This window comes from Spodoptera frugiperda, chromosome 24 (genome assembly GCF_023101765.2).
Source record: "Spodoptera frugiperda isolate SF20-4 chromosome 24, AGI-APGP_CSIRO_Sfru_2.0, whole genome shotgun sequence".
Taxonomy (NCBI): Eukaryota; Metazoa; Arthropoda; class Insecta; order Lepidoptera; family Noctuidae; genus Spodoptera; species Spodoptera frugiperda.
Genome location: NC_064235.1, coordinates 6,945,261 through 7,017,349, shown reverse-complemented (window position 1 = coordinate 7,017,349; position 72,089 = coordinate 6,945,261). Strand labels below are relative to the sequence as shown.

Here is a 72,089-nt window from a genome sequence, read left to right as displayed (position 1 = left end):
GACTCTACTCTGCATAAAGTGGTTTACAAATGAAACTTCGCAAGAGATAGCTTTTTCATAACAAAAGCATACATAGATGTTTTGTATAAAAAATAAAATTACTCATACATAATCAATAATTTTATATTCACTATTGCAATCTTCAAACACAACACTACCTCCCATTAAAGCCGTGGCAGATACCTTTAGAACACCTTATATATTAATAAAAAACTAACCTTGCGACTTCACCACAACACAGAAACAAAATAAAAACAATATTTTAATCATTTTTAAGCAGCAACAGCACCCAGCTTCACTGACAGACAGACTGACGGACAATTCAATTTGACGTTTCAAAAGTGCCTAATTTAGGATTAGGTGAAATAAATGCTTTGACTTTGACTTTATAAACAAAAGAGAATCAATATAATATTACTATGTATTGAATTACTTGAAGTTATTAAGTCTAACACATGTTTGCTATTTGACATTGTAAATACAACTGGTATATGATTCTTAAACTTGTTTCAATATGACTGTATATATTATGTCAAGTCAAATCGTGTATGCCTCTGGGTTCCGTGTATGACTACCTAGCGGGTTACCGGGGCTCCGGCTCAAAGTAGGAGTTAAGTGTGGGAGAGCCATGCTTCGGCACTGCTGGGCCGGCTCGACCGGAGTGATACCACGGCCGAGCAGTACACCGACGTGAAACAACGCTTGCGTTGTCTTTCGTTGTAATAGTGAGGTCACCGGAGGCCCAGTTACTCCCTTCTCAATATTCCCAATCCCCGATTTCAAAACAACCCTTAATTTCCTAACCCCCAAAAAGCCGTGCCTGGGCAACTAGTTGCCGTGCAACGTGTAGCGGGTTCGATTCCCGCACGGAGCAACTCTTTGTGTGATCCACAAATTAATGATTCGGGTCTGGGTGTCATTGTGTATGTGAACTTGTATTTTTGTGAACGCACACACAACAAAAAATCCAAATCGAAAAACCATTACTCGGGGTCTCAAGTTCCATTCCTAGGTCGGCACTAAATACTTACTAGGCATTTTATTCGATTTTTCGACCTAAAGTTTCTAAGTAATAGCGATAAAGTCATGGCAAAAAATGCCCAGATTATGGCAATAGGCTCACCCCCTGATTTGCATCGCTGTACAGTCTATGTATCAGTTGATTCTTTATTTTGCTACTATTTTTATATGCACTTGAATTTGAAAATAAATAAAATTAGTAGTGATACAAGTAAATTCAAAGTCGAATCATATTTTTTTAATGATATCCAAGGTCACCAAATCATCAACAGCCTATTATGGGGCTTTTTTTTTGAGGGGGGAAAATCATTCAATGACTTCTCCCGCCTTGGGCGAGGCGAGAGGGAGTGTCAGACTCTTGACTAAAAACCACCCCGTTCCTTCTCCTGCTTTTCGAGCCGGAGCGCCGGTAAACCCGCTAGGTAGTCCGCAACTCCGGATAGCCTATTATGTAGCTACTGACCAAAGGCCTCTTCTCTGGTGAGTAGTAGGTGAGTAGTGCCGCATCATCACTTACCATCAGGCGAGATAGCGGCCAAACGTAGACCCACCAAATATAAAACAAGCTTTCCTCACGATGTTTTCCTTCACCGTTTGTCACTGGGCTCTATCTGTTGTTACTGCGTCCCATCTGTGATACCTCTGCCTACCTTTTTAGAGTTAAAAAGGGTAACGGTGGAATGTTATATAAAATTGTATTATAACTTGGGTTTTTAAGCGGAAAAATTCTAAAACAATGTTTCATTATGAAACTATCTCATCATTACATAGTATAAAACAAAGTCGCATGTCCCTATGTCCCTTTGTACGCTTAAATCTTTAAAACTCCGCAACGGATTTTGATGCGGTTTTTTAATAAATAGATAAAGTGATTCAAGAGGAAGGGTTATATGTATAATATATCAGCATTGCACCCATGCGAAGCTGATGAAGATGAATTTCAAAATGTATGTATGCGCATAACTTCCACACGACTGCACCGAATTGGATGTGTTTTTGTTATTGTTTTAATGTATACATTCTTAGTGTCAGGAAAAGATCCGTATAAAAAAACATAGAAAATATTAATTTATAAATCCTAAGGGAACAGAAAAAACGGGATTGCGCGTACGAAGTCGTGGGCAGAAGTTAGTACAAAATAAATATGAATGGATTTACAATGAATAAGAATGCGGTTAGGGAAACAATAAATAATTAATTAACATGACTAATTTGTTTTTCTCTTTTATTTTATCTCCAGCGTCATTGGTTGACGTGGGACCTTTTTTTTCTAAACGAGCAGACGGATCACCTGATGGTAAGCAATCGCCGCTGCCCATGTACACTTGATACACCAGAGGCGTTACAAGTGCGTTAGCTTTTGGAGATTAGGAATTTAAGGGTTGTTGGGTGAGCTTATGGGGGTTAGGAATTTATTTCATTAATTTAATGTTGGGGAATCGGGGATTGGAAGATTGGACAGAGGTGTGATTGGGCCTCCGGTAACCGCACTCACACAACGCAAGCGTTGTTTCACGTCAGTTTTCTGTGAGGCCGTGGTATCACTCCGGTCGAGCCATGCCATGGCTCTCCCACACTTAAAACTATAGGATATGATGAGAGAAATAAAACGACACATTAGAAAAGTTGTATAAAAATATTTTAATCTCTTTCAATATAAGTAGCTTATATACTATTTAATTTAACCTAAATAATAAACATAGGAATTTAAAAAAAAGGGTGTCTTTTATACCGTTTGTAACATTAAAACGGCTGGACTGATTTTGATGATTATGCAACCTCACGTCTTTTATCCCCGAAGGGGTTGGCAAATATGTACATTACAGCGAGTAATGCCGCTATAGAATATACACCCACTTTTCACCATTTGTGTTATAAGTCCCATGTAATAGGGGGTGATCCTATTGCCATATACTAGGCACAATTCCAGACACCGTGCTACCACTGAGAAATTTTCGAAAAACCGACAAAAGCCCAGTAATACTTTGCCCGAGCCGGGAATCACACCTGAGGCGCCTTGTCCAGCAGTCGCACTTGCGACCACTCGACTAACGAGTGAGTGATCTTCATGAGTTTTGCTTTTTTAACGCAAACCCTAAAAAACAGTTGAGCATTCTTCTTTTTATTACAAAAGGAATTATCAATTTCGAATCAATAGTTCTGAAGATTCACGCATTCAAACAAACTCTTCAGCTTTATATATTATAAGGTGTCCTAAAAGTATCTGCCACGGCTTTAATGGGAGGTAGTGTTGTGTTTGAAGATTACAATAGTGAAGAAATTTCGTACCCCAGACCAGTTCATTCAATATGAGAACATAAAGAAGTTAAATAAACATTTACTCTACTCTGTGTAAAGTGGTTCACAAATACGCACGATGTGACAGAGACCGTGAAAAAGATAGCTCATTCATAACAAACACATACATAGATGTTTTATGTACGAAATATATTTTTTTTAGGGGGAATATCATCCAATGGCTTCTTTCCCTCTGTGTCAGTGTGTCAGACTCTTACTGACTAAAAACCGCCTCGATCCTACTCCTGCTTTTCGAGCCGGAGCCCCGGTAAACCGCTAGGTAGTCCGCAGCTCCGGATCAAAAAAAACTAATAATCAATAATTTATATTCACTATTATAATCTTCAAACACAACACTACCTCCCATTAAAGCCGTGGCAGATTCTTTTAGAACACCTTATAATTATATTAGTAAATTATAAATTAATATATTACACTTAATATAATATTCAATTCGGCCAAACTATGCCTTCGATCCAGGATACATAGTTCGCGACCCGGGTATAGATGCCGGGCTCTCCTACGAAGCCGCACGCTCTGCCAAATGACGTCACTCCCACGACGGTGTACATGCACGATATATTTTTGTTTTTAATCTGGATCGGACCGCCGCTGTCACCCTGGATAAAAAAACAATGAAATTTTACTAGAGTTCTATTCCCAGATTCCCAGGTCGGTTAAAATAGTAATAGTAATTATTTTTATTTATTTTATTTTCAGCCATGGTCGTCCCACTGCAGGGCAAAGGCCAAAGGGCAAATAGTAATTATAATACGTCAAAATAGAGCACCCGTTTAAATGGCACCCAAGCTAATGGCATCGATAATGTTCCACATTGGCACCCATGGGTATTATTCGTGGGTGCCATTTGTGAAATAATTTTTAATTTTATATTTTATTCCACATATGGCACCTGCGCATAAGTAGTGTAACTAGTGTTGGCAAGTTTACATTTCTCAGCAGGTTAAATAATATCGAATGTGATCTGTAGAACTTAATATATCATTTCATCAAGTGAAACCTATAGCATAGAACAAAACACACAATGTTTTGAAGTACTAGGACATCATAAGCAAGTTTTTTTTATGAAACACCTGATGGGAAGCAATCGCCGCCGCCCATGGACACTTGAAACACCAGAGACTTAGGAATTTAAGGGTTATTGTTCGGGAATCGAGGATTGGGAAGATTGAGAAGGGGGAAATTGGGCCTCCGGTAACCTCACTCACACAACGAAACACAACGCAAGCGTTGTTTCACGTCGGTTTTCTGTGAGGCCGTGGTATCACTCCTGTCGAGGCGGCCCATTCGTGCCGAAGCATGGCTCTCCCACACTTAAAAAGTTGGAGTTTGACATCATGCACGGCATTGAGGTTGATAAAAACGGGCGTAGGAGTCGTGCCTATACCCGTACATACCTGGCAGGTATCTTTGGATACCAGCTTGTCACCGTAGCACGTCTGGCTCTGAGGATCAAACCCTTGCCTCATCAGGCGGACGGGCTGGTACTTGGCTGCACATTCAGCTGTCGAAAATTTGTTTAAGACCACCTGAAAAAGAAAATGCTGTCTGAGAAAAATTTAAATCAAAGTCTATGCAAAATCGTCGTCAAAGACGTGACCCTTAATTTTTTATGGAATACGGTAAACGAGCAGACGTATCACTTGATGGTAAGGAATCGTCGCCACACTCGAAACACCAGAGGCGTTACAAGTGCATTGCTGGCCTTTTGGGGGTAAGGAATTTAAGGGCTGTTGGGGAATCAATCAATTGGGCTAACCTCACACACACAACGAAACGCAACGCAAGCGTTGTTTCACATCGGTTTTTAGTGAGACCGTGGTATCACTCCGGTCAAGCCGGTCCAGCAGTGCCGAAGCATGGCTTTACTATACTTACTTTTTACAAATTAGCCAGTAACAAACATATACACAATCTTTCTCCTTAATAATACTAGTAAGATGAATCAACAAAGACACCTACCTTCTGCAGAGTATCGGACACTGAGCCGCTGTACTGCGTGAGTCCCCAGCCAGTAGCCTGGACCTTCTCATCATTGACAGGATCCCCAACGTGCAGGCACGCCGGCACCACGAACTGGTCTAGTTTTATACTGAAATTGTACAAAAGGATTTAGCAGTAACTTTGGGAGAACCATGCTTCGGCACTGCTGGGCCGGCTCGACCGGAGTGATACCACGGCCGAGCAGAAAACCGACGTGAAACAACGCTTGCGTTGTGTTTCGTTGTGTGAGTGAGGTTACCAGAGGTCCAATTCCTCCCTTCTCAATCTTCCCAATCCCCGATTCCCGAACAACAACTCTTAAATTCCTAACTCCCAAAAATAAGTGTCCATGGGCGGCGGCGATTGCTTACCATTAGGTAATACTTCTGCTCGATTACCGGCGTGTTACATAAAAAAAGCAGTTGGTTTATGCATTATATGATTTTCGACTAAGTGTGCTTTGCCACCAGAGATATGCTATATAGCTATGCTATAAAGATGTAACAATAAAGCTGTGAATCTATGTGACCATTTCCCCGATACTAAGCTATGTACCTGTGCAAGAAAAATGCGCAGCTTGAGTATGTGATGTATCGATAATATTCCTACTATCGATACATCGCATAACACGCATCTGTCCATTAAAAAACATACTCGTAGCTTAGCTGAGTCCGTTGATACCAGTGCTAACCTATGTGTATCAATGACTATGATTGGTGGAATCCAAACGCAGCCACAGCAATGTAGCATAGCACATCTCTGGTGGAAAAGTAGCCTAACTTACATAATTAAACTTTTTAACGGGGTAACTCGACTAGTTCAAAGCCATGCTAGACCGCCCTTCCCATCCCCAACAACCCTTAAATTCCTAACCCCCAAAAGGCCGGCAACGCACTTGTAACGCCGCTGGTGTTTCAAGTGTTCATAGGCGGCGGCGATTGCTTACCATCAGGAGATCTGTCTGCTCGTTTACCGGCTTATTTCACAAACAATTATGAAATAAGCCGGTAACATAATCATTAAAAATAAAACAGTTTCCTATACTTACGTATTCTCAGTCTCAACCAAGGCTATGTCATGGTATTTGACTGGGGGCTGGAACTGGGGGTGTTTGATGATGTTCTTCACCTTGTAGACCCTGGACCTGTCGGCTGCATCACCTCGCCTCAACGCTCCAACCGCCACATATGTTATTGGGCCACTGGAAATTCAAATAAGTCCTTTTCATTATCGAACCACAAGACAATCGGCGAGGCGTCACCGCTTCATGGTAGATATCCCACCCACTCGCACGAAGCGCTTCGCTTCAAGCTTCCTTGTGCGAACTGCTAGGGAGTGGAACTCCTTGCCAGAGTCTGTGTTTCCTGATGGGTATAACCTGGGTGTCTTCAAAGCCCGAGTGAATAGGTTGCTTATGGGCAGACGTGCTCCATCGTAGGCCGCATCATCACTTACCATCAGGTGAGATAGCGGTCAAACGTCGACCCATCAAATGTAAAAAAAAAATAAGTTAATTAACCCGTGGTATGCCGGGAGCGCGGATCCACGCGAGACACAACGTATTTTCTATTGTATCCAATGAAATTATTTAAAATACCTAACGTTTTATTTTTAATTTCAAATCAAAACTGTTGAATAGTGAACGCAACCTTTTTCATTACAATGGCAATTATTTTATTTATATTTTATTTTGGCAACTCTGTTACTTTTACTTTTTTTATTGCAAGTAATTATACTTTTGTTTTTCCCTCCAAAATAATATTTTCTTTATAATTATACCTCTAATAAATAATCCAACACTATTTATTTATCTTCATTTCATTCGATCTATTTTGTTCACGAAAGTTCGCAATAAATGGAATTGTAGTACGAAATATTGCGAAGTTTTGCACGAAACTTCGTTTTTCGTTGAATAGGAATGATGACTGGGTCAAAAATAAATTATTGCAACTTTTCAATACAATAAAATATTCAAAAATAATCACAGTCTCATTCATAAATTTGATGAACTAAGAACTTAATTTTTGATATTCTAGCTAAATTTCTAGAATTAAGTCTGCTATTTGACGTCAAATACTTATGACGTCATAATAGAGTATTTCATACAAAGTTCATATAAAATACTTATAGTTTTTGACGTTTCGAAAAAAGTATTGAATTTGCCTAGTAGGAAACATGCCTATTAGAGTAGACCTACATTCTCTGCAAATAAATTATTCTATTCACAGATTGAAGGTGTTTACTCACAGATCCCTGCTAGCGATGCAGTGTCCGGCAGTGAGGACGAACTTCTCACTGATGAGAGCCCCCCCACACAACCACTGCAACTCCTCAATCTTGTCTCCATAACCGATCATCACCTGGGGATTCAAGGTCAAAGAGTTAGGGCTAATTTAAAGTCACCCTTAAAGGAGGATGCAAATCCTGGTCACACCTCCCAATAGCTTTTTTTTGAGGGGGGGAAATCATCCAATGACTTCTCCCGCCTTGGGCGAGGCGGGAGGGAGTGTCAGACTCTTACTGACTAAAAACCACCCCGTTCCTTCTCCTGCTTTTCGAGCCGGAGCCCCGGTAAACCCGCTAGGTAGTCCGCAGCTCCGGAACCTCCCAATAGCTACGTGTGTTACATCATTGAATAGGGCATTTTAAGCTGAATTCCTAGTATCCACACTATGTCACAGAATAATAAGTAAACAGAAGCACCACTCCCCGTAACAATTCAAACTTATAAGAGACTCTTGCTACTAAGCAATAAAGTTCAATTCAGCTCGCATAAGCGCTTTTTACCTACCAAGATATTCGCCTATTGTAGTATGTAGTAGCACAGACTATGTGTATAAAGCACAAATGTAATAAAGTAAAAATAGCATTACTTGGCTACTGATAAAACTACCAAAACTACCATGTTTAATGAAGTATTATTAACTCTGAACGGATTAAGATTTGGAACTTGCGCGAACGGCGCCATAATAACTTTTATTCAGCTCAAAATTACCTATCCAATGATATAACACACATAGCTATTGGAAGGTGGGACCAGGATTTGCATCCTCCTTTATGATAGAATTTCAATAACACTTTTAGTATCAGTTGGTATCGAGCAGTTATTTTTTGATTTGAAACATTAAATTAACGATTATTTTTATTTGTATAGACGCATTATTTCAAAATGTTAGAGTACATTATGTGGGCACTGCGTTTGAAACAACCGCTATTTTATATTATTCACCAATTGGTTTTATAGTCCCATTAGTTTTGACGCTGTACTGTCGTTACATTGTTCCTACATATAGTTATATGTATACAATAGGTAAATGATCAAATAATGTATCAGAGATATTGTAAAAAAAGGTTTTTTAAAAGAGTAACGAATGGCGGTCTTCTCCATTCGAAGCTACACTTTCGAACGAGCGCCTAGCTTCACTGACAATTCAATTTGACGTTACAGACAGACTGACGGACAATTCAATTTGACGTTTCAAAAGTGCCTAATTTAGGATTAATTGAAATAAATGCTTTGACTTTGACTTTGAGTTGATCCGTCGCTTCATTTACCATAAAAAAGGCAATTAATATTAAAACCTGCTTCTAAATGTTACAAACGCTTTTGAAATCTAAATGAAAACCAGTTCAGCCAATCGTGAGATGATCGGGGACAAACATACATACATACATTCAAATCAAACTGTTAACCTTCTTTTTTTTAAAGAGTAGGTTATAAACGGTAAAAACGTTTCTTAGCATCGTCACGGTTTTTATCCCCGAAGGGGTAGGCAGAGGTGCACATTACGGCACGTAATGCCGCTGTACAATGTACACCCACTTTTCACCATTTGTGTTATAAGTCCCAAGTAAGAGGTTCAAAAAACCGAAAAGTATTTTTTCCGATTTTCGATAATTTCTCAGTAGTAGCACGGAGTCTGGAATTGTGCCCAGTACATGACAATAGGCACACCCCCTATTACATGGGACTTATAACACAAATGGTGTGTGATACATTGTATAAAGGCATTACGTGCCGTAATGTGCACCTCTGCCTACCCCTTCGAGGATTAAAGGCGTGGCGTTGTGTGTGTGTGTGCGAAAAAAGCCCAACAATAGGTACTTTGCACGACCCAGGAATCGAACCCGAAATCCCTTGTCCACTTGCAACCACTCGACCAACGAGGCAGTCAAATAAATAAAAACCCATCTTTTCTCACCATATGTGGGAACTCATACTGGGCAGCATCAGTTCCTCCAATGATCAGCTCGTCAGCATTGTGATGACAGCGGTTACTCCTGCTGAGGTCTCCTGTCAGAGCTACTCCCTTCTCACACGGGTAGACCAACTTCTCCTGATACTCTATACATTCTGCAAAAACACGGTTTCTTTATGATATAAGCCGGTAAACGAGCTGACGGATCACCTGATGGTAAGCAATCGCCGCCACCCCCGAAACACTAAAGGCGTTACAAGTGCGTTGCCGGCCTTTTGTGTTAGGAATTTAAGGGTTGTTTAGGATATTTTTTTTACGTTTGATGGGTCGACGTTTGGCCGCTATCTCACCTGATGGTAAGTGATGAGGCGGCCTACGATGGAGCACGTCTGTCCATAAGCAACCTATTCACTCGGGCTTTGAAGACACCCAGGTTATACCCATCAGGAAACACAGACTCCGGCAAGGAGTTCCACTCCCTAGCAGTTCGCAAAAGGAAGCTTGAAGCGAAGCGCTTCGTGCGTGTGGGTGGGATATCTACCATGAAACGGTGACGCCTCGCCGGACTTGGGGATTGGGAAGATTGGGAAGGGGTGGTAAATAGGCCTCCAGTAACCTCACTCACACAACGCAAACATTGTTTCACGTCGGTATACTGCTCGGCCGTGGTATCACTCCGGTCGAGCTGGCCCAGCAGTGCCGAAGCATGGCTCTCCCACACCTATTATTATGACTGTACTCACTGTCCCAAGCCTTTTGTCCAGTTTTCTTCGAAGTCAAAGCTTCAGGAATTGGTTCACAGCCGCTGTTGTTCGGGTCTACATTGACGTAGTCATATACTGGGGGTATGTACTCCGTGGTTGTCGTCACAGAAGGCCTGAAAATTATATGAAAACATACTAAATTAATGATTATGTTATCCACTTACTCACGTAACTGTTTGACGAGAAAATGATCTACCCCTGTTTCTGTTCCAAACATCCCTTTCCCTTCAGACTTTTTGATGAGCACAAACATACAAACTTTCGCATTTATAGTTAGATAATAATCCTGTTTCTTTAAGACGAAAATACCATTCAATGACTTCTTCCGCCTTGAGCGAGACGAGAGGAAGTGTCAGACTCTTACTGACTAAAAACCACGACGTTCCTACTCCTGCTTTTTGACCCGGAGCCCCGGTAAGATAATACTCCTGCTTACCTCTTGGTCGTGGTAGCAGTGGGTCCAGTACTTCTGTCTAGGCAGCAAACGATAGGATCCACGTTGTCAAACGCACAGATCTGAAAATGAACACAAAATATTTTACTACTATTGTGTTTATATTACAACTTTTATGAGACATACTAAATATATAGGGTGACTGGTAATTAGTGAACGAAATTTAAACACGTGATTGTACTTATGATTTCAAACAACTTTCCCAAAGAAACTTTTTTTGTATACTCATTAGATTTATTTTTATCACAATAACAAAACAACAAAATTTTGCGTGCGTGTGCTTTCGCATGATCAGCTGTTAGCAGCGAGGCGTCCGCGCCCGCGTTATCGGAGAACTAGTAGGTATGTATTTTGGAACCTTCCGCGCGCGTGCTAATGAAATTTCTTTTTTATGATATAAGCCGGTAAACTAGCTGGCATATCACCTGATCGTTAGCAATCGCCACCGCCCATGGATACTGGAAACACCAGAGGCGTTGCAGGTGCGTTGCCGGCCTTTTGGGGGTTAGGCATTTATGGGTTGTTGGGGAATCGGGGATTGGAAAAATCGTGAATTGGGAATTGGGCCTCCGATAACCTCACTCACACAACGAAACACAACGCAAGCATTGTTTCACGTCGGTGTACTGTGAGGCCGTGGTATCACTCCGGTCGAGCCGGCCCAGCAGTGCCGAAGCATGGCTCTCCCACACTTCGTTTCTCTGTTTGTATGCACTCCTATGCATGAGAAGCGGACATCTTACACCTCCGGGCCCCCACGGTAAATATAGCAATGAATAAATCTATTATTACCGTATTTATTTTGTTACTTGTTTACAAATTATAAGGAAAATCTCACCCACCGCCGTTTATATTCCATTAAGGAAAAACGTTAAAATAATTATCACAAACAGTGTCCATATGGGTAATTGACATAGTCATCTCTACATAATATATTATAACTGCTCTAAATAGCTTCGATTCCCGCCCGTATCATAACATAACGTGCCGCGCGTCACGCGCCTCAAAAAGCCATTAGACCACCACAGATGGGGCCCAGTAGGGCTGATACCTGATCCGGAGCTGCGGACTACCTAGCGGGTTTACCGGGGCTCCGGCTCGAAAAGCAGGAGTAAGAACGGGGTGGTGTTTAGTCAGTAAGAGTCTGACACTCGCTCTCGCCTCGCCCAAGGCGGGTGAAGGCATTGGATGGCCTTCGCACATCAAAAAAAATCACATGTTAGTCTTGTCCATACAAGACAACCATTAAAATAAAGATTAGTCATCTACCTGCAGTTAGATGGGAAAGCCCCGGTCAATTAAAGAGCTACTAAGAAAAACTATTAAATACTAATTAAATTATAATAAAAATTAATGAACCATAATTGGTGTCTACTAAGTAACCTAATAGATACTATTATAAAACTGCTCGTAAAATGATTCAACATCATCATCATCATCCGAGAGAGCCATGATTAAGTGCGGAAAGCCATGCTTCGGCACTGCTGGGCCGGCTCGACCGGAGTGATACCACGGCCGAGCAGAAAACCGACGTGAAACAACGCTTGCGTTGTGTTTCGTTGTGTGAGTGAGGTTACCGGAGGCCCAATCCCCCCTTCCCAATCTTCCCCATCCCCGATTCCCGAACAACAACCCTTAAATTCCTAACTCCCAAATAGCCGGCAACGCACTTGTAACGCCTCTGCTGTTTCAAGTGTCCATGGGCGGCGACGATTGCTTACCATCAGGTAATACATCTGCTCGATTACCGGCGTGTTTCAGTAAAAAAAAAACGTCTACTGCTGAACAAAGGCCTTCCCCTTAGTCCTCCACGTAGAACGACAAGCTGCCATCTGCATCCACTGGCTCCCCGCCACTCTGACGATGTCGTCGGTCCACCTAGTGGGAGGTCTGCCCCCGTTACGTCTTTCAGTCGTGGTGGCCACTCAATCACCTCCCTGGCCGTCGCCCATGGACACCCGAAACACCAGAGGCGTTACAAGTGCGTTGCCAGCCTTTGGAGGGTTAGGAATTTAAGGGTTGTTGGAGAATCGGGGATTAGGAAGATTGGGAAGGGAGGTAATTGGGCCTTCGGTAACCTTACTCACACAACGAAACATATAACCCTACCACAGCCTCACTAAAAACCGACATGGAACAACCACAGCGTTCTGTTTTGTTGTGTTATTGAGGTTACTGGAGCCCCAGTTACCCCTTTTCCAATCTTTATATCCCAGATTCCTCAACAACCTTTAGATTTCTAACCCCCAAAAGGCCATAGCACTTTGGTGTTTCAAGTGTCCATGGGCGGCAGCGATTGCTTACCATCAGCTGATCCGTCTGCTCGTTTACCGGCTTATACCATAAAAATAAATTTTGAGCTTACCTTTGGGTTTTTCCGGTTCCTTATATCCTGGATAGCAGTCTGACATCTGTTTAAGTTTGTGCATATACCGGCGACGCCATCTTTGGTGCAGTATTCACCTGCATACAGAGAAGATAAAATGCATTTACTTTTGCCAATGTGAGGGGAACAGACAGCTGTAGGCCACTACCTAGCGGGTTACCGGGACTCCGGCTCGAAAAGCAGGAGTAGGAACAGGGTGGTTTTTAGTCAGTAAGAGTCTGACACTCCCTCTCGCCTCGCGGGAGGAAGCACTGGAGGATTTTCCTCCCTTAAAAAAAGCTGTAGCCTACAAATTAATTTTTTTTTTGAAGGGCGAAAATCTTTCAATGACATCTCCCGCCTTGGGCGAGGCGCGAGAGAGTGTCAGATTCTTACTGAATAAAAACTACCCCGTTCCTACTCCTGCTTTTTGAACCAACGGCATCAGCCCTATTGGGCCACACCTGTGGTAGTCTGGCTATTTGAGACGCTCGCGTTGTCACGTACGCACGAGTCTGGTTAACTTAGTATGGATGGCAACGTCATGGTCACGCCTTTTATCCCCGAAGGGGTAGGCAGAGGTGCTCATTACGGTACGTAATGCCGCTATACAATGTACACACAGTTTTCACCATTAGTGTTATAAGTCCCATGTAATATGTGGTGAACCTATTGCCATATACTGGACACAATTCCTTAATATGAATATTACCATTATTTCAAGGGTTCGAAGAGGTGTTTATGTTTGTTATGTTAGTGCCTTTAGCACTATAGTAAGTAAATATTATGTAGCTTAAAATAAAATACATAAACATCAAATTGTATTGACTTGAATGAGGAAAAGAGTAGAAATATTGAAATATCTTTAAGTTATTCTGAACGATTCGTTACTCATACTGGTACTTAATAAACAAGTGGTATTTATTGGGTAAGGAAAATAATACGGTAAATGACTAATTTTTATTTCAATGTCCGTCTTGTAGATTATTTCAAAACATTACACACGTATTTTTTATTTTTCTTACGGAAACATAACTTTCGAACATTATAAAGATTATCACATAAATAAACTAAAAATCACGGTTTAATTACGAAAATAATGGAGAAAAGCTCGTACTAGTTTCGAGTCACAGAGGGACTCTTGAGCAGCATGCAGTGATTTTTAGTTAATTTACTATGTCTCACGATAGCTATTATAAAAAAAAAATCGTATTTTGTTTTTCTTACAAAAATAAATACTTCCGAAGATAAATTGATTTGAAATGTCGCGTGACGTCACTTATAGGTATATTTTATGCGTAGAAATGACGTATTTAGCTCCCACTCCTAAACTTTGATTCGTTTTATCTAAGTATTGTTATCTTATATGACAAAATAAAAAAATACGTGTCTAATATTTTTTCATTACCTAACTGACGGACTAAATAGATTTCGTTCCAATATCGTTCAGTAGTTTCAGCGTGATTGACGGACTAACATTTGAACATTCAAAAACGTGTGATTGTTAGGTAAGTTTCTTACTATGTGTTTGTCTGTATGTTTGTTACTCAATCATGTCAAAACGGCTGATGGGATCGGAATGAAATTTGTAACAGGGGTAGATTATGGTCTGGAATAATACACGACTACTTTTTACCTCACTGGAATGCGGGCGAAGCCACTAGCGGAAACCGGTATGTAATAAATTAATAAAGCCCAGTCGATTAGTACGACACCCATGGCAAGAGTAACGGTGCTTTTCCAACAGATGTGCTATGTAGCTATGCTACCAAGATGTAATAGCTGAGCTGTAAAACTATGTGACTGTTTCCACTGATACTAAGCTATGTAGCTGTGTGGGGAAGATGCGCAGCTCGAGTATGCGATGTATCGATAGTAGGTATCCAAGGCACACATCTTTCCATACAAAAACATAGCTTAATTGAGTCCGTTTCCACCTCTTTCCAAATAAAAAAAAACATAGCTTAGTTGACTCCGTTTCCACCAGTGCTAAGCTATGTGTACCAATGAATATGATTGGTGGAAGCCCAACGCATCAACAGCAACGTAGCATAGCACATCTCTGGTGGAAAAGCACCCAAAGGACGGTGACAAAAGTATTTATATTTTTACATTTGATGGGTCGACGTTTGACCGCTATATCACCTGATGATAAGTGATGATGCGGCCTACGATGGAGCACGTCTGCCCATGAGCAACCTATTCACTCGGGCTTTAAAGATACCCAGGTTATACACAGGAAACACAGACTCCGCCAAACAATTTTACTTTGTGATCAAAACAGTTGTTTTGTCAACAATAATAAAGGAATATTTTAATACAGAAACAACTTTGTTTAGTACGTCTCATACAACCTCATTGCCAAGGGCATTCATTACCTCCGATATTTGAACAATAAAAACAAGAAAAAATATGAAAAAAACTTCAAATAATACCTTCGAATTGGGCTTGAATACACACAAATACAGACACTAATAGAACATTGAACAACATTTTTAATGCTTGAACACTATATACTAGTAAATATGTTGTTTTTAAAAGTTTATTTTTGTTATGTAAAACACAATTGCTGAGATACGTCCGCTCGCCAAAGACGGCTCGCGTTGACTAGCGGGATAACCACTTAACGACAGACTAGACACTGCAAAATGCTAATTTTCGTATCTACTTTATACAAGTTTTGTTATGACAACAAAATACATAAACATATACATATATGTATATTACTTATAAGTATTTTTTTTCTAGTATAAACCGGTAAATGAGCAGACGGTAATCCCCATTTTTACCAATTTACTGGTTTATCCCAACCATTTTTATATACAATGTGATAGGTGTGGGACTTCTAACCCGTTAAGGCTGAGTACTACATCTAATTTTATCGACAAAAAAAATAATATGGGGTGTTGAACCCCCAATTGAAAATAGCGATTTTTTCGGTAAAAATAATTCAGAAATGATTTTTTTCTCCCCAAAACATTATGAAATGTATGAAAAAACTAATGAATTAGTTAGCCAAGGTTATTAGCTACCGTTTGTCGTTTTTTTTTTGTTTCTACGACGCGTACAACTTTTGATATTATAATTAAAGTAAAAAAAATATTAAAATAGCCATAATTTTTAGGGGGAGGGGGTTTGACCCCCCATATTATTATTCTTTTGTCGATAAAATTAGATGTAGTACTCAGCCTTAACGGGTTAGAAGTCTCACCCCTATCACATTGTATATAATTCTTCTGTAAGTGTGTATGTCACTGAACTTCTCTTAAACGACTGGACCGATTTTGATGAATTTTGTGTGTGTTCAAGGGGATCTGAGAATGGTTTAGATTCACAATTTTGTCCGCTGGACAATGGTTTTTTAATTTATTTGTAATTTATTAGTAGTTGTTGATTTTGGAATGTTTTACATTGGATCCGACAAATGTTCAAATTAAAGACGTGTAGACAGGACAACGTCTGTCGGGTCCGCTAGTATCTATACATACTCAAACCTTCTCTGTGTGAGAAGAGGCTGTGGTCAGTAGTGGACACTTATAGGCTGTTGATATATGTATATAAGTATAGGTTAACAAACGAGCAGACGGATTAAACGGACTGATGGTAAGCAATCGCCGCCGCGCGTGGACACTTGAAACACCAGAGGCGTTACAAGTGCGTTACCGGCTTTTTGGGAGTTAGGAATTTAAGGGTTGTTGTTCGGGAATGGGGATGGGGAAGATTGGGAAGGGGGGAATTGGGCCTCCCTGGGAATTTTCCCTGTTTTCCAGCTGAATTTTCTTTCCCGGAGCCCGAGACCTTTCCAACGAATGCAAAACCTTGGAACCTTGGAACCTTGTTTCATAAAAAACAAAAATCATTGGTGGCGAAACGGAGTTCGCCGTGTTTACTAGTTTTGATATTAACAGTGGTTATTCCAATATTACACTTCAATTTTATTTATCAGTCTAGATACCTAATTGTATGTAGTTGTTAATATATTATATATTTGGGTCGTAATGCCCTCCGTATCTTCTGACCTCAGCCAGGTCGTTAGCCCCGACTTATTGGTCTCTTTAGTTATAAACAAATTATTATTCTTTATGATACCTATAAGGCGGTAATCGAGCAGACGACGTGAATGCATTATTTATCAACAATCAAATTCAAATAGTATTTATCAACAATCAAATCAAACTCAAATAGTAGCGACACCTAGTGAAATACTAGCGAATTAACTAGACCAGATATATGAATGTGATGGAAGCTAAAGAAGTATGTAAGGAGCGTAGTAGGTGGCGCTCTGTAGTTTCTGTATACCATCAGATGTATGAATGTGATGGAAGCTAAAGAAATATGTAAGGAGCGTAGTAGGTGGCGCTCTGTAGTTTCTGTATACCATCAGATGTATGAATGTGATGGAAGTCTAAAGAAGTATGTAAGGAGCTTAGTAGGTGGCGCTCTGTAGTTTCTGTATACCATCAGATGTATGAATGTGGTGGAAGCTAAAGAAGTATGTAAGGAGCGTAGTAGGTGGCGCTCTGTAGTTTCTGTATACCATCAGATGTATGAATGTGGTGGAAGCTAAAGAAGTATGTAAGGAGCGTAGTAGCTATGTATCTCAGTAGTAGCACGGAGTTTGGAATTGTGTCCAGTATATGGCAATAAGCTCACCCCCTATTACATGGGACTTATAACATTAATAGTGAAAAGTTGGTGTACATTGTATAGCGGCATTACGTGCCGTAATGTGCACCTCTGCCTACCCCATCGGGGATAAAAGGGCATGACGATACGAATGAAAAAAAAACTACTTATTTAATTTCATTTATTTTATTATCAAAAATAGTACATTGTTTATAATAATTATTATGTTTACATGACAAATATATGTTTGTATGTATTTTAGTATGTTATTATATTCGATCTAAGATTAGTACGAACTCGGCTATGTCACGATTAGCAATTTAAAAAAATATCAAGATTATATTTAAGATGCTTTTTCTACCAGAGATGTGCTGTGTAGCTATGCTACGAAGATAGCTAAGCTGTGAAACTATGTGACCGTTTCCACTGATACTAAGCTATGTAGGTGTACGAGGAAGATGCGCAGATCGTGTATGCGATGTATCGACAGTAGGGAAGCCATCTAAAGCACGCATTTTTCCGTATAAAAACATTGCTTAGTTGAACCCGTTTCCAACAGCACTAAGCTATGTCTACTAATGAATATGATTGGTGGAAGCCAAACGCATCCACAGCAACGTAGCATAGCACATCTCTGGTGGAAAAGCACTATTAAAGATAATCTCCTATAAATTATCAAGTGGTCATATTTACTGTACATAATTATGTCACTTTGTTCGTGATAAAGTGATAATTTTTATGAGTATTATTTATCTACTAACTGGGTATCATATACCCTCACACTCGCCGAGTTCCATTTCTATTATTATACTACTTAAAGTACCTTTACTCTATATTTACACTTAAAATAAAAAATACTCATTTATTAATGCTTGTTCTATATGTGTGTACCTATATTCTATATTAACACTTAAAATATAAATTACTAATTTATTAACGCTTGTTCCATATGTGTGGGGCGATGTTTGTCGCATGAATTATATAACGCGGCGAGCATTAAGTTATAAACTTTACGCTCGCCGCGTTATTTGTATATATTTACATATTATTATTTACAATCGTCATTGATATTTTTACAATAATGCTTGTTCTATAGGGGGGCGATATTTGTCGCATGAATTATATAACGCGGCGAGCATTAAGTTATAAACTTTACGCTCGCCGCGTTATTTGTATATATTTACATATTATTATTTACAATCCTCATTGATATTTTTACAATAATGCTTGTTCTATGGGGGGCGCTATTTGTCGCATGAATTATATAACGCGGCGAGCATTAAGTTATAAACTTCACGCTCGCCGCGTTATTTGTATATATTTACATATTATTATTTACAATCCTCATTGATATTTTTACAATAATGCTTGTTCTATGGGGGCGCTATTTGTCGCATGAATTATATAACGCGGCGAGCATTAAGTTATAAACTTCACGCTCGCCGCGTTATTTGTATATATTTACATATTATTATTTACAATCCTCATTGATATTTTTACAATAATGCTTGTTCTACTGGGTGTGTCGATATTTGTCGCATGAATTATATAACGCGGCGAGCATAAAATTATAAGCTTTACGCTCGCCGCGTTATTTGTATATATTTACATATTATTATTTACAATCCTCATTGATATTTTTACAATAATGCTTGTTCTATAGGGGGGCGATATATGTCGCATGAATTATATAACGCGGCGAGCATTAAGTTATAAACTTCACGCTCGCCGCGTTATTTGTATATATTTACATATTATTATTTACAATCCTCATTGATATTTTCACAATAATGCTTGTTCTATAGGGGGGCGATGTTTGTCGCATGAATTATATAACGCGGCGAGCATTAAGTTATAAACTTTACGCTCGCCGCGTTATTTGTATATATTTACATATTATTATTTACAATCCTCATTGATATTTTTACAATAATGCTTGTTCTACTGGGTGTGTCGATGTATGTCGCATGGATTATATAACGCGGCGAGCATAAAATTATAAACTTTATGCTCGCCGCGTTACATGTACATATTTACAGATTTAGAACAATTATTACTACTTTTAAAAAATACGCTTTTGTCCTATATGTGTGCGTCGATATATGTCGCATGAATTATATAACGTGGCGAGTATAAAGTCACAAACTTTATGCTCGCCACGTTAACTGAGATAATAATAATAATGAATACTGTACATAATTATTTACACCGCTTACAGTACTAACTTATTTCTAGATATTTACAAAATGTAATTGCTATGTCTATGCGACACATATATATTATCATGTATATTTATTTTTTATTTATTTAATTCTTTATGCACATGAGTGTGTACATGAGGTGGGCTTAATGCCATAGGCATTCTCTACCAGTAAAACCTTTAGGTGGTGCAATCAAGAACCAGTGGTAGGTGCATGGAGCAAGCAAATCAAGAAAGCTCAAGTGGAAAAAATATAATATAATACAATATATGTACTTACACAAATATATACCAAAATATATTTAAATAATATAGAAACATAATAAACCTACATAATAACATTACATGTAATATATACATACTACTTATAGTGAATTATATAACGCGGCGAGCGAAAAATTTCGGTTTTTATGCTCGTTGCGTTAAATTATTTACAGATTGAGAATATAATATATTTATTACTATTTTTTACAATAACGCTTGTTCTATTGTGTGCGTAGATATACTTCGTATGGATTATATAACGCGGCGAGCATAAAATTACAAACTTTACGCTCGCCACATTATTTGTATTTATTCACATATTTACAATCTTCATTGATATTTTTACAAAAAAAATACCTGTTCTTTGTGTGTGCGTCGATATATGTCGCATGAATTATATAACGCGACGAGCATAAACACCTTCGCTGCTATAATAAAATGTATTACTTTCACCTGGTGCGGTGGCGATCCAAACAAGTCTGCCATAAACTTTCAGACAGTGCGTGGCGGGCCTTTTGAGCCTGCCAATACTGTAATGTCCTATCATGTCCCGCACCGGGGGAAAGTTCTCACATTTTGGGTCCACACAAACTGGAAGTCCCGGCGGCGGGTTGATTATGGGTGATCCGCAGTGAACGTGTTAAGTTATAAGCTTTACGCTCGCCGCGTTAATTGTACATATTTACATATTTACAAACCTTATTGCTATTTTTACAAATTGCTTGTTCTACTGTGGGTGTCGATATTTGTCGCATGGACTATATAACGCGGCGAGCATAAAATTTCGAATTTTACGCTCGCCGCGTTAAATTTATAGGGGCCATCCATAAATTACATCACACAAATTTCATGATTTTTGACCCCTCTTCCGCTTTTGTCACAATTGGTCACATTCTTGAGACCTTCCGCTCCCTCGTGTGATGTCACATTTTATAATTTTATATCAAGAATATTTGAGTTTTTCAATAATATAATAACTACACTCACAGGCACATTTAACCGCCCACCTTGATTTTCTTGATTTTCTCATACACTACTTAAATCTGGGTAAGTTTGATATTTTTTAAAAAAATTAGACATATTATGTTATTTAAATACTGTGAAGTAATGTTAAAATCCGCATTTATTCATCACTTAAATTTAAAAAAAGCATTTTTAGAGATTTCTGTAGGAAACTCTTGTTTTACAATATTTGTTATTTTTCAGTTTCTGGGCTCAGTTATTGGTTTTTAGTACTGGGTGTTACCTCTTCTGGCTCTAATGACTTCTTGCAGTCGGTTTGGAACGCCATCAATGACATCTTGGATGTCTGATTGAGGGATGTTATGCCACTCCTCAACTGCAGCAATCTTGAGCTCCCCAATCGTCGTTGGTGCGGCAACCCTTGCTCGAACTCATCTTTTAAGCTTGTCCCAGATGTGTTCAATTGGATTGAACCCAGGACTGCGTGCTGGCCACGGTAATATTCGTATACCGACCTCGTCCAGGTACTGGGCCACCGTTCTAGCGCCATAACTTCGTGCATTAACGTGCATTAATTGAAAATTTTCACGAATAAATGGTGCAAATGTCACGATATGGTCTTGAAGACCCTCTTCCTGATCTCGGTATGCAATAACACTACCCCTATCAAACCCTACAAGATCGGTACGAGCATCGTAACTGGTGCCGCCTCAAATCATTATTGAACCTCCCTGATAACCACAGTTTCCAATATCGTACACGAGGCAAACTCTCATTTAGTCATCTGTACACTCGCTAACGCCCATCTGGACCTCATAGGGCTATTCAGCTTTCGTCTGAAAACAGAACGTCATTCCATTGGTCTGTGGACCAGTTTGCGTATTCTCGCGCAAATTGAAGTCGCGCTCTACGGTGCTGTATGAGCAATTCTGGGGCACGTGCTGGACGAAACGCAGTTAGGTTCCTCTCTGCCAACCCTCTGCTCACCGTCTGTTCACTTACGCTGACATTTCTCACTTCAAATAGGCGGGTTCTAACCTCGGGAGCTGTGGTAAAGCGATTTCTCAATACATTGTTCACAATGAAACGATCGTCCCGAGCCGATGTGCATCAATGACAGTCTTGTCCCGGTCTCCGCGTGTAGGAACCCGTCTCCCTAAAGCGTGTGATAGCATCCCGCACAGTGATTCGAGGTACACCAAGCATCCGAGCATTGTGACGTTGGCTGTACCCAGTATCGGCAAAAGCTACGGCTCTTTCAGCTCCAGTTGCATCCAGTGGCACTTTTATTCGATTACAATAATCAAGGGGGTGTAGTAAATTAAGCAAAATGTAATCACACCAAAAAGAGCAGGATAACCAGGTTAAAACTCACACTAACCCGATCGCTGAGAATGTAAAATTTCGACTAAGTTACAAAAATGCATCTGAATGCAGGAACTTCTAAAAAAAACAAGTGTCAAGTGTTTAATTTATTGCCAAAGTAGCCACTTGAAACATAACAGCCATCGGGATAAACATTCCTTATCGCAAACTAACGCGGTGACGTATTTCTAAGGTGGGCGGTTAAATGTGCCTGTGAGTGTAGTTCCAAGTTCGTGTTTTAACAGTTAGATTATAATAATTGAAATGTGACGTCACGAAATTTAAGACCACTTCCTGTGACAAGGTCACATCAAGTCACACTTCGCCTACTCCCCCCCCCACCCCCCTTAACGTTTGACATAATTAATGGATGGCCCCACATATTTACATATTGACAGCCCTTATTACTACTTTATACAATAACACTTGTTCTATTGTGTGTGTCGATGTTTGTCGCATGAATTATACAACGCGGCGAGCATTAAATTATAAACTTTATGCACACTTTATGACACATAAGCTATATCGCCCTACGATATTGTGTCGAACCCTGCGCAATAAATTTTGGTCAGGATCCAAGGCCATTGTTTTTAATTTATCGAAAGCGTCGACAATCCGTGTTCGGAGCTCAGCTTCGCTTTCTGATAACCTCGCGTAAACTTCATTTTTAATGAATCACCAAACATTATGTTCAGCCGCTCTCTTGCAAGGAGTACGGAGTGTGGAGGAGCTCCGTCCAACTGGAACCATACCCTTGAGTTTGCTGCCACAGACAATCCATCTAAATACTCAGAAATTGGACCGTCACAGAGTTCTAAGAACTTCTGAGCATTCAGATTTCCGTCAATGAAGAACGGACCCACTATGTTTTCTCCGTGAATGCCGGTCCAAACATTTACCGAAAACCGGTACTGATGCGCTGATTCCCTTATTAAGTGAGGATTGGTATGGCTCCAGTGACGCATGGTCTGTCGGTTCCACATGCCGTTTCGAGTAAATGTGACAAAACACATTTCTCACGAAATGTTGGTCTTGAGCAATCCGGTCTAACATCCAGCGACAATACATTTCTCTCACGGGCTTGTCACGTGGCAGCAGCGCCTGCACCTTACAGTACTTGTACGAACGTACTTTGTCCTTTTTGAGGATTCGGTGTATCGTCCGATGGTGCACGTTAAACGTACTTACTGCTTGCCTAAGACTGCAGGTTGGATTATTACGAAAATGGGTTAAAACCCTTTGTTCCAACATCGCCGAAGTTTGCTGTCCAGCAACTCCATCATGGGTATTAGGCATCAGCGGCTGATTGTCTCTGAGTCTTTGTACAGCACTAATGATTGTATGAACAACAGTCGGGCAGTGACGAGATGCTCCGTATCTCTCTCGATAAATCCGCAGAGTCAACGCTGCGTTCTGATGACATTCACCGTACATCAAAATCATGTCCGTGTACTCTGCAGCACTGTAATAACGTCGCAGCATTTCGGCACAACACACACACATTAAAAAGTTTACTTTATAAATGAAAATTACCTAAATTACACAATTAACTAAAATACTAATGTCAGTGTCTATTTCACAGTAAAAAAACTAAATAATAATAAAACTAAGAACTAAAATAATAAATAACAAGAAAAAAACTAATTTAAGTTATAAGCTTTAAGCTCGCCGCGTTATTTATACATATTTACAATCTTCATTGATATTTTTACAATAACGCTTGTTCTATTGTGTGTGTCGATATTTGTCGCATGAATTATATAACGCGACGAGCATAAAATTATAAACTTTACGCTCGCCGCGTTAATTGTACATAATTATGTATTTACAAATATTTACATATTGAAAACATTTATTACAACTTTATATAAAATTCTTTATTTAAAGAGATTGCACGTAAGCGATTCGATTCTACACGTGACCAGAAGGCTGGCTATTTCTTCGGTCAAAAGATAAGCATTGCCATGCAACTTGGCAATGCGGCCAGACTTTTGGGAACGTTCCCCAGAGTATAAAATTTCAAATTTTACGCTCGCCGCGTTAAATGTACATATTTACAGATTGACAATATTTATAACTACTTTATACAATTACGCTTGTGTCCTATGTGTGTGCGTCGATATATGTCGCATGAATTATATAACGCGGCGAGCATTAAGATTAAGTTATGATCTTTATGCTCGCCGCGTTATTGGCACATATTTACATATTTACAGATTGAGAACATTTATTACTACTTTTTACAATAATGCTTGTTCTACTGTGTGTGTCGATGTTTGTCGCATGAATTATATAACGCGACGAGCATAAAGTTGTGAACTTTACGCTCGCCGCGTTATTTATGCTTATTTACATATTTACAAACCTTATTGATATTTTTACAAATAAATGCTTGTTCTATTGTGTGTTTCGATATTTGTCGCATGAATTATATAACGCGGCGAGCATAAAATTTCGAATTTTACGCTCGCTGCGTTAAATGTACATAATTATTTACAAATTGAAAACATTTATTACTATTTTATATAAAACACTTGGGCTATGGGTGCACATTCTGTATTTAAAGAGATTGCACGTAAGCTATTCGATTCTACACGTGGCTGGCTATTTCTTCGGTCAAAAGATAAGCATTGCCATTCAACGTGGCAATGCGGCCAGACTTCTGGGAACGTTCTCCAGAGCATAAAATTTCGAATTTTACGCTCGCCGCGTTAAATCTACATATTTACAACTTTCATTGATATTTTTACAAATAAATGCTTGTTCTATGTGTGTGTGTCGATATATGTCGCATGAATTATACAAGGCGGCGAGCATAATTTTCAAATAATAGACACTCGTGTTCAGACAGAGACACTGATTTATACACTGAGTGTACGGTGTATAGTGTCATAATTTAGATGTACCTTAAGACTACTTGCCTCTTTTTTTAACTCACTTCAAAAATAAGCAACCGGGGCAAGCGAAATAAATGTTAATTATGTATGTAAGTTGCTTTAATTGGTTGTCTACCGTTGTAACTTTTTGAATTAAATAAATAAATAAATAAAACCATTTACAAATTGAAATAGATGTTATTTTTACACCTAGCTATGTTCGTCGGTCTTTGTCGCAAGAATTATACTAACCCGGCAAGCATAAGGGAAATCCTCATGGACTTTCTCCACCTGGGGAAAGAGGAGGGGCATACAGGATTCATAGGATTCAAAGGGCGGCAACGCACCTGTGACTCCTCTGGTGTTGCGGGTGTCCATGGGCGGCGCTGATCGCTTACCATCAGGTGACTCGTTTGCTCGTTTGCCTCCTATTCCATAAAAAAAACCGGCTAAAACCCACCGGTGTCTTCTCCGGACGTGAACATGGGGCTGCGAGAATCTAAATTCTTTCGCAGCCCTACATCAAGTGTCGGCTAGGTCCGTCCTGACCTCATCTCTTGCCCGGGGTAGTTAGGCGTTGGACTACCCCTTGCGTCGTCTCAAAGGCGGGGAAAGCATAAGGTTTTACCTAATCCTTTGCTTGCTGGGTTCAACTTTAGAACGTTAATTTATAATTCAAAATACTTATTACTATCTGAAACTTATCTTCTAAAAAACTCTCCCTCGTTGTCGTGAGGTAAGGTGCCCAAAATACTGGCTCGTACTAAAAGCCTGTTCATCTTGCAAGGGATTAATATGCATTAATATCTTTGTTTGTTATTAACTATGTATAATATGCGTGTTCTGTGCGGGGCGATATTTTTCGCATAAATTATATAACGCGGCGAGCATAAAGTTGTAAACTTTACGCTCGCCGCGTTAATTAATCTTATTAACTATATAAATACATACAATAAAATTATTTACATGACTTACAATTAACTTAATTTTACTTGAGAACTATTATAATAAGTCGTTAGATATTTTTCGCATGAATTATATAACGCGGCGAGCATAAATTACGAACTTTATGCTCGTCGCGTTAATTAATATTACAGTAAACTATATTATTAATTTACACACTATCGCAATAACGATACACACTAGCGCATGAATTATATAACGTGGCAAGCATAAAGTTACCAACATTGCGCTCGCTGCGTTAATTGTACATATTTACATATTGACAACACTTATAACTACTTTTTACAAATAAATGCTTGTTCTATTGGGTGCGTCGATGTTTGACGCATGAATTATATAACGCGGCGAGCATAAATTTAATTTTATGCTCGCCGCGTTAAATATACATATTTACATATTGACAATATTTATTACTACTTTTAAAAAAATACGCTTGTATCCTATATGTGTGCGTCGATATATGTCGCATGAATTATATAACGCGGCGAGCATAAAATTGTAAACTTTACGCTCGCCGCGTTGAATCTACACATTTACATATTTACAAGTCTCTAAGATATTTTTACAAAAAAAAATGCTTGTTCTATTGTGTGTGTCGATATTTGTCGCATGAATTATATAACGCGGCGAGCATAAAATTATAAACTTTACGCTCGCCGCGTTAATTGTGCACATTTACATATTTACAAACCTTATTGCTATTTTTACAAATTGCTTGTTCTACTGTGGGTGTCGATATTTGTCGCATAGTCCATGCGACAAATATCGATTAGATTATAATAATTGAATGTGACGTCACGAAATTTAAGACCACTTCCTGTGACAAGGTCACACTTCGCCGACCCCCCCCCCCCCCTTAACGTGTGACGTAATTAATGGATGGCCCCACATTTTTACATATTGACAACATTTATAACTACTTTATACAATAACGCTTGTTCTATTGTGTGTTTCGATATTTGTCGCGTGGATTATATAACGCGGCAAGCATAAAATTTTTGAATTTTACGCTCGCTGCGTTAAATGTACATAATTATTTACAAATTGAAAACAATTATTACAACTTTATATAAAACACTTGGGCTATGGCTGCACATTCTGTATTTAAAGAGATTGCTCGTAAGCTATACGATTCTACACCTGATCAGAAGGCTGGCTATTTCTTCGGTCAAAAGATAAGCATTGCCATTCTACTTGGCAATGCGGCCAGACTTTTGGGAACGTTCCCCAGAGCATAATTTTTCGAATTTTACGCTCGCCGCGTTAAATCTACATATTTACAACTTTCATTGATATTTTTACAAATAAATGCTTGTTCTATGTGTGGGTGTCGATATATGTCGCATGAATTATACAACGCGGCGAGCATAATTTTCAAATTATAGACACTCGTGTTCATACAGAGACATTCGATATATACACTGAGTGTACGGTATATAGCGTCATAATTCATATGTAACTTAAGACTAGTCACCTTTATTTTTAACTTACTCCAGAAACAAAAAAACGAGGCAAGCGAAATAAATGTTAATTATGTTTTAATTATGTATGTAAGTTGCTTTAATTGGTTGTCTACCGTTGTAACTTTTTGAATTAAATAAATAAATAAAACCATTTACAAAATGAAATAGATGTTATTTTTACACCTAGCTATGTTCGTCGGTCTTTGTCGCAAGAATTATATTAACCCGGCAAGCATAAGGGAAATCCTCATGGACTTTCTCCGCCTGGGGAAAGTGTAAGGGCATACAGGATTCATAGGATTCAAAGGGCGGCAACGCACCTGTGACTCCTCTGGTGTTGCGGGTGTCCATGGGCGGCGCTGATCGCTTACCATCAGGTGACTCGTTTGCTCGTTTGCCTCCTATTCCATAAAAAAAAAATACCGGCTAAAACCCACCGGTGTCTTCTCCGGACGTGAACATGGGGCTGCGAGAATCTAAATTCTTTCGCAGCACCACATCACGTGCCGGCTAGGTCCGTCCTGACCTCATCTCTTGTACGGGGTAGTTAGGCATTGGACTACCCCGTGCGTCGTCTCAGAGGCGGGGAAAGCATAAAAGGTTTTACCAAACCTCACGCTTGCCGGGTTCAACTATAGTAACGTTAATTTATAATTCAAAATACTTATTACTATCTGAAACTTATCTTCTAAAAAACTCTCCCTCGTTGTCGTGAGGTAAGGTGCCCAAAATACTGGCTTGTACTAAAGGCCTGTCTATCTTGCAAGAGATTAATATGCATTAATTTCTTTGTTTGTTATTAACTATGCATAATATGCGTGTTCTGTGCGGGGCGATATTTTTCGCATAAATTATATAACGCGGCGAGCATAAAGTTGTAAATTTTACGCTCGCCGCGTTAATTGTGTTTATTTACATATTTACAACCTCATTGATATTTTTACAAATAAATGCTTGTTCTACTGTGTGTGTCGATGTTTGTCGCATGAATTATATAACGCGGCGAGCATAAACACCTTCGCTGCGGTAATAAAATGTATTACTTTCACCTGGTACGGTGGTGGTCCAAACAAGCCTGCCATAAACTTTCAGACAGTGCGTGGCGGGCCTTTTGAGCCTGCCAATACTGTAATGTCCTGTCAAGTCCCGCACCGGCGGAAAATTCTCACATTTCGCGTCCACACAAACTGGAAGTCCCGCGGGTTGATTATGGGTGATCCGCAGTGAACGTGTTAAGTTAGAAGCTTTACGCTCGCCGCGTTAATTGTACACTACTAATTTATACAATACCGCTTGTTCTATTGTGTGTTTCGATATTTGTCGCATGGATTATATAACACGGCGAGCATAAAGTTATAAACTTTACGCTCGCCGCGTTAAATATTTACGAACATATTTACATATTGACAACATTGATTACTACTTAAGACAAATAAACGCTTGTTCTATTGTGTGTGACGATATTTGTCGCATGGATTATATAACGCAGCGAGCATAAAATTGTAAACTTTACGCTCGCCGCGTTAATTGTGCACATTTACATATTTACAAACCTTATTGCTATTTTTACAAATTGCTTGTTCTACTGTGGGTGTCGATATTTGTCGCATGGATTATATAACGCAGCGAGCATAAAATTCCAACTTTACGCTCGCCGCGTTAAATTTACATATTTACAGATTAAGAACAATTATTACTACTTTTAAAAAATACGTTTGTATCCTATGTGTGTGCGTCGATATATGTCGCATGAATTATATAACGCGGCGAGCATAAAATTGTAAACTTTACGCTCGCCGCATTAATTGTGCACATATACATATTTACAAACCTTATTGCTATTTTTACAAATTGCTTGTTCTACTGTGGGTGTCGATATTTGTCGCATGGATTATATAACGCAGCGAGCATAAAATTGTAAACTTTACGCTCGCCGCGTTAATTGTGCACATTTACATATTTACAAACCTTATTGCTATTTTTATAAATTGCTTGTTCTACTGTGGGTGTCGATATTTGTCGCATGGATTATATAACGCAGCGAGCATAAAATTGTAAACTTTACGCTCGCCGCGTTAATTGTGCACATTTACATATTTACAAACCTTATTGCTATTTTTACAAATTGCTTGTTCTACTGTGGGTGTCGATATTTGTCGCATGGATTATATAACGCAGCAAGCATAAAATTGTAAACTTTACGCTCGCCGCGTTAATTGTGCACATTTACATATTTACAAACCTTATTAATATTTTTACAAATAAATGCTTGTTCTATTGTGTGTTTCGATATTTGTCGCGTGGATTATATAACGCGGCGAGCATAAAATTATAAACTCTACGCTCGCTGCGTTAATTGTACATAATTATTTACAAATTGAAAACAATTATTACAACTTTATATAAAACACTTGGGCTATGGGTGCACATTCTGTATTTAAAGAGATTGTCCGTAAGCTATTCGATTCTACACGTGACCAGAAGGCTGGCTATTTCTTCGGTCAAAAGATAAGCATTGCCATTCAACTTGGCAATGCGGCCAGTCTTCTGGGAACGATCCCCAGAGCATAATTTTTCGAATTTTACGCTCGCCGCGTTAATTGTGCACATTTACATATTTACAAACCTTATTGCTATTTTTATAAATTGCTTGTTCTACTGTGGGTGTCGATATTTGTCGCATGGATTATATAACGCAGCGAGCATAAAATTGTAAACTTTACGCTCGCCGCGTTAATTGTGCACATTTACATATTTACAAACCTTATTGCTATTTTTACAAATTGCTTGTTCTACTGTGGGTGTCGATATTTGTCGCATGGATTATATAACGCAGCAAGCATAAAATTGTAAACTTTACGCTCGCCGCGTTAATTGTGCACATTTACATATTTACAAACCTTATTAATATTTTTACAAATAAATGCTTGTTCTATTGTGTGTTTCGATATTTGTCGCATGAATTATATAACGCGGCGAGCATAAAATTACAAACTTTACGCTCGCCGCGTTAAATGTACATATTTATGTATATATTGACAACATTTATTACATCTTTATATAAAACACTTGGGCTATGGGTGCACATTCTTTATTTAAAGAGATTGTACGTAAGCTATTCGATTCTACACGTGACCCTGAAGGCTGGCTATTTCTTCGGTCAAAAGATAAGCATTGCCTTTCAACGTGGCAATGCGGCCAGACTTTTGGGAACGTTCTCCAGAGCATAAAATTTCGAATTTTACGCTCGCCGCGTTAAATCTACATATTTACAACTTTCATTGATATTTTTACAAATAAATGCTTGTTCTATGTGTGTGTGTCGATATATGTCGCATGAATTATACAACGCGGCGAGCATAATTTTCTAATTATAGACACTCGTGTTCAGACAGAGACATTCGATTTATACACTGAGTGTACGGTGTATAGTGTCATAATTTAGATGTACCTTAAGACTTGTCGCCTTTATTTTTAACTTACTCCAGAAACAAAACAAACGAGGCAAGCGAAATAAATGTTAATTATGTTTTAATTATGTATGTAAGTTGCTTTAATTGGTTGTCTACCGTTGTAACTTTTTGAATTAAATAAATAAAACCGTTTACAAATTGTAATAGATGTTATTTTGACACCTAGCTATGTTCGTCGGTCTTTGTCGCAAGAATTATACTAACCCGGCAAGCATAAGGGAAATCCTCATGGACTTTCTCCACCTGGGGAAAGTGGAGGGGCATACAGGATTCATAGGATTCAAAGGGCGGCAACGCACCTGTGACTCCTCTGGTGTTGCGGGTGTCCATGGGCGGCGCTGATCGCTTACCATCAGGTGACTCGTTTGCTCGTTTGCCTCCTATTCCATAAAAAAAAAATACCGGCTAAAACCCACCGGTGTCTTCTCCGGACGTGAACATGGGGCTGCGAGAATCTAAATTCTTTCGCAGCCCCACATCACGTGCCGGCTAGGTCCGTCCTGACCTAATCTCTTGCCCGGGGTAGTTAGACGTTGGACTACCCCTTGCGTTTTCTCAGAGGCGGGGAAAGCATAAGTTTTTACCTAATCCTTTGCTTGCCGGGTTCAACTATAGTAATGTTAATTTACAATACAAAATACTTATTACTATCTGAAACTTATCTTCTAAAAAACTCTCCCTCGTTGTCGTGAGGTAAGGTGCCCAAAATACTGGCTTGTACTAAAGGCCTGTTCATCTTGCAAGGGATTAATATGCATTAATATCTTTGTTTGTTATTAACTATGCATAATATGCGTGTTCTGTGCGGGGCGATATTTTTCGCATAAATTATATAACGCGGCGAGTATAAAGTTGCGAACTTTACGCTCGCCGCGTTAATTTACTATATAAATACATACAATAAAATGATTTACATGACTTACAATTAACTTAATTTTACTTGAGAACTATTATAATAAGTCGTTAGATATTTTTCGTATAAATTATATAACGCGGCGAGCATAAATTAAGAACTTTATGCTCGTCGCGTTAATTAATATTACAGTAAACTATATTATTAATTTACACACTATCGCAATAACGATACACACTAGCGCATGAATTATATAACGTGGCGAGCATAAAGTTACCAACATTACGCTCGCTGCGTTAATTGTTAATATTTACAACATTTAATACTAATTTTTACAATAACGCTTGTTCTATTGTGTGTGTCGATGTTTGTCGCATGAATTATATAACGCGGCGAGCATTAAGTTATAAACTTTACGCTTGCCGCGTTATTTGTATATATTTACATATTATTATTTACAATCCTCATTGATATTTTTACAATAATGCTTGTTCTATAGGGGGGCGATATATGTCGCATGAATTATATAACGCGGCGAGCATAAAATTGTAAACTTTACGCTCGCCGCGTTGAATGACAACATTTACATATTTACAACTTTCTAAGATATTTTTACAATAACGCTTGTTCTATTGTGTGTGTCGATATTTGTCGCATGAATTATATAACGTGGCGAGCATAAAGTTGTAAACTTTACGCTCGCCGCGTTAATTGTACATATTTACAGATTTACAACACTTACAACTACTATATACAATAACGCTTGTTCTATTGTGTGCGTCGATGTTTGTCGCATGAATTATATAACGTGGCGAGCATAAAGTTGTAAACTTTACGCTCGCCGCGTTAATTGTACATATTTACAGATTTACAACACTTACAACTACTATATACAATAACGCTTGTTCTATTGTGTGCGTCGATGTTTGACGCATGAATTATATAACGCAGCGAGCGTAAAAATCCAAATTTTACGCTCGCCGCGTTAAATGTTCATATTTACATATTATTATTTACAATCCTCATTGTTATTTTTACAAATAAATGCTTGTTCTATTGTGTGTATCGATATTTGTCGCGTGGATTATATAACGCGGCGAGCATAAAATTATAAGCTTTACGCTTACGCTTAATTGTACATATTTACAACAATTTTAACTACTCTTTTACAACTATATTGATTTTATCGAGAACAAATAATATTTTAATTACATAATGCGACGAGCATAAACAATGTTTACACTTGCCGCATTAGCGAATCTTATTTACCATATAAATATGTACTATATAATTATTTACTTACAAAATCTTAATTTCCCTTGAGGATTATTATAATAAGTCGTTCGATATATTTCGTATGAATTATATAACACGACGAGCATAAACTCGAACTTTACACTTAATGAACATTACAGTAAAATTATATTATACATATTTACAGAACATACCTTAACTTATAATGCTATTTTTTATAGCTTAATTCAATTTTAATTTCAGCCATGATCGTTTCTCTTTCCTTGTCATAGATGTCAAATTCGTCCCGCCATCTCCTTCTGGGCCGCGACGTCTGTGGACGTTGAGCGGGCTCCACTCAGTAGTGAGTTTTGCCCACCGCTCGTCCGACATGCGGCAGACGTGACCAGCCCAATTCCACTTCAAGCTAGCGGCTTTATGACCAATGTCGATGATTTTAGTCGTGGAGCGCAGCGTGGTTGCGTGAGAATTATAATTACATACATTTTTTTTAATGTATCTCTATCAAATAATAAGTCGTTCGATGTTTTTCGCATGAATTATATAACTTGGGAAGCATAAAGTTACACCCCGCTTATACTTGCTAAGTTTAATGAAGATTTTGTCATCAATTATATTACAATTCATACTACGTTTAATAAGTAATTCCACGATAGAATTTCGTAGTACATTCTTCATAAAATTGTTGAAGATTTTCCTCTCCATACTTTGCCCAGCGTAGTCCCAAACACGTCGACTTTGGTTGGCGTAGTTTTTCTTTCAACGACTTTGCGTAGCGTACTGGTGCAATATTAATATTGGGGCGTATTCTTGAGTACTCTTTGATGATGTTTTTCTTTACGAGATGATCTATCGTAAAGTACTCTTGCAGCGTAGTTTTGTATTCGTAGACTTTAATCAGCGTAGTCCCGTAAATGCCGACTTCGGGTGGCGTAGTGACCTTGGTGTGTTTTTTTTTTTATTGTTTGTTGTCCCGATTCTTAATTAAATTGGGAATGATGTGCAGTCCTCTGCGTTGAATACAATTCTGAAACAAATAAAAGTAATTTTTAATAAGATTATTTACAATAATATGGAGTCTTTTTTTACATTTAATGGGTCTACGTTTGGCCGCTATCTCGCCTGATGGTAAGTGATGATGCGGCCTATGATGGAGCACGTCTGCCCATAAGCAACCTATTCACTCGGGCTTTGAAGACACCCAGGTTATACCCATCAGGAAAAACAGACTCCGGCAAGGAGTTCCACTCCCTAGCAGTTACGAACAGAGCTCTTACTTTTGAAACCAATCTCAATGTCAATGCAATTTCAATCCAATAAAATCTCAATAATGATTCAATGTCAAAACTATACAACCACAATCGTAGCTGTTACTATTGTAACAGCATTAAATAACTCTTCTAGTGTTTCAAGTATCCATAGACAGTGCCGATTGCTTTTTTTTATGAAATAAAGAATATCGGGTGTCATGTGTATGTAAACGATGACTGCCTCGTTGGTCGAGTGGTCGCAAGTGCGACTGCCGAACCATCGGGTTCGATTCCCGGGTCGGGCAAAGTATTACTGGCCCTTTTTCAGATTTTCGAAAATTTCTCGGTAGTAACATGGAATTGTGTCCAGGATATGGTAATAGGCTCACCCCCTATTGCATGGGAGTTATAACACAAATGGTGAAAAGTTGGTATACATTGTATAGCGTCATTACGTGCCATAAAGTGCACCTCTGCCTACCCTTTCGGGGATAAAAGGCGTGACGTTGTGTGTATGTGTATGTAAACTTGTATGTTTGTAAACGCACCCACGACAGGAGAAAATCCTAGTGTGCTAACAAACATACGGATCACCTGATGGTAATAGAGAGGTGTGTTGTAAGTCTTTTAAAACCATGAGATGATATGTTTGCCCGTTTATCCACAGTTCCATAAAACATACAATATATAATTTTTTCCTCAGAAACCAAACATAATATGCAAAAGATCATTGAATTCAAAACTAGTTTGTGCAGTTTTTAAAATTTGTTATTTTATTGATGTAAACAGGTAATCTGTTTGATATCGTTTTTTTTTTCCTTTATATTATTTCTGCGAATCTTTGTTGCTACCAGACAGGCGGTAAAGGAAAAACATAGAGGGGAAACCTGGACTTATAATTTTCTAAATATATACTTAATATTATAAAGCTGAAGAGTTTGTTTGTTTGTTTGGTTGTTTGAATGCGCTAATCTCCGGAACTACTGGTCCGATTTGAATAATTCTTTTTGTGTTGAATAGTGCATTTATCGAGGACGGCTATAGGTCATAAAACATCACGCTATGACCAATAGGAGCCAAGCAGAGCGGGCGAAACCGGAAGTAGCTAGTTCTAATTAAAATCTCCAACCCGCATTGAGCAAGCGTGGTGATTAATGCTCAATCCTCCGTGCATCAATCATCTTATAGCAGAATAAGTAAAAATACAACGTCACGCCTTGTTATCCCCGAAGGGGTGGGTAGAGGTGCACATTACGGCACGTAATGCCACTGTACAATGTACACCCACTTTTCACCATTTGTGTTATAAGTCCCATGTAATAGGTGGTAACCCTATTGCCATATACTGGACACAAATCCAAACTCCGTGCTACTACTGAGAAATTCGACACTTTCCCGTCGACCAACGTGACACTTTTTTTGGAGGGGAAAACCGTACTACTCCTGACAAATTTTCGAAAATCCGAAATAACCCAGTAGTATTTCCCGACCCGGGAATCGAACCCAAAACCCCTTGTAGCAGTCGCACTTGCGACCATATCGACCAACGAGACAGGTTGTCGAATAAGGAAAAATATAGACAAAAAACACTAAATATCATCCTCATATTGAAATTTATATAAAATGTGTTTTTCTCACAATATTTTGGCAGTCGCTAGCTTGCTCTTGATGAAGAGAAACGCTTTTCCGATTAAAAATAACTAAATATTTTTCCTTATGTTTGTGTTTTAACACATTGAACGCCGTGGTGGTCACCGGTGACCGACGTTAGCGGAGGATTTGCCTTCAACAGTTTTCTATTGGCAGTTAAAGACTTAAAACTTAGTTTAAAGTGTGAAGAGAGAAGTGTGAATATGTTGTTAAAATTAATTATTAATTTATGTCTTGTTGTGTATTCCGTGTTTTCTATGTATGAAGGTAATTATTATATTATTATATTCATAATATCCTACTAACTTAAGGTGTTCTAAAAATATCTGCCACGACTTTAATGGAAAGTAGTGTTATGTTTGAAGATTATTCAATTTCGATAATTAATTCAATTTGAAACATAAAGAAACATTGACGCTGCTTTGCATAAAGTGGTTTACAAATACGCAATTGTTTTCATTGGACAGTGCAAGAGATCGCTCTTTCATAACAAACTCATACCGTACATAGCTTTCTTTATATGAAAAAATACTCATAATCAATAATGTATATTCACTATTGTAATCTTCAAACACAACACTACCTCCCATTAAAGCCGTGGCAGATACTTTTAAGAGTTTTAAAAATGTGACGAATAAAGGGGGTTGGTGTGGACAGTGCCGACGCTAGCGCAGGTAACCGAACAGCATCAATCGCACCACTGACTAAAGAATTACAAGTGTTCCATCACGAAGCTGCGACGTTATGGCTTTTCTATTTGATAAGACATTTATAGGATATAACTTAATATTTTTGTGGGGTATAAGCAATTTTTTTTAAATGGTCATTCGGGTCTGTCCTCCTTTGTACCTAAATATTTATTAATGCTTTTTGGGGTTTGAGCAAAATTAATTAAAATTATCAGGCGGATTTGTCCTCCTCTGTACCTAAATATAAATATTTAGGTACAGAGGAGGACAAAATATTTGTTTAATGTTTATTTAGGAGCAAAAAATCTTTTAAAATGATAATGCGGATTTGTCCTCCTTTGTACCTAAATATTTATATTTGTTTATGTAGGAGTAAAAAAACTTTTAAAATGATAATACGGATCTGTCCTCCTTTGTACCTAAATATTTTATTTTAACTTGTTTGTTTAGGAGATAGGTGCATAAAGAAGGATGGAACTGATGTCGGGACATGCACCATCGTGACAAACTGCCCGGCAGCACTGGAGGAACTTGATATTGGGGAAACACAACCTCAGGTAACCATCAGACCACCACAGATGGGGCCCAGTATGGCTGATGCCTGATCCAGAACTACGGACTACCTTGTGGGTTTACCGGGGCTCCGGCTTGAAAAGCAGGAGTAGGAACGGAGTGGTTTTTAGTCAGTAAGAGTCTAACACTCCCGCTAAGGCTTCGCCTAAGGCGAGAGAAGTCATTGGATGACTTTCCCCCTCAAAAAAAATAGTATAAGCCGGTAAACGAGCAGACGGATCACCTGATGGTAAGCAATCGCCGCCGCCCATGGGCATCCGAAACACTAGAGGGTTTTGGAATTTGAGGATTGTTCGGGATTAAGGAGATTGGGCCTCCAGTAACCCTACTCTTAAGAACGAAATATAACGCAAGCGTTGTTTCACGTCGGTATACTGTGAGGCCGTGGTATCACTCCGGTCGAGCCGGCCCAGCAGTACCGAAACATGGTGAGCCCACACCTAACACCAGTTTTTTATTAACTATAATATATGAATTTGATTCTTTTCCACAGATATGCAGTTTCCCATCTGGAAATAGAGACCCAATCGTGTGTTGTTTCAACAATCCTAATAATAGTAAAAGGTAATTATAATAATATATAAATAAACTAGCTACTTCCGCGCGGTTTCACCCGCACTGCTCGGTCCCTATTGATCGTGCCGTGATGATTTATAGCCTATAACCTTCCTCGATAAATGAGCTATCCAACAAAAAAAGAATTATTCAAATCAGATCATTAGTTCCTGAAATTAGCGCGTTCAAACAAACAAACAAACAAACTCTTCAGCTTTATAATATTATAGTATAGATATTGTCACGACTTTATTCCCCGCAGGGGGTAGGCTGAGGTTTACATTACGACACGTAATGCCGCTATACTATATACACCCACTTATCACCATTTGCGTTATAAGTCTCGTGTAATAGGGGCCTATTGCCATATACTGGGCACAATTCCAGACTCTATGCTACTACTGAGAAATTTTCGAAAGACCGAAAATAACTGTGTAGTCTTTACACGGTAGGTGCGGCGGCTGTGCAACCGACTGTCATAGAACGTGTAGCGGGTTAGATTCCCGCATGGAGCAACTCTTTGTGTGATTCACAAATTGTTGTTTGGGTCTGGGTGTCATGTGTATCTGAAATTGTATGTTTGTAAACGCACACACGACACAGGAGAAAATCTTAGTGTGGGGTAACGTTTTGTAAAAAAATAATAAAAAAAGTAAATCCTCCGCTAAACGTCGGTCACCAGTGTAAAAGAAAAAGAAAAGAAATAAATATTGGGATAAAATTCCAATTAAAAGTATTCTATCAATCTGTTTACCAAATTCCTTCAAAATCCGTTTAGTAGTTTCAGCGTGCTTAACGGACCAAACATCCAAACAAACAAACTTTCACATTTAAATAACACTAGCTACTTCCGCGCGGTTTCACCCGCTCTGCTTGGCTCCTATTGGTCATAGCGTGATGTTTTATAGCCTATAGCCTTCCCCGATAAATGCACTATCCAACATAAAAATAATTATTCAATTCGGACCAGTAGTTCCGGAGATTAGCGCGTTCAAACAAACAAACTCTTCAGCTTTATAATATTAGTATAGATTAGTGGGATTATAGGTTGTTATTTTGTAAATCTTTGAATTTTCAGAACAACCCAGAGGCCGCCAATTGCACCATCACGCATAACCAATGAGCAGCCTCGTTGCAGCCCACTACACCAATCTCCAAAAACTAAACAAGTTGCTTTTAATAGTAAGACTTGATTTCACACATTTTTTCGCGTATCGTCAAATGACAATGATAAATGATATTTATTTTGCAAATAAGTTACAATGTAACTCTTTTACACGTACACTCTTAAATAACTAGATGAGGCCGGCATTTCCTATCCGACTACTCTGAGAAGAAATGCCGAAACAAACTCAGAAGTCATAGTCTCTTTTAAAGTCCAGACAAAATCAATTAAAGATGTCGGAGAACCGTGTAAGTTGGTTCTGTAGTGGTCTTTTGAGGAAAGAACCACAGCAGTTTGAGCGGACCTGTTCAGATAGCAGCACTCATGTGTCAGTTTACAATCAGCTCAGCTGACGGCTGTTGCTGAATGATCCGACGAACAACACCAACCATAAGAACATTTGGGTAGGCCACACAAATGCTCAAACTGTCAGAATATAATTAAATAAAAATAAAATGACTAGCCAAAGTCTCACACGGTCCTCAAACATTTTATCCCTGAAGACAGAGGTGCACATTACAGCACGTAATGCCGCTGTACAATGTACACCAACTTTTCACAATTTGTGTTATAAGTCCCATGTAATATGGGGTGCGCCTATTGCCGTATACTGGGCACAATTCCAAACTACTACTGAGAAACAGAATTTTTGAAAAAAATATACTGATCTGAGGGCCTACTCTAATTCAACGATTGAACGAACGAAAAAACTTCACAGATTACATACTACAATTCTATATTTTATTGCGAACTTTCGTGAACAAAAATGAACGAATGAAATGAAGATAAATAAATAGGTTTTGATATGAAATTATAAATAAAACGTTATTTCAAGTAATTCTATTAGTAAATCAATAAAACCTACGGCCGAAGATTAAACGAAACTTCGGATTCGAGGACCGGAGTAGGCCCCCAGGAGAAATTCGAATCAAAAGAAGAAGAGTTCTACACAGCCGAAGTCGTGGGCAACAGTTAGTAACAATATTTTTTATGTATTACTTATTACAGAATGTTTAGAGTACCAAGAGAAGTATGTGTACCCTTGTGTACGGGGAACTGCCCTCACGGGTGGGTATGGGAGGGCCAACTACTGTCACCACGCGAGTGATCAGCTGGTGGCAGGAGGTACGAATGCTGGCAGAGATGAATTCCCTCACATGGTAAGTAGTTAGGAGTATCAAAAGAAATCGAATCACTACTTTGGTCCTTGGTCAGCAGTGGACACTTATAGGCTGGTGATGATGTGTGTCATAATGTCATAACAAAGCGTGTTTTAAGATTTTATTATGGTATAAGCCGGTAAACGAGCAGACGTATCACCTGATGGTAAGCAATCGTCGCCGCCCACCAGAGAAACACCAGAGGCGTTACAACTGCGTCGGTTAGAAATTTAAGGGTTGTTGGAGAATCGGGGATTTGGAAGATTGGAAAAGGGGAAATTGGGCCTCCGGTAACCTCACTCACACAACGAAACCCAACGCTTCGGTTATTTCACGTCGGTTTTCTGTGAGGTCGTGCTATCACTCCGGTTGAGCCAGCCCCGCAGTGTCGAATAATGGCGAGCCTACACTTCAAAATGGCCAATACTCTTACTAACTAAATACCACCCCGTTCCTACTCCTGCTTGTCGAGCCGGAGCCCCGGTAAACCCACTAGGTAGTCCGCACCTCCGGATTAGGCATCAGCCCTACTGGGCCCCATCTGTGGTGGTCTGATGGCTCTTTGAGGCGCGCGCAGAACGCAACGCGCCGCACGCACGGGGCCAATTTGTTTTTTCACCACATTGGTCGATGACCAGCTAATTGTATTTTATTATAATTATGTAGGTGCTGATAGGATTCGGAGACTCAGCATCCAACCTCGGTTTCAAATGTGGCGGTTCCATCATCAGCGAGAGATTCGTCCTGACAGCAGCCCATTGCTCATTCTCACCGAAATTGTAAGTTCATTATGAAATAAAGTGAGAAACGAGCAGACGGATTACCTGATCATAAAACCTTGTATTCATGGTAAACATTTTGTTTAGCAACATGGTTGCATAAACATGTTGCGGGCAACACTTGTGTTGCGGAGTTGATCGCGCCATGCTGCAGAGTTGACACCCGGCGAGCGAAAACATCAGTTTATATTAGTTTAAACAAAGTTTCCAGCAGCATTCTCGCTATTCATCAACAACGTTGATCAACTGTTGCTAAGCAAAATGTCTGCCCATAAGCAAACTATTCACTCGGGCTTTGAAGACACCCAGGTTATACCCATCAGGAAACAAAGACTCCGGCAAATAATTCCACTTCCCAGCAGTTCGCACAAGAAAGCTAGGAGCGAAGCGCTTCGTGCGAGTGGGTGGGATATCTACCATGAAGCGGTAGCGCCGATTGTCTTGTGGTTCGATGATGGAAAGTGACTAGGGGGAATCAAGTTGTGCAATATAGATTTTGTCCTTAATTTCAGCGGATATGCGACGTTTATAGCGATAGGAGTGCTTCACAAGGATGAAGCTAGGGATCAGTCGAAAATATACTCAATCAAGAGGTTTATTAACCATCCACACTACAAATCGCCGTCAAAATACGATGACATCGCTTTGATTGAGACCGATCGAGAGTGAGTATTACTTTTTTTATACCCGCATTGAGCAAGCATGGTGATTAATACTCAAACCTTCTCCATGTGAGAAGAGCCCTTTGATCAGCAGTGGACACTTATAGGCTGGTGATGATATGTGTCATAATATCATAACAAAGCGTGTTTTAAGATTTTATTTTGGTATAAGCCGGTAAACGAGCAGACGGATGACCTGATGGTAAGCAATCACCGCCGCCCATCGACACTTGAAACACCAGAAGCGTTACAAGTTGCCAGCCTTTTGGGGGTTAGGAATTTAAGGGTTGTTGGAAAATCGGGGATTGGGAAGATTGGGAAGGGGGAATTGGGCTTCCGGTAACCTCACTCACACAACGTAAGCGTTGTTTGACGTCGGTTTTCTGTGAAGCTGTGGTATCACTCCGGTCGAGCCGGCCCAGCAGTGCCAAAACGTGGGAAGTGTGGGAGAGTCTCCCATACTTCTAGTAGGGAAAATGACGGGGTATAAAAATTTAAAATGAAAAATCTATTTAATCCGTCAGTTAAGTAATGTAAAAATATTAGACACGTATTTGTTTTGTCATTTAAGATAGCAATACTCGGATACAACGAATCAAAGTTTAGGAGTGGGAGCAAATACGTCATTTCTACGGATAAAACGTAAATAGAAGTGACGGTATTTCAAATTGAAAAGCTCTACCAGTGTAGCATGTAGCCTAAATGTAGGCTGGGCGACGTCGCCGCATCTACGCACGTTACTCATAATAAAGAGTCCCACTGTGACTCGAAACAAGTAGAGCTTTTCTCTATTAATTTACATGAGTAAACCGTGATTTTTTGACTACACGATTGGCGCGGTAGCAGGGTAACCGTCTACCGCATAGCGTGTAGCGGGTTCGATTCCCGCACGGAACAACTCTTTGTGTGATCCACAAATTGTTGTTTCGGGTCTGGGTGTCAAGTGTATGTGAACTTGTATGTTTGTAAACGTACCCACGACACAGGAGAAAGGCTAGGGCTACGATTTAAAAAAAAACGTGTTTTTTTAGTTAAATTGGTACTTATGTCTCACGATAGCTATTGCAAAAATCAATCTTAACGTTTTGTTATAAAGTCGGAAATGGTTTGCAGGATGAAGCTGGACCAGTTCACCGTGCCTGCTTGCCTTCCGACAGAGCCAGTGGACGACGCCAGAGCTATAGCCACGGGGTGGGGAGCTACCCACTACAATACTCAGCCCACGGACATTCTTCAGAAGGTAAGAAAAGATATTGTGTACTAGCTTCCGCCAGCAACTCCGTCCGCGCGGATGTGGGTCTTCGCGTGGAGGTTTTATTTCTCCATTTTGAGTAACTCTGACACCTTATAAATATCTATTGGACCCAAATACGGCGAGGCCCATAATAATTAAGGAGATCCCTCTATTGATCCCTCTATTGATCCGTCCGCGCGGATGTCGGTCTTCGCGTGGAAGTTTTATTTCTCCATTTTGAGTAACTCTGAAAATGACATCTTATAAATATCTATTGATTGGACCCAAATACGGCTAGGCCCATAATAATTAAGGAGATCCCTCTATTGAGCTACTGCTGTTGAGCTCACGTTCTGTAGTATAAAACTGAAAAAATCAGTTTCTTTTTCTCCGTATTTTATTGAAACACCGGAGGCGTTAAAAATAGGTACGTCTGGCCTTTTGGGGGTTAAGAATTTAAGCGTTGTTTCACGTCGGTTTTCTGTGAGGCCGTGGTATCACTTCGGTCGAGCCGGCCCAGCAGTGCCGAAACATAAGACACATGCACTAATTTAAATGTAATTTTCAGGTGATTTTATATAAAACTCCTGTTGAAGAATGTAGTAGACTGTTCAGGAGCCATCGGTTGTTTCGAAGAGGTTTCAACGAAGAGACACAGACTTGCTACGGTGACAGAGAGCTACCTACTCGCTACCAGGACCGATATGAAAGCAAGGACACTTGCCCAGTGAGTACCATGGCTTTTAACTCTATATAGGGTGACTGATAATTAGTGAACGATATTTAAACACGTGATTGTACTCATGATTACAAACAACTTTCCCAAAGAAACTTTTTTTGTATAGTCATTAGTTTTATTTTTATCACAATAACAAAACAACAAAATTTCGCGCGCATGTTTTCGCATGATCATCTCACATGGCCTACGTGTTATTCCAGACAATGATCTACACCTGTTTCAAATTTCATCCCGATCCCTTCAGGAATTTTGAAACAACACTTGTATTTTGACCTAAAAATGTATTGTACCTTTAGTTGTAAACTTTTATCCCACGGGATCGCGGGCGAAGCCGCTGGCAAACACTGGTTTAATAATATCTTTTTTTGGTTACAGGGTGATAGCGGCGGTCCCCTTCAAATTAAAAGCAAGAGAATAGATTGCATGTATATTATAGTAGGGGTGACGTCCAATGGCGAGCAAGATTGTGCGAAGCCCAACTCAGCTGGAGTCTACACGAAGGTCGCAGCTTACGTACCCTGGATCGAGAGCATCGTCTGGCCTCAATATTCATTTTGATTAATTTTTATTTTAATGTCCGTTTTGTAGATTATTTTAAGTTTTAATTGACAATTTGATGTCAAAATTAAGTTTTTTTTTAACATTTTTAAACGAGTGGAATCATATCATTAAGTTTTTTTTTTAATAAATTTAATTTAAAATGATTATTTTAAAAATTATTTTGTGTTTTCTTACCCTTAGGATGCTTTTCCACCAGAGATGTGCTATGTGGCTATACTACGACGATGTAATAGCTAAGCTGTGAAACTATGTGAGCGTTTCCACTGCTACTAAGCTACGTAACTGGGTGTGTAAGATGCGTAGCTCGAGTATACGTATCGATAGTAAAGAAGCCATCAATAGCACACATCCTTTCATATAAAAAATAATAGGTTAGTGGAACCCGTTTCCACCAGTGCTAAGCTATGTGTACCAATGAATATGATTGGTGGAAGCTAAACGCATCCACAACAACGTAGAATAGCACATCTCTGGTGCAAAAGCACTCTTAGTCTAAACCCACGCTTCACCATTTCACCCTACAATCACCCCACAGACACAACCACTACTACTGCGCTTGCGTGTCGCGTGGTCTAGCCGCCATGTGGCTAGACCGAATTGATTGTTAGCAAACATAATAACATCACCTCTCTTATTTTAAAGGGGTAGACAGAATCGCCTACCTACACACACTAGGATTTTCTCCTGTGTCGTGGGTACGTTTACAAACATACAAGTTCACATACACATGACACACAGACCTGAAACAACAATTTGTGGATCACACAAAGAGTTGCTCCGTGCGGGAATCGAACCCGCTACACGTTACATGGCAGCCGGTTGCCCAGCCACCGCGCCAACTGTGCAGTCATATTATACCATGTTAAAAATTAAAAGTAAAAACAGATAATAGAGGTAAGGGGATTTTTTTAAACCGGTTTTAATAACTATTATTTCACCCCGTACCCCTAACAGGGTAGATGACTAATCTTTATTTCAATGTCCGTTTTGTAGATTATTTTAAAACATTACACACGTATTTTTAATTTTCTTACGGAAACAAATTCTTTCGAAGATATATCGATTTGAATTATCGCGCGACGTCACTTCTAGGTACGTTTTATACGTAGAAATGACGTAGTTAGCTCCCACTCCTAAACTTTGATTAGTTTTATCTAAGTATTGTTTTCTTAAATGACAAAACAAAAAATATGTGGCTAATATTTTTGCTTTATCTAACTTCAAATCAAAGTCAAATCTTATACGACAAAATTAAAATAATAATAAATATGTGTCTAATATATTTTTGCATTGCCTAATTTAAAGTCAAAGTCAAAAGCATTTATTTCAATCAAACTATTATTAAGTATGTACTTTTAAAACGTCAACAAATAAAATAAAATAGTCTGTCAGTCTGTCCGTCAGTGAAGCTATTACTCGTTCCAAATTGTACCTTGTATTATATTTTTTTTATAACTGACAGACAGTCATCACCCCTCTCTACCCCTCACCCCTCGCATTGCACATGCGCGTTGAAAGCGTCGCCACGTGGTTTTGGCAACCATTTTGTGTTGTTTAAATTTCAAGTTTTAGCTATAAACAAATGAAAGAGTAATTCCTTTTGTTGTAATCTATACTAATAATATTATAAAGCTGAAGAGTTTGTTTGATTGTTTGTTTGTTTGAACGCGCTAATCTCCAGAACTACTGGTCCGATTTGAATAATAATTTTTGTGTTGAATAGTGCATTTATCGAGGAAGGCTATAATAGGCTATAAAACATCACGCTATGACCAATAGGAGCCAAGCAGAGCGGGTGAAACCGCGCGGAAGTAGCTATTCGATTACAAAATTAAACGATATTTTATGCTGTAAAATGGGTACAAAACAGTATTTGTATGTGTATGAGATGAAAAATCGAAACAAACCCGAAAAAACACAGACTAAACGTTTTTTTTTTAAACGTTGCCCCACAATAGAATTGTCTCCTGTATCGTGTGTACGTTTACAAACATACAAGTTCACATACACATAACACTAAGACCCGAAACAACCATTCAAGGATCACACAAAGAGTTGATCCGTGCGGGAATCGAGCCCACTACACGTGGCACCTGCCCAGCTACTGATAAACTACACAAGTAAGTACCTATAGAAAAAGAACATAATAGAAAAAAAACAATTGAATACATATAAAACCAAATCTTACCTGATACTCGAAATTGAGCAGTATTCTTCACAGCTAAAGCTTTTGTAAACTATTATTATGTCGACAATTATAATATTTTAAAAATTGTGTAGCGTAAATCGAGAGCAACACACGTCCAGCCTGCCCGACGCTCAAGGCTGGAATGAATCAATACCAGTTTTGAATCCAGACAGACGCTCCCAAATTAATAGGGATGTTATAAGTATCGATATATAAAATTGTCGATAGTTCGAAACCGATACTAGATTCGTTGTGATTGAATGTCAGATCCGTCAATCTCAATAATTCTATTTTGACATTTTAAATGTAAATGAAAGGATTGTAGGGTAAGTTTAGTCTACTTAATCTTCTTAATTATACCATTGTTTCCATTGAATCGGAGCGGAGATGAGACGTATTTTAGCAATGAGATTGGTAATTTTTATAGGTATTTTTATTTTTATAAGCTTTTTTATGGTATAAGCCGGTAAACGAACAAACGGATCACCTGATGGTAAGCAATTGCCGCCGCCCATGGACACCCAAAACACCAGAGCACTTGTAACGCACAAGTGCGCTGCCGGCTTTTTGGGGGTTCGGAATTTAAGGGTTGTTAGGCATTGGGAAGGGGGGTAATTGGGCCTCCGGTAACCTCACTTACACAACGAAACACGACACAAGCGTTGTTTCACTTCGTAATTGTACACCTTATTTATTCAAATTATCGATACCTGTATCCAGATCCGAAGATTAATCTCACCCTCTCTAGATCTCACCCTAATGACTATTTTTAGCCGACTGTGGGAGCTAACGAGGGGTTGTAATTCTAGGGTTCAATAGTAATAAAGGGTATTACTAAGTTTCACAGTAGCATTACGTGCCGTAATGTGCACCTCTGCCCTCGCTTTCCTACCCCTTCGGGGATTAAAGGCGTGACTTTATAATAATACTAAGTTCCAATGTGCGTCAAAGTCAAAGTCAAAGTCAAAGTTGCTAACCTCTCTTAAATTTTAAGATACGCCTAGACTAAGATAAGTGGCACCTAATGACATTTTGGGATAAGTGCCACCTACTCCTATAGGTTGGACATGAAGAAAGGATGGATGAAAGTAGATTTACGAAAGAAATATACAAGGCGAATATAAATGGGACTGTCGGTAGAGGGCGCCCCAGACGGATATAGCGACCAAGTTGGCGATATTTTAAATAAGGGCCAAATTAAAAGTAACCGACGAGCATGCATGAAAACACTGATGACTGTTGATGAAGCGAAAGAAGTGTGTAAGAACCGTGGCAATTGGCGAGACCATGGGAGACAGGCGTGAGGTTATGTATGTATGTACTCCTATAGGTAAGGGCTTCGTTTAACATATTATTATAATCTAGAAATCAAATCGAGTTTATTCTAGATTTACAGGTTACATAAAAGTCTTAAATAATACGTGGTCTTGCCGTGATCCGCCACATAGGGCATATAAATTAGATAATATTGAAAATAATGTCAATTTAATGAATTATCTACATTATGGAACGAACACATAACGAAAATTGCATTATGCATGCATTCGTCAAATGCCAAAACGTAGGCAGTACCTAGGTAATGCTCTAACTTGATTATTTTGCCGTTTTTATAAACAACCGGTACGGAACCTTTCATGCGCAAATTCGACTCGCGCTTGGCCCGTTTTCACGCATGCGTAGAGAGTAGCGAGGGCGCTTTTGTTGAGAAGCGTTTGTCAAATACTAATGTAGATGGCGCCACTGTAGTCTTTTCGTGTTATTATAATATTATTATTTCATTATTTATTTTGTTTGAAAATTATAAATTATTCTTATTTAATTTTCTTTTTTTTTATATTTAGTTGTATTATGCTTCTGTGAACGAGTAAGTACTACTTGTAGTTTCATTTAAGACATGAGTAATCTCCATACTGTACATAAGTATGTATACCGTATAACTTAGGTGTTTAGAATAAATTTGACTCTGTTCCAATCAATTAGGATAATACCAAAAGAAATAAAAATACTTTAATTATACTTAAAACTTAGTTTATTATTCGATACTATAACACCACCTCCGCATCCCAACACCTTACATCAGACTCATAGTTTAACATAACATAACTGATGACCAATTGATTTTAAACCAATCAGAGCCAGTACCTAGAAGTGTCGTCACGCGATATTTCAAATTGATATATCTTCGAAAGTCTAATATTGACTATTGATTCTTGATTCTAATTAAGACTAAATAGATTTTTTAATATTCATACCATAACAATATGCCTATCAAATTGACAATATCAAAACCTTGGTCAAATCCTACAAACATATTCTATCTATTAATTACATTTTACGGTTTACTCGCGTAACTGTCAGACGAAGAAACTCGACTAGTTTCAAGAAATGTCGGGACTCACAGTTACTGTGGCAAGGAGCTTTGTTCATGACAGATGACGCAGCGAGCGTCACCTATTCAACAAAGTATGTCACACATGCTACTCATGACCATTTTTTTTATGAGGGTGGAAAATCATCCTTAGCCTTCTCCCACCCTGGGCGAGGCGAGAGGGAGTGTCAGACTCTTACTGACTAAAAACCACCCCGTTCCTACTCCTCCTTGTCGAGCCGGAGCCCCGGTAAACCCGCTAGGTAGTCCGCAGCTTGACCATGAACCCCCAACGTGGCTTGAAACTAGTCGAGTTATCCCGTCGTACAATTCCATGAGTAGACTACATAAATTAATGAATATAGCAATTCTTATACAAAAATATTCAGTTTAAATTCATATTTAAAGAATTGGTCTTCTCAAAAGACCGGCACGGTCTTCTGTCAGTTGGCATCCTCGTCTACTAGTCTTTTCATCAGGTTTAACCTGTCCAGCTTGTCTCCAGCTCCTCGGGGGAGGCGGTCCAAGAAGCGAACCCCACCAGCTAACCGCATTCTGAAGGTTACCTGTAAAAGACATTGACAAGAGTATGATTTGACTGCACGGTTGGCGCGATGGCTGGGCAACTGGCTGCCGTGCAACGTGTCGCGGGTTCGATTCCCGCACGGAACAACTCTTTGTGTGATCCACAGATTGTTGTTTCGGGTCTGTGTATGTGAAATTGTATGATTGTAAACGCACCCACGACACAGGAGAAAATCCTAATGTGGGGCAAAGTTTAAAAAAAAAATGTAACAAAATGAGTTTCTTGCTCGTTCTTCTCTATTCGAAGCTACACTTTGGAACGAGCACCTAACATCACTGACAGACTGACTGACAGACTATTGTTTATTTCTTTCTTTGTTGACATTTCAGAAGCACCTAAGTGTACCTAAGTAATATAGTTTAATTGGAATAAATGATAATGATATTGAATAGTTTTACTTTTACTTTTATGTTATTTTTTCATATTGTGCAGTATTTTTTCCCTGATTTTTATAAAAGAAAAATGTATTTTTGCTTTAATTTTCGATTTGTTTTTTTTTTTGGTGCATCGTGCCCGGTGCAAAATAAATATTTTTTCTTTCTTTCTATTTGACTTTGGCTTTGACTTTAACATCACGGATGATATTCTCCGAAGGTATAAATAAGGACTTTGTATAATACAAGGTGTCTCAAAAGAAAGTTCACATTTAAATCTTTTTTTAAAAGAAAAGTCTTAGCTTTATTGAACATTTTTTTATTGTATATTGAAGTACACTGTTTGGGAATTTATTTTTTAAAAATAACATCGTCCAAATGTAAACCGTTGCGCTCTCGGCATTCATTTAGTCGGGCACTAAAATTGCCTATGACAGCTCGGCAGGTAGGCTCCGTGATGGCTGCCATTTCATGACGGATATTTTCTTTTAATTGTGCCAGGGAAGTCGGTTTATTAGCGTAAACTTTTGATTTGACATAACCCCACAGGAAAAAATCCATAGGCGTTAAATCGGGACTCGTCTAACATCTCCACATAACGCTCTGAATTCACTGTGAGTGTGCGTCCCCTTCCATCTTCAAAAAAGGGCCGATAATTCGGCCGTAACACTGTCCACGTTTTCGATGTTCTTGATGTTCTTGGCCGCCCAGATTTTGGTTTCTCCAGAGTTGACCCAGTCTCTTCAAACTTCTTAACCCATTTTGCAATGAGTCCACTGCTAGGCGCATCATTTAAGTGACGAATATGTCGAATACTGCAGAATTTTCTACGCGCTACAGTCGCCGAATTACCGTTTTTGTAAAACTCACGTACGAACAACCCACGGTCCGCACCAGAGAAACGCTCCATAGCGACTAAATTCCCAAGAGCCAGACTACCGACTGACATACCCCCCGCGCCCCTCAGAATAGTTGCTTTCGCGTAATAAAATAAGCAAATGTGAACTTACTTTTGAGACACCTTGTATTATGCTAAGAGGGACTCCGGCACAGTTTCAACCGCTCTGCTAAGCTCCCATTGATCATAGCGTAATGTTTTTTGTTGTTTATATCGTCATACGTTGTAATTTTATTCATTGTTACACATAGCTTAGCACTGGTGGAAACAGACTCAGCTAAGCTATGTTTTTTATATGGAAAGATTAGTATTATTCACATCTCAAGTATTTCATTTTCGTAGCATATCTACATAGCACATCTCTGGTGGAAAAGCACCCATAACTTTACACACTAAAAATCTCTATATATAAAAATCAATTGCTGTTCGTTAGTCTCACTAAAACTCGAGAACGGCTGGACCAATTTGGCTAATTTTGGTCTTGAATTATTCGTGGAAGTCCAGGGAAGGTTTAAAAGGTGAGAAAAAATGTTTGAGGCGGTACGAAGTTTGCCGGGTCTACTAGTTGTCTATAAAAAGTCAGGAAACCGTCATTATATGTCATCTTACCCTGCTGTTAATATGTTCCACAAGCTCTTCTTCAGAGGCTGTAGCTCCTGACTGCAGGACTATGAAGGCTACTGGAACCTCACCATGCATAGGATGTGGTTTGCCCACCACACCCACCTCACGAACGGCGGGGTGCTGGAGTAGAATGTCTTCAAATTCTGCTGGAGACACCTGATCAGGGAAAGAGTACATAGTTTCATTTGTTGATTTTTTATTTTATCCTTTTAAAGGGGGAACATTATTCAGGAGTAACAGACTCTTACGGACTAAAAACCACCCCGTTCCTACTCCTGCTTTTCGAACCAGGGCCCTGGTAAACCGACTAGGTAGTCCGCAGCTCCGGATCAGGCATTAGCCCTACTGGGTCCCATCTGTGGTGGTCTGATGACTCTTTGAGACGCGCGCGGAATGCGATGCACCATGCGCTTTTTTTTTTATTTTTTTACATTTAATGGGTCGACGTTTGGCCGCTATCTCACCTGATGGTAAGTGATAATGCGGCCTACGGTGGAGCACGTCTGCCAATAAGCAACCTATTCACTCGGGCTTTGAAGACACCCAAGTTATACCCATCAGGAAACACAGACTCCGGCAAGGACTGGTTCTGATCGGGCGGCGAGCTATGGACCCGCACTTGGTGGTTGGAGGTCGTCGCGCAATCCCCGACGCCCGAAGGTCGTTCCCTCACCCGCCCCAACTTCTCCTTCACTAGCAAGACTGCTTCGCTGAAGAAGGAGAAGGCATCCCAATCTCCCTCGCTCCGCACCATGGCTACTCTTCATTGGTGAACCAAAAAACCCTGGTGTTTCGGGTGTCCATGGGCGGCAGCGATTGCTTACCATCAGATGATCCGTCTGCTCGTTTACCGGCTTAGCAGACATATTAATTACTTACAGAAACATCATTAAACTTGATAAGCTCCTTGATTCTGTTGACGACATAGAAGTAGCCGTCCTCGTCATAGTAACCGATGTCTCCGGTCTTCAGGAAACCCTCCTCATCCTTGCAGTCCGGCTGGACATTGTCCAGATATGCTGAAACATGAGAAATAATAACAGTGACTATTTGCCTTTTTATTTATTTAAAAAAGAAGTTTTGTAGGAAGGTTGATAGGTCACCTGATGGTAAGCAATCGCCGCCGCCCATGGACACCCGAAACACCAGAGGCGTTACAAGTGTGTTGCACGTGCGTGCTTGCGTTGTTGGGGTTAGAAATTTAAGGGTTGTTGGTGATTCAGGGATTAGGAAGATTGGGAAGGGAGGTAATTTACGATTAGGAGAATAAACGATAAAGAAAATTAAATAACACCTGATGGTGTGACTGAAGATATGGAATTCTTAGAGACGCCTTCGGTTTTTAGACAACGCACTTATAACGCCTCTGGTGTTTCGGGTGCCCATGGGCGGCGGCGATTGCTTACCATCAAGTGATCCGTCGACTCGTTTACCGGCTTATACCATGAAATATAATCACAAATAACATCGTATCGTAGATTAAACAACTGTGTATAAGCACCTTTCATGACACTGGGCCCCTTAATGCATATCTCCCCTCGAAGGTTGGGACCCAAGGGCTGTCTGGTCTCCAAGTCTACCACCTGTAGGAAGGAGAACAAAACATGCATGAAACATCACGTTGGCCGACAGAACTTGACCGATAAGTATTTATTTCATTTTAATGAATCCTTAAATAGGTACTTTTTACTTTTTACGTCAAATTGAATTGTTCATCAATCTGTCCGACAAAGAAGCTAAGGGCTCGTTCCAAAGTGTAGCTTCGAATATACTACAGAACTATAAACTGGTTTTACATTGTTCGCCCCCCCCCCCCTTAATATAAAAAAATACACCTAAAATAACATACTTTCTTTTATAACGTCACACCTTTAATTCCCGAAGGGGTAGGCAGAGGTACACATTAAGGCTTATAATGCCAAGGTACACCCACATTTCACAATTTATGTTGTAAGTCTCATGTGAACCTATTGCCATATACTGGCCACATTTCCAGACTCCGTGCTACCACTGAGAAATTTTTGAAAAACCGAAAAAAGCCCAGTAATATTTCGCCCGGCCCGGGAATCGATCCCGAGAACCCTTGTTCGGCAGTCGCAGTTGCGACCACTCGACCAACGAGGCAGTCAATGTGAAAACAATGTAACACTAATATTCTGCTTGCTTCATGAATACCAATATACACAATAAAATTGCGCGCCTCAAAGAGCCATCAGACCACTACAGTTAGGGCCCAATAAGGCTAATACCTGATCCGGATCTGCGGACTACCTAGCGGGTTTACCGGGACTCCGACTCGAAGAGCAGGAGTAGGAACGGGGTGGTTTTTAGTTAGTAAGAGTCTGACACTCCCTCTTACTTCACCCAAGGCGGGAGAAGACATGGGAAGATTTTCCTACTTAAAATAAAAAATACCCCCTAAAATAACATACCTTCATAATAAACCCTAGTCCAGGTAGCCCGGAGCTGCCTGCCTTGTATCCCTTGGTACAGGCTAGCTCGTTGCAGATGCTTCCACCTTCAGACATGCCGTACAGCTGGAGAACTGACACCAGACTCGGTATCCTGGGGAGTTAGATAATGACGTGTTTAAATGATAATAATAAATAATATTTCTGTGTTTCCTGATGGGTATAACCTGGGTGTCTTCAAAGCCCGAGTAGGTTGCTTATGGGCAGACGTGCTCCATCATAGGCCGCATCATCACTTACCATCAAGCGAGGTAGCGGCCAAACGTCGACCCATTTAACTAATATAAAAAAAAAAAATTATCCTATCCGACTACTCTGAGAAGAAATGCCGAAACAAACTCAGAGGTCATAGTCTCTTTTAAAAGTTCAGACAAGTGAAAGTGTGGGAGAGCCATGCTTCGGCACGAATGGGCCGGCTCGACCGGAGTGATACCACGGCCTCACAGCAAACCGACGTGAAACAACGCTTGCGTTGTGTTTCGTTATGTGAGTGAGGTTACCGGAGGCCCAATCCCCCCTTTCCCAATCTTCCCAATCCCTGATTCCTCAACAACTTTTAAATTCCTAATCCCCAAAAGGCCGACAACGCACTTGTAACGCCTCTGGTGTTTCAAGTATCCATGGGCGGCGGCGATTGCTTACCATCAGATAAGCAATATACATTGCGAGTTAAATAAAAAAATAGGATCTTACCGTGTCTTAATAGCTAGCACAGCGTCCTGCCTGATGTAAGTGCTGGAAGATACAATGTACTTGACTGAGCTGTGATCGTAGTGGTCCAGGTTCGGTGACTTGATAAGCTCCGTGATGATCATAGGAGCCAACTGGAGGACCGTCGGCTGTGGGATGGAAATATAACATTATGAAACGTTTTTTAAAGAAAACTTTGTGAGGAAACCTGGGCTAATCTATAACTAGCTACTTCCGCGCGGTTTCACCCACTCTGCTCAGCTCCAATTGGTAATAGCGTTATGTTTAATAGCCTATAGCCTTCCTTGATAAATGCACTATCCAACACAAAAATAATTATTCAAATCGGACCAGTAGTTCCGGAGATTAGCGCGTTCAAACAAACAAACAAACTCTTCAGCTTTATAATATAAGTAAGTATTAGTAGTAAAGATATATAAATAAGTCGGGTTTTCCTTCCTGACACTATAACTCCAGAACGCACGAACCGATTTCTACGGTTTTGCATTCGTTGGAAAGGTCTCGGGCTCGGGAGGTTTATAGCAAAATTCGAGAAAATGTCAAGAAAAAAAATAGGAAAACAGGAAACATCATTGGTGGCGAAACGAAATTCGCCGGGTTTGCTAGTAATTTCTAATTATAAGTTTGAAGTCGCCAACCCGCATTGAGCAAGCGTGGTGATTGATGCTCAAACCTTCTCCGTGTGAGAAGAGGTCTTTGGTCAGCAGTGGCCACTTTTAGGCTGACGATGAAGATGTTGTCAATTGGCAGCGCTGAGTGGTACTGGTCTCGGGTTCGATTCCCGGGTCGGGCAAAGTAATAATGGGCTTTTCGAAAAAAAATCTCAGTAGTAGCACGGAGTCTGGAAATGTACTCAGTATATGGCAATAGGCTCACCCCCTATAAAATGGGACTTACAACACAAATTGTGAAAAGTGGGTGTACATTTTTTAGCAGCATTACGTGCCTTCCTATCCCTTCGGGGATTAAAGACGTGACAGTATTTTTTTAAGATGAAATAGATTCTATACCTTATACTTTTGCACAGCTTCCAGCATTTGGACCTCTCCTCCCTTGACGTTGAACACGAGGGTCGCATTGGACCTCAAACAGGCGAGGGCATACATCAGCCCATATGTGTAATAGAACTCACGAGACGTGTATATTACCAGTCCTTTATAGCTACTGGAACATAATAACAAAATATATATATATATTTTTTTACATTTAATGGGTCGACGTTTGGCCGCTATCTCGCCTAATGATGCGGCCTACGATGGAGCACGTCTGCCCATAAGCAACCTATTCACTCGGGCCTTGAAGACACCCAGGTAAATATATAATATCTCATAAAATAAACGAATAGGGGTTTCCACCAGATGTGTTATGCTACGTTGCTATGGATGCGTTTGGCTTCCACCAATCATACTTCATTGGTACACATAGCTTAGCACTGGTGGAAATGGACGAAGCTAAGCCATGTTTTTATATGCGATGCGTGCTGTGGATGTGTGCTATGGATGGCTTCCCTACTATCTATACATCGCAAACTCGAGCTGCGTATCTCCCGCACACAGCTTCATAGTTTAATATCAGTGGAAACAGTCACATAGTTTCATAGCACATCAGCACCCTCACGTTGCTTTTCCATCAGGGATACGAGTATGCTATGCTTCAAAGATGAAATAGCTAAACTGTGAAACTATGTGACCATTTCCACCCATTCTAAGCTATGTAGCTGTGCGAGGAAGATGCGCAGCTCGAGTATGCGATATATCAATAGTAGGGAAGCCATCCATAGCACATATTCATAGCATGCATCTTTCCATATGAACTATTAACACATATTTGGGATTGGGATTGTAATTGGGAATAGGATAGGGATTGGGGATTCGAGAATGGTGATTGGGGATTGGCCATTGGGGGTTGCCAATTTCAACTCCAATAACTAAAGACCCAAACAAACGAAAATTAAAGGTAAGCAAAAAAAACTATTTCAAAAATACATGAAAGCCAGCACTCACTCCAGAGCCATATTCTGTGCATTCAGCACAGAATATGGCTCTGGAGTGAGTGCAAACCCTATATGAGTGACAGGAACACCTTTCGGTAGACCAGTAGTTCCAGAAGAGTAGACAATGAATGCTGTATCCTCCCACCCGTTCACAGGAACCGGCTCGAAGTCTTCCAGAGCCACGCTCTTGACCAGGAAGTCTTTGAAGAGTATCGCTCCTTCTTGGCCCTGGTCACCATATAAAATGTAGTGCTGCACGGATCCGACCTCATCAAAGACTGCTTTGTGTTCTTTGAAGGCTGATAGGGAGCAGAAGACTACTTTTGGACGGACTATCCTCACTCGATGGGCTAAGGGATCTGGTGAATAAAAGAAGTATACAGAATGGAGAAACCTTTTATGGCTTAAATTAAACCACATATTTGTTATCAGCCAAAATATGTTGTGGTGGCTCCTCATGCGGCTTGGAAACCTACCAACGGCAAGTACCAATGTGACTTTTTTCGAATTACATGTACTTTCTAAGATTATTTAGATACCACTGACAAACGGTGAAGGAAAACATCGTGAGGAAACTAAGGCTTATAATTTCTAATTATAAGTTTGTAATCGCCTTGTAGAGGCCTTTGGTCAGCAGTGGCCACTTATAGGCTGTTGATGATGATGATATTTTTTATCATCTTGGCTGACAATATATGTGCGAAATAGGCCCAGTAGGTAAACCAAAAATTGCATTATTCTCTTTGAGCTAATTTGAACACTCTTTACAAATACATTATAACAGCCGCGTCGCATGTCCGTAACATTCCTAGACAACCTACAACATTACAGCACTTCTGTGGTCAAGAAACATAATCACACAGAATTTAATACTTGATTAATTTCATTATTAATTTTATTTGAAAATGACAGTTTTCGTTGAAATATTTAGTTGTATTATGCTTCTGTGGACGAGTACTACCTGTAGTTTCATTTAAGTCATATGAGCGATCTCCATACTGTATATAACTTAGAAAAATATACTTACGGCTGCCATATGTAGGGTCAGTTGGGGAGAAAACAGCGCCTGAACACATTATGCCCAAAACTGTTGGCAAAAATTCAAAATTTTTCTCACTACAAATGCATACTATGTCTCCCTTTCTAATTCCTATACGAGTGAGCGAGAGGGCAATATCAGCCGTTAATTGAGCTACCTCTCCATATGTTTTTTGATCGGAATTGTCTGCGTTTACCTGCGAAAATAAAAAGTATTTTTATTATGGTATAGTTCGATAAACGAGGTGATGTATATATCACCTGATGATAGGCGATCAGCGCCGCCCATGGAAACTCGCAATACCAGAGAAGTTACAAATGCGCTACCGGCCTTTACAGGGTTAAGAATGTAATGATTCATCAGCTGAAATTTGAATTTTAATTACTTAAAACTAATTCATCAGCCATCCATCTTCTCACACAATCTTAAACATTCACGACATACATCCTTTCATCTCGCTGCGAACAAATCACACTCTGGTGCAGACGTCAAGAGAGCATTGATCATCGTCAATGCACGAACGAGTGGAGAATTTGCATGCGCGACTGTTCGGGCTGCCGGGACAGTCAGTAATGGGTGCCTGCACGGCCTTTTTTTGAGGGGGGACAATCATCCAATGACTTCTCTCGCCTTGGGCAAGGCGAGAGGGAGTGTCAGACTCTTACTGACTAAAAACCACCCCGTTCCTACTCCTGCTTATCGAACCGGAGCCCCGGTAACCTGCTAGGTAGTCCGCAGCTCCGGATCAGGCATCAGCCCTACTGGGCCCCATCTGTGGTGGTCTGATGGCTCTTTAAGGCGTGCGCGGAACGCGACGCGCCGCACGCACGGGTCTGGTTCTGGTCGGGCGATGAGCTACCCTTGCTCGCCGTCCGCAGACCCGCACTTACGGTGGCCGGAGATCGTCCCGCGATCCCCGACGCCCGGAGTGTCTCTCGCGATGGTTGGGGCGTGAGGTTCGTTTTCTCACGCGCCCCGCCTCCTCCTTAGCTAGCATGACTGCTTCGCAGAAGGAGGAGACGAGTACTGTTGGCTCAAACAACCGTACCTCTGTATGGATCTCTGTTATCTTAATCAATAATAATCATTTATTATATTATTTGTTTAACATAGGTGATAACACAAGGTGACTTGATTGATAGTAGTAAATTTACTTAGGGCGCTATGTTATGCCAGTAGGCGTACAAATATTGGTTGCAGCGCGAAAGCATGCGAAAGTGTGGGAGAGTCATGCTTTGGCACTGCTAGGCCGGCTCGACTGGAGTGATACCACGGCCTCACCGAAAACCGACATGAAACAACGTTTTTTTTTTTTTTTTGAGGGGGGAAAATCATCCAATGACTTCTCTCGCCTTGGGCAAGGTGAGGGAGTGTCAGACTCTTACTGACTAAAAACCACCCCGTTCCTTCTCCTGCTTTTCGACCCGGAGCCCCGGTAAACCCGCTAGGTAGTCCGCAGCTCCGGATGAAACAACGCTAGCGTTGTGTTTCGTTGTGGGAGTGAGGTTACCGGAGACCCAATTCCCCCCTTCCCAAACTTCCCAATCCCCGATTCCCCAACAACCCTTAAATTCCTAACTCCCAAAATGCCGGGGTGCGGTGCCAGAAGACCTCCCCGTGGTGCACCCTGGGTACAGGCAATAGTCCCCCTAACGAGGGTGATAGGGTTGGAGTGGCTATTGCCTGTAGCGAATTTCTGGACGGGGCGGAAGAACCTGAGATGGGTTCTGAAGGCGGCAGGCTTTGTGCTAACACATGGCCTGCGCCTCCGAAGGAGCGTCTTTCCGCCCGTCTCTCTGACTTAGCAGAGAGCGTGGGGGAGAGGCAAGGACGGTGCTCGTTGTGCACTCACCCTGCCAACGAGCAGCATCGGGGCACAAGTTGATCCCGACTGCAACCGTTGATATCGTAATCCGGGAAGAGGTCATGGTCATGTTTTATGACTCTGAACGGGACGAGGGTCTTGGCTTGATCGCCCGGACCGCGAGGAAGATAACCTCTATAAAAAATTCCTCCAATACCAAGTTCTGGTGCGTGGCGAGGGTATGCGTGGCTGAGGAGTAGTGTCAGTCGCGAGCGCACCCCCAGCTAGGGGACCGGTGGACCCCCTAGTTGGGAAACAAACATACACTTACCCAGGTACAGGGGGCACTGCCTGGGTGGACTGGATATTTCCCCCATACTCGTGGGAACTTTATGGAGACAAATAAAAAAACAACACCACTAGATGAGGAGAGGGCAGGTGAGCTCAGCTCGCCTGCAGTAATCGTTTTTGAGAGCCCTAGTGGCTCTGGTGCCCGTGGGGAATCCCCCATACGAGCGCCAAGTCGGAGGACGTCGGACTCGGAGTCTGACGCCCCACCCGTATCCGACGCGAGCATTAGGTCAAAGCGCCTAACGCGAGCGTCATTTAAGCGTCCCAGACTAGAGGAGGACCAGGAGGGACTGGCGTTGTCCTTCAACACGCAGGAGGCCCCAGCCCCAAAAATATCCACGGCCGCGAGGGGCAAGGGCAAGGGCAAGGGCTGCAAGAGGTCGGCAGCCACTGCCCGCACCGAGCCAGTCGGACGACAGTCAGATTCCTCCATAATGGACGTGACTGCTGCCGATGGCTTAGAGGCTGAGCACGATTCCGTTGGTCTCCGCCAAACCATCAAGGAGGAGCTCCGCAGGCTGGCTGGTAAGAAATCCCAGCCTGCCAGAAATGAGCAAATGAAGTCGGCGGAGACCACCATAATGTCAGCGGTCTTTAAACGGTGTGGGCTGCCCTCAGCCGAAAAAGTGCACAGCGAGCTGGTCATAATGCGGCGAGAACTGGCGCGGTTGTCGGCCTCTAATGCGGCTCTGGAGGCCGAGCTTCAGGCTACCAAAGCTGAGCTAGCCGCTTCACGTGGAAGCCGACCCCAGCCCATGCCGGAGTCTGACACACTCGGACTGATGCGGCGGGAGATGGCTGCTTTCCGGCAGCGTTTTGACGTGCTGGAAAGTAAGGTCCTCCGTCCACCTCTAGCAGCGAGTCAGACGGCCTCGCGCTCATATGCGGCTGTTGCGGCCAAGCCTTCTGGTGAGACTGGCCGCGGCACTCAACCGACGGCGAGGGCAAGAGCGGCTCCTCCTGCGAGGGCCCCGGTGCCTCCACCAGTGCAGGTGGAGCCTCTACCGAATGCGCCAACAGGGCGCAGAAATAAAAGAAAAGGGAGAGTAACGGCTCAGCAGGCCGTTAGCCCGGCCACAGTTATGCCTACCCCGCCGGCAAGAGATCTCGGTGGTGGCGAGTGGCAAGTAGTCGGCGAGGCGAGGAGGGTCGCCAAAGAAGGCAGGAAGCGCCGCAAAAAAGCGCAGCGGCAGCGGCGCCAGCAGCAGCGCAAAGAGAAGCGCGCTGCGGCCTTGCTTCGCGCCCCTAAGACCGCGGCTGTAGTTCTAACACTACAGCCCGATGCTGTCCAAAGGGGCGTGACATATGGCGACGTCCTCGCCAAATTAAAGGGGCGGTGACTCCTGCGGAGTTCGGGGCACCTGACGGGTTTGCAATCAAGGCAACTGCGACTGGAGCCCGTCTACTGGAGGTCCCCGGCGCGACTAGTGGTCCGTCCGCAGACGCCCTAGCTGAAAGGCTCCGGGCGTGTCTTGGTGCGGACGAGGTTCGCGTGTCCAGGCCCACAAAATGCTTGGATCTGCGAATAATGGGCCTGGATGACTCCGTAACGGAACAAGAGGTGGTGGCCGCTGTCGCCAGGACAGGAGGGTGCCCTGCTGAACAGGTCAAGGCAGGCACCATCCGTCCGGACAATTCGGGGTTGCGCACAGTCGTAGTGAGCTGCCCCGTCACAGCGGCCAAAAAGATAAAGGAGGGTAAAAGGCTCCTGGTAGGTTGGGTTTCGGCGCAGGTCAGGCTGCTCGAAATCCGGCCTCTGAGGTGCTACCGCTGCCACGTGGGCGATCACGTAAGCGCCAAATGCACCTCAGAGGTTGACCGCAGCGACCGCTGCTTCCGATGCGGTCAGCCCGGTCACAGAGCTGGCTCATGCACCGCCCCGCTGCACTGCGACGCATGTGCAGCGGCCGGTAAGCCGGCCAATCACCGGGTCGGGAGCAAGGCCTGCTCCCCCCAACCAAACCAAGGGGCAAGGGTAGGCCCTCCGCCGCCCCCGTCGCTTCCGCCGCCGCCGCCGCCGCCGCCGCGGTCGCCACTACTACCGCCGCCGTAGCCACCGCCGGCTGTAATGCTGCCAGGGAGGAGGTCGTGATGGATTGCCAGTAATAAATCCATTCCGCCTCCTCCAGGCGAATATCAACCACTGCGCCGCCGCTCAGGATCTGCTGCTCCAGAGCATGGCGCAGTGGTCAATCAATGTTGCTGTGGTCTCCGAGCCGTATTTCGTCCCGCCCAGGGATCACTGGGTGGCGGACTTGGACGGCTCGGTGACCATCATCTCGTCGGCCGCCGCCGGTACCCCGACTCTCGAGAGCGCTCAGAGAGGCCGGGGTTGTGTCGCAGCACGGTTCGGAGAGATCGCTGTGGTGGGCGTGTATTTCTCTCCGAACCGAACTCTCGCCGAGTTCCACAACTCCCTCAGGGAGTTGGTCGCCGTCGTCGTCGGGTTCCGTTCCCTCCCCGTGCTTGTCCTCGGGGACTTCAATGCCAAAAACTTGGCTTGGGGTTCCCGGCTCACTGACGTTCGGGGTAGGATGGTGGAAGACTGGGCTCTGGAGACAGGCCTAGTCGTCCTGAACCGGGGTTCTGTCCCCACGTGCGTGCGGATGCAGGGCGAATCGGTGGTGGACATATCGTTCGCCAGCCCCGCTCTGTCACCTCGTGTCGTTGACTGGCGCGTTATGGAGGAGGTGGAGACGTTCTCGGACCACCGGTACATCCGGTTTGACGTCTCCACCGAGGCCGCGAACCCGCCAGTCAGACAGGCCCCATGTGGCCCGCGTTGGGCGCTGAGACAGCTGGACCGGGAGCTTTTCCTGGAAGCCGCAATCGTGCAGGCCTGGGTGATACCACCGGACAGGCCTGCCGACATCGACGAGGAAGCAAGATGGCTCCAGGACGCCATGTCCAGAATATGTGACGTGGCGATGCCCCGGGTCCGACCAGGTCAGCGCAAGCGCCAGGTGTACTGGTGGTCGCAGGAGTTGGCTGCTATGCGCAGTGCGTGCGTTGCTGCGCGACGCCGGTACACCAGGCACCGCAGGCTCCGTATCCGTCCTTCAGATGCGGAGGTAAGAGAGGCGGAGTTGTACGAGGGGTACAAGGCGGCAAAGGCCGCCCTCAAAGCGGAAATTTGGCGGGCTAAGGAGAAAGCCCGCCGGGAGATGCTGGAGACTCTGAACAGAGATCCATGGGGGCGCCCCTATCGGATGGTGCGTGATAAGCTCCGCACCTGGGCTCCCCCGCTGACTCAGAGTCTCCGGCCAGAAGTTGTGGAGGAGGTAGTTGGCGCCTTGTTCCCCCGACTTCGGAGGGGTTTCACCCCTCCATTCATGACTCCGCCCCCTGCGGTGACCAATGCGGGCCACAGCGACGATGACGACGACACCGTTCCCGAGGTGACCGAGGCAGAACTGAGAGCGGCGGTGCGCCGGATGGGCGCCAAGAATACCGCCCCAGGACCCGATGGCCTACATGGTAAGGCGTGGGTCCTGGCCTCCGAGGCTCTCGGGCCTCGATTGATAGGTCTCTACAGCGCATGCTTGGAGAGGGGCCAGTTCCCGCTTCAGTGGAAGACGGGAAAACTGGTCCTCGTGAAGAAGCCGGGGCGCCCCGCGGACTCTCCGTCCGCGTACCGGCCCATTGTGCTGCTCGACGAGGTGGGAAAAGTCTTCGAAAGGATAATTTCGAACCGCCTCGTCGCGCACTTGTCCGGAATTGGGCCGGACCTCGCGGATGGCCAGTTCGGCTTCCGCAGAGGGCGCTCCACGGTGGACGCCATCATGCGCGTAAGAGACCTCACGACGGGGAATGCAGTGTCCAGGGGTGGGGTCGTCGTGGCGGTGTCTCTGGACATCGCCAACGCTTTCAATTCCCTACCCTGGAGCTGCATACTGGAGGCACTCCGGTATCACCGGGTGCCTACCTATCTCCGTCGTGTTATCGAGGCCTACCTGACGGATAGATTCGTCACGTACCCCGGTCACCAAGGTGAGTGGAACCGGCGAGAGATGTCGCGCGGTGTTCCACAGGGTTCGGTTTTGGGGCCGCTCCTGTGGAACATCGGTTACGACTGGGTGCTGCGCACCGACCTCCCGAACGGCGTCAGCGTAGTCTGTTACGCCGACGACACGCTGGTGCTAGCGCACGGGAGGTCGCACCAGGCGGCGGCCAATTTTATGGCGAGAGCGGTTGCGACGGTCGTTGCAAGGATCCGGCAATTGGGACTCGAGGTGGCGCTCCACAAGTCCGAGGCCATGTGTTTTCATGGCCGCGGGAACGCGCCACCTCTGGGTGGGTCCCAAATAACGGCAGGAGGGGTTACCATCGGTGTCGGGACGACGATGAAGTACCTAGGACTCGTCCTCGACAGTCGATGGAACTTCGTGGAGCACTTCCGACGTTTGGCTCCTAAGTTGGAACGGACGGGGGCTGCGCTTAAGCGGCTCCTGCCCAACCTCGGGGGCCAAATGCCTCCTGCCGGAGGTTGTACGCGGGGATCGTGCGGTCCATGGCCCTCTACGGCGCCCCTGTATGGGCCCCGAGTCTGATGCGGCGGCCAGCTCGGGCGCTACTTACGTCCCAGAGGGTCATGGCCATCCGAATAATCCGTGGATATCGTACGATCTCCGGGGAAGCGGCGAACCTCCTTGCCGGATTGCCACCATGGGATCTGGAGGCAAAGGTGCTTGCGCGCGTCTTTAGTTTGCACGCCGACGCGCGTCGCCGGGGCGAAACTCCGCTGCCGCGCCAGATTAGTGCGTGGCGGGACGAGCTCCGGCGTGATCTCATGGTGGAATGGCAGCAACGACTGTCGCAACCGAGGGCTGGGCTCGCTGTCATTGCAGCGGTAAGTCCCCTCTTTGAGGAGTGGCTAGAGAGGCGCCACGGCGTCCTCACCTACCGCCTGACGCAGGTGCTTACCGGACATGGAAGTTTCGGTAGGTTCCTGTTTCTGATTGGGCGGGAGGAAACGCCCGGGTGTCATCACTGTGCGGACCGCCCGGAGGATACGGTGGAGCATACGGTGGCGGTGTGCCCTGCATGGGCTGAGCACCGCCGTGTCCTCAGGGATGTGGTCGGCGACGGCGACCTCTCGCGTCCGGCATTGGTTCAGACCATGGTGCGGAGCGAGGGGGACTGGGATGCCGTCTCCTCCTTCTGCGAAGCAGTCATGCTAGCTAAGGAGGAGGCGGGGCGCGTGAGAGAACGAACCTCTTCACGCCCCAGCCGTCGCGAGAGACACTCCGGGCGTCGGGGATCGCGAGACGATCTCCGGCCACCGTAAGTGCGGGTCTGCGGACGGTGAGCAAGGGTAGCTCGCCGCCCGACCAGAACCAGACCCGTGCGTGCGGCGCGTCGCGTTCCGCGCGCGCCTCAAAGAGCCATCAGACCACCACAGATGGGGCCCAATAGGGCTGATGCTTAATCCGGAGCTGCGGACTACCTAGCGGGTTTACCGGGGCTCCGGCTTGACAAGCAGGAGAAGGAACGGGGTGGTTTTTAGTCAGTAAGAGTCTGACACTCCCTCTCGCTTTGCCCTGGCGAGAGAAGTCATTGGATGATTTTCCCCCCTGAAAAAAAAAAAAAAAAAAAAAAAAAAAAAAAAAAAAAAAAAAAACTCCCAAAATGCCAGCAACGCACTTGTAACGCCTCTGGTGTTTCAAGTGTTCATGGGCGGCGGCGATTGCTTACCATCAGGTAATACTCGTTTCCCGCGTGATCCATAAAAAAAATGCGAGAAGGGAAAAATAAAAAGCAAATAAACTTAACTAGCTTGCACAGCAAACATTGTTTTGCCTTATAAGTTTCTAGAAAATAGACAGTAGCCGATTCTCAGACCTACTGAATGCGCAAACGTGGTAAAATTTCGGTAAAACCTTTTCGGAGAAGTACGGTGACTAACATTGTGACATGGAAATTTTATACAGCGTGTAACAAAATACCCATATACATCAAGAAGCACTGATGAATACAGGTTGAATAGAATCTCTACACAAAGTTTCAGCTGAAAATACGTTTAAAAAAATTAGTAACAAATACTTGGTGTCGCATGGTTCTTGATTTTAAATCATACAAACGTGTCACAACACTACAGGGGTCACTCGCTAATTACAAAACATTTCTTCTGTAAATCTGCTCGCCTAGTACCTGTAACCTAATTTTGATGTTCGGTTTCTGGAATTTTATGTATTGGAAAAATTCATAACTTCGTTCCATGAAAACATGAGTTTAAAAATCCCTTCCCGTATCGTTTGTTATGTTATCTAGAAACCGTGCACTTGATACCTATGTACATCCCATTTTTGTTACACCGTGCATATTTGATATTACTTGATAATATTCTTAAAACTTGGATTAGTATAATTATAATCTATTCCTGTTATCTATAACTCATAATATATAATATACTGGTCACGACATATGATAAAAAAAATCACGTATTTTGTTGTTTTTGCATTATCTATAATTTTATTACAACTTTCGTGAGACATACTAAATTAATTATTATGTTATCGGCTTAATCACGTAATTGTTTGACGAGGAACTCGACTAGTTTCAAGCCATGCTAGAGGCTACCGCTCGCGACAATCGCCGCGTCGTGTGAGACTGGAGGCCCAATTACCCCCCTTCCCAACTTTACCAATCCCCAATTCCCCAACAACCCTTAAATTCCCAATCCCCAAAAGGCCAGCAACGCACTTGTAACGCCTTTTATATTTCAAGTGTCCATTATTCGGCTTATTCCATATCTAAATAGAATAGCCCACTACGCATATTATAGTGTACGAGTGTCTACGCAAACACAGGTACACTCTCTGTTCTCTCACTCTCTGAACTCGATGGTACGGCAGACTAGGTATTGCAATCCGCTACGCCCGGTTCAGGGGGCCTACTACGAAAAACGAAGTTTCGTCCGAAACTTCGCAGATTGCATACTACAATTCTATTAATTGCGTACTTTCGTGAACAAAAATGAACGAATGAAATGAAGATAAATAAATAAGTTTTGATATGAAATTGAAAATAAAACGTTATTTCAAGTAATTCTATTAGTAAATCAATAAAACCTACGGCCGAAGATTAAACGAAACTTCGGATTCGAGAACTGGAGTAGACCCCCATGGGCGGCGGCGTTTGCTTACCATCAGGTAATCCGTCTGCTAGTTTACCGACTTATACCATAAAAATCTAATATTTTGGTACACTTACCAAAGCACCACTCCCTATTACATGGGACTTACAACATAAATTGTGAAATGTGGGTGTACATTGGCATTACGTGCCATAATTTGTACTTCTGCCTACCCCTTCGAGGATTAAAGGCGTGAAGTTATGGATGGACTTACCAATGCAACAATATCCTTATTTGCTACCATGTTGTCATAAACTTCTTTCCCAAAGTTCAGGTGAGCCGGGACTCGCCCATTCTGGTTTCCGTACTGATACAGTTTGTTCTTGATCATTTTGTCTCGTTATCACTACCTTTTTGGGTTTTTGATACCTGTGAACATGTGAAAAATATACTTTTTTTTTTACGTTTGATGGGTGGACGTTTGGCCGCTATCTCACCTAAGCGATGATGCGGCCTACGATGGAGCACGTCTGCCCATAAGCAACCTATTCACTCGGGCTTTGAAGACACCCAAGTTATACCCATCAGGAAACACAGACTCCGGCAAGGAGTTCCACTCCCTAGCAGTTCGCACAAGGAAGCTTCTTTTTTTTCTTATCTGAAGCTGTTTGTTTGAACGTGGTTATGTCCGGAACTGATGGTTTGAATTGGATTACATTTTCGTGTTAAATAGTTAATTTGTCGAGGATGACTGCATGGTTAGCGCGGTGCCTGGGCAACCGGCTGTCGTGTAACGTGTAACGGGTTTGATTTCCACCCGTATTAAGTTCTGTATGAACAGCTTCATGTTCCTTGACCACAGAAGAACTGTAATGTTGTAGGTTGTCTAGGAATGTTACGGACATGCGGCGCGGCTGTTATAATGCCGTATTTGTAAAGAGTGTTCAAATTAGCTCAAAGAGAATAATGCATTTTTTTTTTACCTACTGGGCCTATTTCGCTCATTTTTCGTATATCGTCAGACAAGATGATAACAAATATGTGGTTTAAATTAAATCGTAAGAGGTTTCTCCATACGTTATTAAAGAGGTTGTTACCACACGTCATGCGATAAGCATGGGAAACGACCTCGAATTTTATACTTAAAATAGATTTGTATGATGTTTAGAAGCATATAATTATAATTAAAAATATCCTAGTCGACCTTCGGATGTAACCTACCTAATAAATAATTATATTGTTCAACCTGTTTGGAAGTTGTTAAACATATCATTGATAATTAATTATTTTTGTTACGTTTGATGGGTCGACGTTTGGCCGCTATCCTAAACTCAAACTCAAATAATTTTATGCATTCATGTGTACATTTGGATAATATATAATTAGGGGCATTTGATCATCATCACGTCTGATGGTAAGTGATGATGCGGCCTACGATGGAGCACGTCTGCCCATAAGCAACCTATTCACTCGGGTTTTGAAGGTACCTAGACCTGAAGGGTATAACCTGGGTATAAATAGTAAAAATAAATTATAGATTATGAGTATTTTCTTTTTATACAAAAAAAACTACACATGAGTTTGTTACGAAAGAGCCATCTCTTTCACTGTCTCTGTCGCGACGCATCCTGCGTATTTGTGAACCAATTTATACAGAGTATAGTAAATGTTTATTTAACTTCTTTATGTTCTCAAATTGAATTAACTGGTCCGGGGTACGAAATTTCTTCACTATTGTAATCTTCAAACACAACACTACCTCCCATTAAAGCCGTGGCAGATACTTTTAGAACACCTTGTGTATAAAAAAAACTATAAAATTGTGTACCGACATACATTTCAATTTATTATTCGGTTTAATGAAAAAATTAAACATATGTGCAAAAAAAATATAATCGCTAAGGAATTCAGTACATGTCGGGTAGAAAAAAATTAAAAACATATTTGTCATAAGTCCACACCATAACCAGACCCGGAACAAACTTGTAGTTTTTTTTATATTATATTACGTATAGTTTATAATATAAGTCATAAAAAAATTGTACTACATAAATCAAACTTTTTTATATTAAAAAATATTAAATTTAGCATAGTGTGGGAGAGAGCCATGCTTCGGCATGAATAGGCCGGCTCAACCCAACGTTTTTTGTTTTGTGAGTAAGATTACCGGAGGCCCTATTACCACCCTTCCCAATTCCCAATTCCCCAAGAACCCTTAAATTTCTAACCCCCAAAAGGCCGGCAACGCACTTGTAACGCCTCTGGTGTTTCAAGTGTCCATGGGCGGCGGCGATGCTAAGCAATATAGCATAATGCTATGAATGGTTTCCCTACGATCGATACATCGCATACTCGAGCTGCGCATCTTCCACACACAGCTATATAGCTTAGTATCAGTGGAAACGGTCACATAATTTCACAACTTAGCTATTACATCGTCGTAGCATAGCTACATTGCACATCTCTGGTGGATAAGCATCCTAACCCGCTAGGTAGTCCGTAGCTCCAGTCATACATAACCCAGTCTTCACAATACGATAATAGAAGAATTATTCAATTTAGTTTAGTGTGTTCATTCTCAAGCTATTTTTGGAACTAAACGACATATTGTAGATACATATTTAAGTGACTGCCCCTCTCTACGTGACTGGTTGCTCGTGCGACTGCAGAGCAAAGGGTCTCGGGTTCGATTCACGAGTCGGGCGAAGTATCACTGGGTTTTTAGAAAATTTCTCAGTAGTATCACGGAGTCTGGAAATGTGTCCGGTGTATGGCATGGGACTTACAACATAAATAGTGAAAAGTGGGTGTACGTACATTGTGCACCTCTGCCTACCCCTTAGGGGATTAAAAGCGTGATGATATGAATGTATATTTAAGTGAACATAGTTTCCTTGTGATCTGTACACTGAAGAGACAAGGATTCCGGAGCTTCGGACTACCTAGCGGGTTACCGGGGCTCCGGCTCGAAGGGCAGGAGTAGGAACGGGGTGGTGTTTAGTCAGTAAGAATCTGACACTCCTTCTCGCCTCGCCCAAGGCGGGAGAAATCATTGGACAATTAAATCTTTCTTTTTCTTTTCTTTTTTTTGTTTTTTTTTTTTGTAACATTGCCCCATACTAGGATTTTCTCCTGTATCGTGGGTGCGTTTACAAACATACAAGTTCACATACACATCACAATCCCCCTCAAAAAACAAGTTAGTACCTATATAAACATAATATATAAATCAGCTTAGCTCTTCACGAGATTATCACGGGCAAACAAACATACATACAGGTCAAATTGAGAACGTCCTCATATTTTTTGAAGTTTATACTAAATAACAATGTATAATATGTATAAGTGTGGGAGAGCCATGCTTCGGCGCTGCTGGGCCGGCTCGACCGGAGTGATACCACGGCCTCACAGTACACCGACGTGAAACAACGCTTGTGTTGTGTTTCGTTATGTGAGGTGAGGCTACCGGAGGCCCAATTCCCCCCTTCCCAATCTTCCCAATCTCCGATTTCCCAACAACGCTTAAATTCCCAACCCCCAAAAGGCAGGTAACGCACTTGTAACGCTTCTGGTGTTTCAAGTGTCAATTTTAGACATTAGCGAATGCGAAATTTGTAAATGATTTTCCCGAATGCAAATTGACTGCGAATATTACGAATATTGACCTAAGAATTTAGTAAAAATTTTCTATGGCTTTATTTTGATCTGTGGGGTCTTTTGACACGTTAATCCTAAAAACCCGCCTCAGCTTCGCATGGGTGCAATGGTGATAAATTATGCATGTATTATACATATAAACCTTCCTCTTGAATTACTCTATCTATTAAAAAAACCGCATCAAAATCCGTTGCGTAGTTTTAAAGATTTAAGCATACAAAGGGACATAGGGACAGAACAAGCGACTTTGTTTTATACTATGTAGTGATGATCAGCCCTAAGAAAACGCCGAAATTACTTCTGATTTCCGAGAATAAAAAAGTACGTGTATCAAATTTATACTTGAGTTTTAAAATGAACATTTATTTTTAGTTTGAAAACTGATAAAAGTACATAATATATTCCTCTATTGAATGTACCTTTCTTTAATGGAAAATTTTATATATGTACATATTTTTATGACGCTAATATTCACATTAAACATCACTATAACGTATGAATGTATACATATATGTTAGTAGCTACTTTCGCGCGGTTTCACCCGCTCTGCTCGTTTCCTATTAATCGCAGCGTGATGTTTTATGTCTCATCATTTTTACGTGATGCCTATAGCCTTCCTCAATAAATACGCTATTCAACACAAAAAGAATTATTCAAATCGGACCAGTCGTTCCGGAGATTAGCATGCTCAAACAAACTCTTCAGCTTTATATATTAGTATAATAAAAGACAATTATCTAAAAAATCTTACCTTTAATTCAAGATTCCCACGAAAAAAAAGCAAACTGAACAAAATTAAAATGTTCACAAGTTAATATACAATTGTTTATTTATATGGAAAAATGTTATTTTTATGCGAATCCTCGTATAAAGTGTAATGTAAGAAACAACACGACTTACTTCGTCCGTAGATAACAGAGACAGTCAATAAAAATATGTAGATTAGACAATTTATATTTATTTTGATGATAGCCAATGGCCGGCGTCACTGTACATTTAAATTTACAGAAGTATAACTATCGTGAGACATACTTTTTTATGGTATTATATGTAAATGAGTAGACGAATCACTTGATGGTAAGCGAAAGTAATCGCCGACGCCCGTGGATACCCGAAACACTAGATGCGTTACAAGTTCGTTGATAGGGTTTGGAATTTAACGGTGGTTGTTGGAATTGGGATGATTAGGAAGGGGGGTAATCGAGCCTCCGGTAACCTCACTCACACAACGAAACAACGCAAGCATTATTTTAAATCGGTTTTCTGTGAGGCCGTGGTATCACTCCGGTCGAGCCGGCCCAGCAGTGCCGAAGCATGGCTCTCCCACACATATTAAATTATTTAGAAACATCAGTTTACTCACGTGGACTCATGAGAAAAGTTTTTGTAGTCACAGAGGGACTCTTCTTCATGAGCAGTGTTCTTCATTCACATCAGCAACAAGAACATCTGTTATTTATTTATTTTCAGCCATGGTCGTCCCACTGCAGGGCAAAGGCCTCCCTACCCTCCTTCCACTCGTCTCTATG

The 72,089-nt window shown here is 41.5% G+C and overlaps 4 protein-coding genes across 9 annotated transcripts in view; 1 reads left to right on the top strand and 3 right to left on the bottom strand.

Moving 5' to 3' along the window:
• Nucleotides 1-495, bottom strand: part of LOC118278673 (serine protease snake) — a 10,401-nt gene extending 9,906 nt beyond the window's left edge. For both annotated transcript variants that reach the window (XM_050703883.1, XM_050703884.1), the window contains exon 1: nucleotides 219-495. In XM_050703883.1, the coding sequence (XP_050559840.1) occupies nucleotides 219-270 (52 nt within the window). In that variant the 5' untranslated portion in view covers nucleotides 271-495. The remainder of the gene's footprint in view (nucleotides 1-218) is intronic.
• Nucleotides 496-2,637: 2,142 nt separating this feature from the next.
• On the bottom strand, nucleotides 2,638-15,719 carry LOC118278807 (serine protease snake). Its single transcript, XM_050703880.1, has 10 exons — nucleotides 15,540-15,719; nucleotides 13,105-13,202; nucleotides 10,722-10,801; nucleotides 10,265-10,398; nucleotides 9,525-9,676; nucleotides 7,570-7,682; nucleotides 6,371-6,523; nucleotides 5,302-5,431; nucleotides 4,737-4,868; nucleotides 2,638-3,938 (listed from the first exon to the last, which is right to left on the bottom strand). Exons 1-10 carry the CDS (start codon nucleotides 15,595-15,597, stop codon nucleotides 3,768-3,770), a joined length of 1,221 nt encoding a protein of 406 aa, XP_050559837.1. The 5' UTR covers nucleotides 15,598-15,719; the 3' UTR covers nucleotides 2,638-3,767.
• Nucleotides 15,720-36,305: 20,586 nt separating this feature from the next.
• LOC126912299 (serine protease snake-like) lies at nucleotides 36,306-44,579 on the top strand. Its single transcript, XM_050703879.1, has 10 exons — nucleotides 36,306-36,571; nucleotides 37,444-37,550; nucleotides 38,060-38,130; nucleotides 39,200-39,303; nucleotides 40,295-40,446; nucleotides 41,113-41,225; nucleotides 41,738-41,890; nucleotides 43,001-43,127; nucleotides 43,690-43,848; nucleotides 44,236-44,579. Exons 1-10 carry the CDS (start codon nucleotides 36,508-36,510, stop codon nucleotides 44,416-44,418), a joined length of 1,233 nt encoding a protein of 410 aa, XP_050559836.1. The 5' UTR covers nucleotides 36,306-36,507; the 3' UTR covers nucleotides 44,419-44,579.
• Nucleotides 44,580-48,615: 4,036 nt separating this feature from the next.
• LOC126912298 (uncharacterized) lies at nucleotides 48,616-71,491 on the bottom strand. Of its 5 annotated transcripts, none has more exons than XM_050703863.1 (11): nucleotides 71,312-71,491; nucleotides 67,178-67,332; nucleotides 57,662-57,869; nucleotides 56,645-56,993; nucleotides 55,652-55,805; nucleotides 54,624-54,769; nucleotides 53,892-54,024; nucleotides 52,961-53,042; nucleotides 52,339-52,478; nucleotides 51,445-51,615; nucleotides 48,616-49,543 (listed from the first exon to the last, which is right to left on the bottom strand). In XM_050703863.1, exons 2-11 carry the CDS (start codon nucleotides 67,292-67,294, stop codon nucleotides 49,421-49,423), a joined length of 1,623 nt encoding a protein of 540 aa, XP_050559820.1. In that variant the 5' UTR covers nucleotides 67,295-67,332; nucleotides 71,312-71,491; the 3' UTR covers nucleotides 48,616-49,420. The 5 variants fall into 5 exon arrangements, with proteins under 5 accessions (XP_050559820.1, XP_050559821.1, XP_050559822.1 ...); XM_050703864.1 differs by having other exon boundaries at nucleotides 56,702-56,993; nucleotides 71,312-71,490; XM_050703865.1 differs by having other exon boundaries at nucleotides 55,652-55,802; nucleotides 56,702-56,993; nucleotides 71,312-71,490.
• Between the last annotated feature and the right edge of the window lie 598 nt (nucleotides 71,492-72,089).

Bases quoted from the DNA above. Each gene is read 5' to 3' on its own strand.
- LOC118278807 (XM_050703880.1), bottom strand. From the start codon at position 15,597: ATGTTGTTCAATGTTCTATTAGTGTCTGTATTTGTGTGTATTCAAGCC. The intron at 13,203-15,539 runs GTATTATTTGAA...CTCTGTATGCAG, and splicing joins TATTCAAGCCCAATTCGAAG to GTGAATACTGCACCAAAGAT. The intron at 5,432-6,370 runs GTAAGTATAGGA...GTACAATTTCAG, and splicing joins TTGGTTGAGACTGAGAATAC to TATAAAACTAGACCAGTTCG.
- LOC126912299 (XM_050703879.1), top strand. From the start codon at position 36,508: ATGTTGTTAAAATTAATTATTAATTTATGTCTTGTTGTGTATTCCGTG. The intron at 37,551-38,059 runs GTAACCATCAGA...TCTTTTCCACAG, and splicing joins TTGGGGAAACACAACCTCAG to ATATGCAGTTTCCCATCTGG. The intron at 41,226-41,737 runs GTAAGTTCATTA...CCTTAATTTCAG, and splicing joins TGCTCATTCTCACCGAAATT to CGGATATGCGACGTTTATAG.
- LOC126912298 (XM_050703863.1), bottom strand. From the start codon at position 67,294: ATGATCAAGAACAAACTGTATCAGTACGGAAACCAGAATGGGCGAGTC. The intron at 53,043-53,891 runs GTATGTTATTTT...TCCTTCCTACAG, and splicing joins GACTAGGGTTTATTATGAAG to GTGGTAGACTTGGAGACCAG. The intron at 52,479-52,960 runs GTGCTTATACAC...CTCATGTTTCAG, and splicing joins GGGGCCCAGTGTCATGAAAG to CATATCTGGACAATGTCCAG.